General features: G+C 48.9%; 4 protein-coding genes across 6 annotated transcripts; 1 reads left to right on the top strand and 3 right to left on the bottom strand.

Moving 5' to 3' along the window:
* Nucleotides 1–5,261: 5,261 nt before the first annotated feature.
* Nucleotides 5,262–20,144, top strand: PAQR6 (progestin and adipoQ receptor family member 6). Of its 2 annotated transcripts, none has more exons than XM_032792151.2 (7): nt 5,262–7,250; nt 9,117–9,244; nt 11,352–11,557; nt 13,216–13,342; nt 16,767–16,863; nt 19,009–19,153; nt 19,859–20,144. In XM_032792151.2, the coding sequence occupies exons 1-7, from the start codon at nt 7,200–7,202 to the stop codon at nt 20,128–20,130; spliced, it is 1,026 nt and encodes a 341-aa protein (XP_032648042.2). In that variant the 5' UTR covers nt 5,262–7,199; the 3' UTR covers nt 20,131–20,144. The 2 variants fall into 2 exon arrangements, with proteins under 2 accessions (XP_032648042.2, XP_074926577.1); XM_075070476.1 differs by having other exon boundaries at nt 19,866–20,052.
* Nucleotides 20,145–27,742: 7,598 nt separating this feature from the next.
* Nucleotides 27,743–31,303, bottom strand: BGLAP (bone gamma-carboxyglutamate protein). Its single transcript, XM_032792145.2, has 4 exons — nt 30,458–31,303; nt 29,878–29,922; nt 29,338–29,404; nt 27,743–28,314 (listed from the first exon to the last, which is right to left on the bottom strand). Exons 1-4 carry the CDS (start codon nt 30,663–30,665, stop codon nt 28,185–28,187), a joined length of 450 nt encoding a protein of 149 aa, XP_032648036.1. The 5' UTR covers nt 30,666–31,303; the 3' UTR covers nt 27,743–28,184.
* Nucleotides 31,304–35,908: 4,605 nt separating this feature from the next.
* Nucleotides 35,909–41,373, bottom strand: PMF1 (polyamine modulated factor 1). The gene is made up of 5 exons (XM_032792144.2): nt 41,196–41,373; nt 39,644–39,749; nt 38,715–38,815; nt 37,753–37,948; nt 35,909–36,775 (listed from the first exon to the last, which is right to left on the bottom strand). Exons 1-5 carry the CDS (start codon nt 41,354–41,356, stop codon nt 36,722–36,724), a joined length of 618 nt encoding a protein of 205 aa, XP_032648035.1. The 5' UTR covers nt 41,357–41,373; the 3' UTR covers nt 35,909–36,721.
* Nucleotides 41,374–42,808: 1,435 nt separating this feature from the next.
* On the bottom strand, nt 42,809–65,245 carry SLC25A44 (solute carrier family 25 member 44). 2 transcript variants are annotated; one of them, XM_032792142.2, is made up of 6 exons: nt 65,159–65,245; nt 57,716–57,835; nt 54,811–55,438; nt 49,369–49,496; nt 47,420–47,617; nt 42,809–45,084 (listed from the first exon to the last, which is right to left on the bottom strand). In XM_032792142.2, the coding sequence occupies exons 3-5, from the start codon at nt 55,430–55,432 to the stop codon at nt 47,426–47,428; spliced, it is 942 nt and encodes a 313-aa protein (XP_032648033.1). In that variant the 5' UTR covers nt 55,433–55,438; nt 57,716–57,835; nt 65,159–65,245; the 3' UTR covers nt 42,809–45,084; nt 47,420–47,425. The 2 variants fall into 2 exon arrangements, with proteins under 2 accessions (XP_032648033.1, XP_032648034.1); XM_032792143.2 differs by lacking the exons at nt 42,809–45,084; nt 47,420–47,617 and having other exon boundaries at nt 49,378–49,491; nt 65,159–65,229.
* Between the last annotated feature and the right edge of the window lie 3,947 nt (nt 65,246–69,192).

The raw sequence follows: 69,192 nt of genomic DNA, 5'->3' as shown, positions 1-69,192 counted from the left end.
AGGTTTTCCAGACATTGGATCATTCTTGCAATTCTCTTCAGCATCCTGTACAGTTTCTCACACTATCTGCTTTCGAGTCCTGGGCACCTTCCAGCAAACACTAGTGCCATATTTTAAACCCAGACCATCCCTTTCTTTTGACAGCTCCTTGTCCAGAATGGTTTGCAACTAAACACAGGAGTGCAACTTTTCTTGTTCCCAGCTGTTCTTGTCTGGTTCCTGTACCGCCATTCTAATCCCCACGTTGACCACCAAAAGGGAACATAGGGTGCGTTATCCGTTATGGATCACACAGATCAATTAGTGGGGCATGAGAAATACGCCTAAATGCATTGGTGAATAGGGAGGAACTTACGTGCACGCTTAATGTTAAGCAAGTGCTTTGCTGAATCGGGGATTAGGGGGGGAAATTTTTCACAAGTGACAAGTGTCTTGTTTACAGCAGCGACTGTGGAGCCGAAAGACATATCTACATAGCAGGATAATGCACGGCAAGGCAGCAGGCGAATCTGTAACATGCCATCTTGCCACACAGTAACTTCCCATGCAGACTCTGCTGAAGTCCTAGAGTGCAGCTTAGCATGTTGCATTTCTCAAGCAAGCATATGCCACACTGCGCTCAGGGACATTCACAGTGCAGTAGCAGCGGCCGCACCAGCCGTTTCTGCATGGCAAGCTGGTGCACTCTAAATTCACGCCCTGGCTGGCCATGCAAAAACTCACGTCATAGAGAAGCCCTGGTTAGTCTAAGTGAAAGTCACTAATAATTGTCCTTTAGTTCTTTCTGTATTATTTCTTTGTCCTTGCTTGGGCATATGGCTCCCCCCAATTTGCAGCCACCTCTGAACTTGAATCTCTCTGCAGGTGAGTTTCTTCTAGCTAATGATGAAGGGTGTGATCTACAGCTGGGCCCTAACAGATCACTGCAGCATCCTCCCACTTAAACTCCACCTCTACCCTTCTTAAACTTGATCTCAGCCATGCCAGCGCGGTTTAATGGTGACCCAAGATATTTAGGCTCAAATATTTAGGCTTCCCCTGAAATCAGTGGAAGTTAGGATCCTAAATACGGTGAGGATCTGGGCCGTACTCCTGTCTGAAGCATTCGGGTAAGGTCTATTAATTGTATATTAACCCTTTATAAACATGGGGGGGGGGCGCGGGAGCCCAAGATAAGCATTGAGAGCATTATGATTAATGTCACAGCCCAGTTCGCAAAGCACTCCAGAAATCCTTTAGGGTAAGCATTATGGGATATCTGACCATGATGATGTCGCCAAAAGACACTCTGGATTCGGTGATGGTGAGAAACGGTTCCTCTTTCATGCGGCGAGGTTCTGAGCTGCACGTGCACAGCTGGGGGTGAGAGTCTTTACAATAATGCCCTGCGGGGTCCTGTCTGCTGGATGACAGGGAACCCAGAAATGGGGTATGGAATTGCCCCGGACAGACACTAGGGATTGGGAGTTTATACTGTGGAGGCTAACGCTCTTAGCTGGGAGAGGCCTCCCCAGAAGGGAGGGCACTTGATGGCTTTGCAGTCTCTGCGGTGGATGTTTTAAGACTAAAATGTAAAGGGCGGGGGGAATAATGGGAGATTTCCAGTACAAAAGCTCCTTTTTGTTGACTCCGTTGTCTCCTGATCCCAGCCTCTCGAAGAGGCCTTTTCTTCCCCCTCCACCGATAGGCTGGAGCTGTCATGGGAGGGAGCCCTTGGCTGCTTTCCATGTGCTCTGCTGAGGAATGTGGCTAAAAAAAGAGAGAAAACACACAACAGTGGAATAGTTTGAAGGGCCCCTTCCGATGCAGCAAGCGCTGAGCTCCAAGCAGATACCATGAAGCGGTAGCAACGGCTGGGGGATCTCCCTTCTACCATCGCTGGACCAGGTTTGGCATTTCTTCCGCTCTCTGGCTTTACCATTAGCTGTAGGGTGGTCACCAGCTGGCTGATGGTTTTATTTTTTTTTCCTTCCCCTTTCCGTGTTAATACATTGTGCAAAGGGAGCCACCCGCCTGCTTGGGGATTGTCTGTTGGAGGACAGGGAGGCAGGACTCCTGGTTTCTGCTTCTGATTTGCTGTCTCTCTTTCCCCCCTACCCCAAACACTGTGCCTCAATTTCCCCATCTGTGGAACGGGACCAGATCCTTGCTGGTGTAAACTGGCATAGTTAAATCGTAGTCAATCTGGCTACAGTACTTATCTGGCTCCAGTTACTTAGTAGCCGAGAGCCTCGCAGTCTTGAATCAATTATCCTCACAGCGCTCTTGAGCGGTAGGGCAGTGCTATGATCCCCCTTGTCCAGGCCAGCTGGACCTTTAAGGCTGGCTGGGCCCAGCCGGGCCATGAGCTAGCGGCTGTCCCTCAATCTCCAGAGTGACCCTAGCTGGATGTGAAGGAGACTTTAATTATAACGACTGACCCTACCTGTGTCTAGGGGAGGGGGGAGCGGAATCAGAGAGGGCTCCTTAAACAGAGCTGTGAACCGTGTCAAGGAGGGGGCCCAGGAAGCCAGCTGGACGCCTCTGGAGGGGCCCTGAAAGGAGCAGGGAGAGCCTAGAGGGAAGCTGCTGGTGTCCCTAGAAAGGGATCCCGTGGAGGGGAAACCTGCCTGGAGGTAGCAGCATAGGAGAAACGCCGCAAGCAGGTTCAAGAGTCGAGGACAGGAGCTGTTCATTCAGAGATCTACTTGCACTTTTTGTTACCCCAGAAGGGGATTGAACTTTTCAGTGAGCTGGCTGGAGGGCCAGACCCTGGGAGAGTCAGGACACGGTTGAGGCCAAGGAAGCAGTGACCAGGGGCACTAGAAGCAAAGTCCCCTGCACTGCTATGTCCAGGCACAAGGGGTGCCTGTGGCAAGGGTGTGATGCGGCGCAGCGACTAAGTGACTTGCCAAAGGTCACACAAGGAGTTGGTGGCGGAGCAGGAAGTTGAACCCAGGCATCCTCGGTCCCAGGCTAGCACCCCTATCCCTGGGCCTTTCTTTGCAGCACTCACGGGCCTCCACCTCAGCAGTGGGTCTGACCCAGGATGATTAATGACAGCTGCTGGGGCTTTAGGGGACTCTGAATCAGGACTCCCAGGTTCTCTTCCTAGCTCAGTCAGTGGCACGCGGTGTCCCCTCTCCGCACCTCCGTTTCCTCAGCTGTAAAATGGAGGCCCCACAGCTCCCCTCAGACCCGGGGAGGTTTTAGCGGTGTGATGGCTGCGAAGCGCTCGGCTGATAAAGCACCATCCTGGGTGAGCATGAGGCAGTCTTATTGCCTGATAGGGGTGAGACTTTATTCACTGATGATTGCAAAGTGCTTTGAATACGGAAAGTTGCTGAGTGCTTAGCAGCGTCTGGTGCAGAGAGGTTTCTTTATAAGGCTTCATTTCCCAACGCATTTTAAAATCAATCCTGTGGCTTCTTTCCTCCTAAATTGTCAGACAGGCAAGGCTGGGGTATGGGAGGTAAGTTAGGGTCTGCTGTCATGCAGATGCTGCGCTTCCATTTGGCCCTCTGCAATGGGGATTATGCCCCTCATTCAAGTGCTGATGGTAGGAAGGGTGGTCTTGGAGTGCAGCACTGGATTGGGGCTCAGAGTTTTACCCAGAAGGAGGACATGCCAGAGGCTCCATAAATCCGCTACGGACTTGACTATTGATACTGATTTTATACGGAAGGTGCCCAGAGGCTATGGCGATGGGCAGCAGTATAAGACCCTACGACACATAGATCAGAAATTTCTGTTCGATTCCTGGCTCCTCGTGTGATGTCAGGCAAGTCAGTTAGGCCCAGATCCTTGAAGGAATTCAGGTTTACCTATTAGGTTCTGGGCCTTAATCTTTCTCTTCCTCAGTTTCCCCATCTATAAAATGGGACCGATACTGCTTTTTGTGAGAATAAACTGATCAAGACGATGAGGAGCTCTGTTAGTTCCCTCAGCGGCAGGAGTCATAATTACCAATGTAGTCAGAGTATCACCCTTCTCACAAGCATCTTACTCCTCCGCATTGCAGGGTTTGTCTGATGCTTGCCAGAACTTGCCTTTCCGCCTACGAAATCTTCCAGCCAAGAACCCTGGAGCTGTTTTCAAACACTAGTGAATCACACCGCGCTGCCACCTGGGAGCTGGGGCTCGTTACCTGTTTAACAAAAGGGCGATCTAAGGGGAAGTCAGTTGAGTGGGAGCTCTCCTCACTCCCAGCCCCAGTGCTCTATCCACTGGGCTCCGCTGCTGTCTCTTTTGGGTTCTTCTCCGACCCTCATCACCACAGCATGTGTGTGTCACCATCATCAAAGGGTCTTTTCCCCCACAGCCCACCCCAGGTAGGGAAGGAGGTGAGCTAGGAGGCTGTTGTGAGTATGTGGAGTGGGAGGGACCCAGTCAAAGACAGAGAGGGAGCTGGATGGGCCCCCAGCCCAAAGGAATTGGATTCAAAGTTTCCTTTCACTTTTCTCCCTTCTGACCAGGCACCTGAGCAGGGCCAGTCTGACCCTAGGAAAGATGAGGTTTCTGAATGGATGTCTCTAAACTTGGAACGTGAAAACTCTACTTGGCTGGGATGCCTACAGGAAACTTGGCAATGGTTACGCCTTGGTGGGCTGATCACTTTCGCCTTGTACTCCGTCCAACTCCATCTGTTGTCGCTTTGTCTTTCTGACTTAGATCAGAAGGTGTTTGGGTCTTTTTTGGTCTGTGTGTGTACAGCCCCTAGCACCATGAGGTCCTGACTAGGGCTCTTAGGCGCTAGGTTGACAAAAATAGTAATCAAAGCAAATCTTCAAGATGTTAAATCTTTCAAATCTGGCTCCGCCCTCCCTCTCCTCCTCCCCTCAAATGGTCTGATGAGTCTCGGCTGGCTAATGCTGTTCAGAGTGACATACAGCAATGCCCAGGAGTGAACTCGATGGATGGGGAGAGGCTAGAGATGCAGCAGCAATAGATACAGGCTGATACACTCAGGGTCGGGGACAAGGAGATCTGCTTGTCATCTTGGACAAAGCATTGAATGCTGAGCAAACAGCAAGGGGCTGATCCAGAGTCAGATCTTTCTGAACCCAGCTGCAGTTGGTGGGTGTCTCAATTTGGAGCCCCAACTAACTTTCACCTTGGCTTCTGCTGCTCTCTCCTGACCCTTTGGGAGTCACGTGATGCAGATGGCTGGCATTCAATGGAAGCCTTGTGTGAAACTGACAAAAGAGGATTGATTTCTAGCAAAGGGGTGGGAGGGGAAGTTGATTTTTTTTTTTTTTTTTTTTTTTTTTTTCTGCTGTTCTTTCCAGAGGATAGGGCCGTGCTCCCCCTGGGGGAGTCGGGGGAACTCGAGCCGAACAAGGCAATGTTGATTTCTAACATCTGTCGATTTTTAGAGGCTCGTTGAGCTCCCTTTATTGTCACAGGTCTGGTGGACAGTGAAATCTGAGGCAAAACTATGCTAGGTCTTTCCAGAGGCCATTTGTGATCTGTGATGACCTGGAGCACCTAGCTGAGCTCAGGGCTCCATCATATCAGGTGCTGCACAGACAACACGGAGCGAGACAGTCCTTGCCCCAAAAGGTCTGCAGCCTAAACGGACCAGGCTGGCAAAAGACGGAATGATGATGATCCCCTCTGCGTGACGGGTTTCTTGTTTGGTACTTTGATTGTACAGCCTTTGAGGCAGGGGCTGGCTGTGTTCTGGGACTGGACAGCACCTATTCCTGGTCCATGAGTAGGGCTGCTAAGTGCTACTGCAATACCAATGAGAATCACCCCCGTTTTATGGAAAGGGATGAAGCACAGAGGGGCTAAGCCCCAGATGTTTTTTTTAAAGGTATTTGCGCATTGTTCTGCTCATGTTGCATGGCCTAACTGGGTGAGGCGCTGAAGTCTCATTGAAAGTGAATGGGACTTAGGAACTGAAGTTTCAGGTGCCTCATGCAGTTAGGCCTTGCAACATGAACAGAGCAATGCCTCAGTGACTTGTCCAAAGCTGTGCAGTGAGTCCACGAGAGCGCTGGGAATAGAGCCCCCGGAGCCTTGCTCCCAGTCTGCTGATCTATCCACTAGCAAATGCTGCTTCCCAGAGTCAATGAGCCCTGGCTCCCAGCCTTTTGCTCTAACCCTTGGACCACGTTGCCAAAACTCAGAGCAGGGGTTTTGGGTTCTAGTCTTAACCCCAGCTCCCTTCTTCGTTCAAACACCTGCCATCAACATGAGTAACTGGAGAAAAGGCGAAGAGATGCAGATGTTCCCTTCTAGTCCTGGTTCCTTTACCAGATGTTGCATGGTCCATCTAGCGCAGCGTTTCTCACAGGCGGCCACCAGCAGATTTTTTTGCAGCCACGACAGCCTCCAAAGCCTGGGCAGAGCTTGAGGTTGCCAGCAGGGATCGGTGTCCTGCACCATGCAGCCTCCTTGGGGGCTTTCGGCAGCATCTCTGGGGACACATGGGGCCTGTGTGTGTAGCACCGGAGGTGGCTTTTGTCAGTGGAGGCAGCTGTGGTATTTGGTCCCTTGGAAAGCTCCCCTGCTCCAACCCGGCCGGTGCACAGAAAGCCTGGGACGCAAGCTCCGGACCTGCCTTCCCTGGGTCGGGCTCTATCTGAAGGGATAGAGAGATGGGTTTGTCAGAGTGGCCACCAGCAAGAGTTGGTGGCCACACTCTGAGGCCACCAAAAATGTTGTGGTGAGAATCCCTGGAAGTGGCCAGGGCACTAAAAAGAGCTTAAAATCATGAAATGAGAGCACCATGGATGCTCAGAAACCAGCTGGCAAATGAAACAAACCCCGAATCTGTGATTTTTTTTTTTTCATTAAATCTCGCGATGTTGCTAAGCCAATCCAACACTGTGAAATCCAAGCAATCACAGCTTCCGGGCAGCTAGAATCTTTCCTGCTTGTGAGATCTTTCGGACTCTTCGAGGCAGGGGATGCTGCTGTTGCTGTGTGTGGAGAGCACCTGGGACATGCTGAGCCCTAGTCCACAATTCCAGATGCAAGCTGACTGTATATTCTCTCTGTGTTGCTGTGCAGGGATAATTATTTTGCTTTCTCTCCCCCTTTATTTGCAATGTCTTTCTAGGACACCAATGTTCAACCCTCTAACAAGGGGCTAGAGAAGAGCGAAGCCGCATAGGAGAGTTAGAGGCTCTGAGGGCTTCACTGCTGCTCTCCTGAAGGCCAAGCCACCTGCACCTTTAATATTTATTCCCCCCGCCCTCCTCTGACCTAAAATGCTGACGATAAAGTTGCCTCAGATATTCAGGGTTCACCAAGTACCTCGTGTGAGTATTGCCCCACTTCACCCCAATCACGTGGCTTGATCTGTGCAGTTCCAGTCTGTCTCTAAGCAGGAACTAGATTCAAACAGGCAAACTTCCACACAGAACGAGCCCCAGCTTTGTCTCCTTTGTTGACCAGGCAACCGCATTCCCCAGCCGGGAGCTCTCTACAGCACATGGGAGCCATCTAGTGGCTAAATAATATATTACAGTTGAACCCTATATTGCAACACTGAGCTTTGGGGGGCTCCGTGTAATTGGTGCATACAATATGGAGTGTACTGACGTATCAAGCAATCTGTTGACTTAGGAGTGGGGAGATCAAGTGAGTGGGGATGGGGTGCAGGGACCAGGGTTAGTTCTGGTTTTATTTAGCATCTTTGTAGGTGGTACAGGGAAGGCATGTTAAATGAAATTGACACGCTACCAAAGGGGGCCAAGTTGCAAATACTACGGAGGACATGCACGTGCCGTACTAAACGGATCAGCTATGGGAGCAGTAGACAAAACAAGATTCACCTCGAGAAAGTTGCAATTGATTTATCTAGGATGGAAAACAATTCAGCACCCACAGGGCCTTGTTTGCCTCTCCCCTGCCAGGGACCCCCATGAAGTTAGAGCAGGGGTATATGTGGAGTTATGCCACTGAAGTCAACACAGTCCTGTTGGGATAGATGTGGGAGAAGCAGGTGCACGAGGTCAGTGAAAGAGACAGACCTGGGAGGCAAACAGTGGCAAAGGCTTTAAAAAGCCTATGTTAACTTCCTGAGGCTTATATATATAAGGCTGTTCTGTGATGTGGTGGTACCAGCGACTGATTTATTATTCTCTTTGTACAGCTCCTAATGCCATGGGGGTCCTGGTTGATGCCTAGGGCTCTGGGGTGCTACCGTGATACAAATAATAAAATCTCTTTAAGGGAGGACAGTTGTTACCCCCCCCATCCCTATTCAGCAGGACCACTCCCACTTCTAATACACCTGCACACACACTTAGTAAATTACTGATTTGAACGGAGTGGCGTTTTGCTGTCTTTCTCCTATTAGTCTGCTAGTTTCGATTTTTGTGTCCTCCGTATTCAGGATCTTATCCCCAGTGGGCATAAGTCTGTCCAGATCCATTGGAGCCAATGGGGCCAGATCCCACGTAGCTGGCGTAAATGGATGCCGCTCCACTGGTGTCACTGGGCCAAATCTCCAGCTAGGGTCAGCGTAGACCCTGATTTACACCAGTCAAGGATCTGTCTCACTTGTCTTTGGGATGAGGTCAGCACTTCCCCAGCATAACATGCAGTGAGTGAAATGACTCTGAGTGGTGAGGACAGGCTGGGTGGGTGGCAGGTCAGGTCCCCTGCCCCTGGCTGAACTTTCTGAACAGTGAGCATAAATCAGGCTCTGTTCCCGGAATCCCAGCCGTGCCTCTCCCACTCGGCGGTGATTCCAGGACAGATTTTTGCATCAAGGATGGCCCTGCTTCTCTCCTTCAAAGGGATCTCCATGCAGCTCCCAGCACAGAAGCCCACGTGGAAAATCCCCCAATGAAAGAGAGGGACCCTGATTCTGCTCCTGGTCCAGAGACAAACTCCCGATGCTGTGCGGGGCAACGGATAGGACTCTGCGCTGGGGGGTGGGAGACCTGGGTTCTCTTCCCAGCTCTGCCACTGACCCACTGGGCGACCTTAGGCAAGTCACTGCTCCACTCTGTGTCTGTTTCCCCATCTGTACAATGGGCTGTTGATACTGACCTCCTGTGGAAAGCATTTGGAGATATTGTATAGGGATGTCCCAAAGTGGATTTCACTCACTAAGGGATGAAATAACGCCTCCTTGTGGTTCCCTCTGACCTGACGTGGCTTTTCTCCCCGGGCAGATCTTCTGGGAGGATGGCATCATATCTGGCTACCGCCATCCAAAGAGCTCTGCCTTGGACTGCATCCTGAGCTCCTTCCAAATGACCAACGAGACTGTCAATATCTGGACCCACTTCCTGCCTACCTGGTAAGTGACTGGTTGGGCTGCACCACATGAAGCGCAACTCCTTAGTCATGGGGCGATGCCCCTCCTGCCGGGGAGTGTGGCTTCCTGAGGGCACGGACTCATTCAGTGTGGGCGGGGGCTAGCTCAGTGGTTTGACCATTGGTTTGCTAAACCCAGGGTTGTGAGTTCATTTGTTGAGGGGGTCATTTAGGGATTCAGGGCAAAAAATCTGTCTGGAGATTGGTTCTGCTTTGAGCAGGAGGTTGGACTAGATACCTCCTGAGGTCCCTTCCAACCCTGATATTCTATGATTCTATGAATGGAGATACCTGTGAGAACTGGGGGGGATCTTTCAGCTAAACTCGTCTCTGTCAGAAAAAGCCGATGGGTCAAAACTCGTCATGGGGGAAAAGGGCGGTTTCAATGGAATGTTTTGTTTCAGCTCTTCAAAATGAAAAATTGGGGGTTTTCCGGATCAAAGTGACTCTTTGTTTAGATGTAAAGCCAACTACAATAAGAAAACCACCGCCCATCAAAATAACACACGTGAAAATCATCAAAATCATTGACCTGGACGAAACTTTTTTTACTTTTTGTCCCATTTCCGAATGGGAATTTCTTTGCTTTCTTGAACTTTCATGAGGGCAGAAAAACTGCTTTGCCACCCAGCTCTTCACTGCTACCTGCCCTTCGCTGCTGTGGCACGGGCCTTGGTGGATGGGTGCCAATCTACTGCCCAAACCTTGCGGATTATTACAGAGGAGAAAGGACTGAAAGGGTCCTCCTGGGTCAATAGAGTCCAGTCCAGGCTGTTGCAGGCAGCCCTCTCAGGTCATCCCCTTAAGAAACTGCTCAAGCTCCATCTTCAAACCAGTTTGTTTGTCCCAACTCTTCCTGTTGGGCTGACTGCTCTTTGCCCAATAGTCAATATGAAGAAACGACAGCTGGGTCCCCAAGCAGCTGTTAGTTCTTCAAGGAACCCATTCCAGCAAAGGAAGCAGGATGGTCTAGTGGCCAGATCGGGGGACTGGGAGTCATTAGTCTGGGGTTCCAGTCTTTGGCCTCTGAGGGTGAAAGAAACCCCCCTGGCTGGCCCGTGCCATCCGACTTGCGCTCCTCGGGCTTGGTCTACACCAGTGGTTCCCAAACTGGGGTTCGTGAGCCCTTGGGGGTTCGCAAAATGTATCGGGGTTCTCAGAAAAAAATTCTGTGAGGTCAGACAGAGCTGTCCCTAGGGTGACCAGACAGCAAGTGTGAAAAATTGGGATGGAGGTGAGGGGTAATAGGAGCCTATATAAGAAAAAAGACCCAAAAATCATGACTGTCCCTATAAAATTGGGACATCTGGTCACCCCAACCCCTGTGGGGGCCGGCAGTCCGAGCCCTGTGACCATGACTTCCTGGCAGAACAAGTTTAAACTTTGTTGTAGTCGTGTGTTGTTTGCCTGGACTGCTCAAGACCCAAATGCTTGTGGGAGAAACTCTTTATTTTGGGTTGGCTTCCTGCTGTTTCCTGTCTGGTTCTCCATGTTGAAACGTGCAGGAGGCTTAATCGAAGTGATATGAGCTGTTAAAGTTTGGGAACCAGGGGTCTACGCAGGGCTGTCTCATTGCATTGCTTGGGCTGGAGCCTGGGCTCTGGGATACCCCCACCCCACAGGGTCCTGGAGCCTGGCTTTCTGCCTGAGCCTGGAAGCGAGCATTGCAATCAAACAGTCCCACCCCGCAAGTCTCAGTCAGCTGGCACAGGCCAGCTGGGGTGTTTAGGTGCTGTGTACACATCCCTTGAAGGACCGGAGTCTAGTGAGTGGAGCAGGCGTCAGGACTCCTGGGTTCCATTCCCAGCTCTCCTAAGGAATGAGGACCTAGTGACTAGAATAGGGGGCCGGGAATCAGGGAATGGTCTCTAGAGCAGCGGGTATGGGGACCCAGGAATCCTGAGTTCTGTTTTCTTCATCTCTGCCTGTTTCACTATGTGGGAACTGAAATGACAATGCTGCAGAGCTTGATCTAGAAACGCCGGAGGTCTGGTTCCCGGTTCCTAAGCTCAGAGGATGTGGGAAGTTGGCCTGGGGTCGCTACCGTCCCTGTGATGCACCATTCCCATTTGTGCCCGTTGATCTCTCAGGTATTTCGTGTGGCGGTTCCTGGTGCTCTCCTCCTCCCTGGATTTTTGCAGAGATGCCTATAACTGGCCTTTCCTCGTCTACATGCTGCTGGTCTGCCTGTATCCCTTCACCTCCAGCTGTGCCCACACCTTCAGTACCATGTCCACCCACGCCCGCCACATCTGCTACTTCTTTGACTACGGAGCCCTCAGCCTCTACAGCCTGGGTAAGTCCAGAGCTGCCATGTGGCAAGCGGCCAGCAGCAGCGAGTTAAAGACGAGGCCAGAGGGTCTCTGCGCCTGTATCTAGGGAGGGGCTTGAGACACAGAATTCAGCTCTGGAATCCGGATGCCCTCACCAGTTGGATCCATGGTCCTGGGTTAGGTGCAGCTCTGTTAACAGCCCAGCCTTTGGGAGTGCGCTTCTCCTTCTGGGTCAGGCAGGCAGCTCCCCAGGCTACACCCTCGGCTGCTGTGAATCAGCCTTAGGGCAACCAGACAGCAAATGTGAAAAACTGTGACAGGGTGTGGGGTAATAGGAGCCTATATAAGGAAAAGACCCAAAATTGGGACTGTCCCTAGAAAATCGGGACATCTGTCACCCTAATCAGCACAGCCCCATTGACTTCAAATGACACCAATTTACACCCATGGAAGATCTGCCCCTGATCAGGAAATCTCACCACGGTGAGAAATACAGACTCTCTCCTCTCTTTGGTTGAGAGCTCTGAAATGCACGCCCAGCTGGCTCCCCTCTCAGGCCCCTTCACGCTCAAACACAACCCCCTGGGCTCTGGAATCTGCTCCCCCGGTTGATCGGCCAGAGCCAGTCTGACTTCTCAGTGTGGTACTGCCCTAAAGCCTCTTGAGCAACTGATTGATTTCAGTTTGGGGAGTGAATTCTCTCTGGACTAGGTTTTGCCAACAGCCTGAAGTCTAAAGCAGGGAAAATAACAGATTTTTTTCTAATTTTTTTTTTATTCACTGGCCATTCTGGAAGCAAAATTAAATTAAAAATGGAACTCCCCATGAATCAGAAAATCCAAAGCATTCCATTTTGGGTTGATGAATCATTTAATTCAATGGAGCATTTTGTTCTGTTTTTTGAGCATGCTTCTTAATGTTTTAAAGAAAACAACCACCTAAAAATGGAAGTAAAACTTTGAAATAAGCAAATTGAAATGTTTCATTTCAGAAAACGTTGAAATGGAACTTTTCATTATTTGTTGGCGTCTCGTTCCAACCGAAACAATGCGACAGGACGAGCATTTTTGGTGTCACTGAATCCACTTCTTGTTGTTGTTGCTGCCAAAAAAAAGATGTTTCAATTGAAAATCTCCACCCAGCTCTATTAAGCTTCCAAAGGTGGTTTCATAAAGTTTGCTGGTTTCCTTGCCGCTAAGCGACTAGCACAGGGGTGGCCAACCTGAGCCTGAGAAGAAGCCAGAATTTACCAATGTACATTGCCAAAGAGCCACAGTAATACGTCAGCAGCCCCCCATCAGCTACCCCCCAGACCAGTGCCTCCCACCCACCGGCACCCACACCGATCAGCACTTCCCAATCACCTGTTCGCGACGTGCAGGAGGCTGGGGAGAGGGAGGGGAAGGAGTGAGGGCACAGCAGGCTCAGGGGAGGGGATAGAGTAGGTGCAGCGTCTGGGGCAGAGCCAGGGGTTGAACAGTGAGCACCCCCTGACACGTTGGAAAGTTGGCGCCTGTAACTCCAGCCCTGGAGTCGGTGCCTATACAAGGAGCCATGTATGAACTTCCAAAGAGCCGCATATGACTCCGGAACCAAAAGTTGGCCACCCCTGGACTAGCAGAATTGTGAGCTGGAGTCTTTTATCAATGCCATCCCATAATGTAGTGTGTTTGTGTTATAGGCTGTGCTTTCACATATGGAGCCTATGCGATGCCAGACCGTTGGGTTAACAGCACTTTACACCATTACTTTGTGCCAATGGCTGCTTTTAACTCATTTATCTGCACCAGTCTGTCTTGTTACTCCCGGTATGTAAGGATCTATGCAGTACCAAGAACATATTATGCAAAATATCAGGGCGTTATCCATTTGTCTGCTCTGCAAAGCCTCCTTGCATCTGTTTCTTTATGCATAATACACTAACACCAGTCAGTCAGCAGATCTATCCTATTAGCTTGTGAGGCAAATTATTCCACACCTAACACCCATACAACCCTTGTTGATTTCAGCAGGGGCTGCACTGAGTGGGACTCGTGCATAATTTCACAAGTTGTTTTGAATGCAGTGCCGTGTTGACCTGTGGAACTCCGTGCCACAAGATGCCACTGAAGCCAAGAGAACAATCTATGGTTACATGACATAGGATAAAAACAATGGACATGGGGTTTCAATCTTTCAGGTCATAAGCCAACCTCTAGCTGACAAGGGTCTGGGAAACATCCTCTGTGATGGGCAGGTTAGTCCATAACTATTCTTGCACCTGTCTGAAATGTCTGGTTCTGTCCACTGACAGACAGGGTGGGCGAAGTAATATATTTGATTGGACCAACTTCTGTTGGTGAGAGAGACACTCTTTCAAGCTTGCGCACAGCTTTTTGTCAGGTCATCCACTCTGAGACTGGACGCTGGTTCTCCTGCCCTGGCTGCTTTCACTCGGGTTGCTTCAGGCAGAGGGTAAAATCCCAGCCTATTGTATCATCTGTTCTGTTGGAAGCAGGTGTCTTCATTTCAAACGCTGATCAAACAAATCCCTCTGTAGAGTCGTAACCATTCAGTCCTTAAAGGGAGCCAGTACCCAGGTAGCATGAGAATTGGCATCTAGTGGCGAGAGCAGCGGATAGGGTGTCTGACCTGGACTCCTGGGTTCTATTCCCTACTGAGCTACTGTCTCACTGCCGGACCTTGTGATCACCTCAGCCTCCCCCATCCCCCAGTCATGGGTCTATCCTCACTGCATGCTAAGCCTAGGCTCTGACTCAGGTTTGAGCCCTAGCCCCCTCTTCCATCCACACACACACATCAATCTGACTCAGCTCAGCAAGGACTCAGGTCCTCAGACTCTGCTCTGGGGGTGGATCAGAGAGAGTCCCACTGACTTGGGTCCAAACCTTGTCATTTTTGCAGTGTGGGTGCAGCTCAAACTGCAGACCCGAGTCAGAAGGTCAGCATAGTGCAGTGTGGACGCATTAGCACGGGTGCGAGACCTTGGTCCAGCAATTGTAAACCTGGGTTTCCACTGCAGTATGGACGCTCAGACATGGGCTTGGAAACAGTCTACGAAGCTGTCTCACCGATGTGGGTTCACAATGCAGTGTAGACATACCTTGGATGGGTAAATAATTCTACATACCCCAGAGGGCTGTGGTGAGAATTGAATGTCCAAGATTTTCAAAAAAGTGGCAACTGGTTTCAGAAACCCAAACAGGCTTCATTTGCAGAATCTCTGGGCAGTCTGAGCCCCAGCTGGCGTCCACGGGAGCTGTCTGAAAATACAGCCCCAGGGCATCTCGAGCCGGGCACCCAGACAGTGGCAACTTCTGAAATCGTTGCCAGATGGACGTGCAAAGCACATTGAGATCCACGGATAGAAAGCAGCAGGGAGAGGTGCCAAGTGTGCCACCTGCCAGGAACTAAACAGCTCAGAGGATGTGGAAATAAATACGTTTTGTTTACATTTCTGGGCCATGACAGTCTTCCAAGTAAAAACAATGCAACAAGCGGGTCAGTATCTCTCCTGCTTTATGCAGCGGGAGGGAAGTGTTGTTAATTACTTAGGGCTAAGACCTCCTGCTTTCCCAGGTTGCTCCCCCTTCCAGCTTTCTTCTTAATCTTCCCTTGTTGCTGGTCTGCTCTTGAAATTGACGAGAGCAGCCGCTGCTCCCTCCAGGTCATTGGGCCTCAGTCCCAAAGCTGGGAAATGAAGCGGTTTTTAATTTCAAGGGAAAGTTCTAGTCTGAAATGTGACTTTGTAGGAATGGTCCTGTGTAGAGCTGGGGGGTTCTTGCCTGTCAGTTACTCCAGATCAAATCTCTTTTTATTCTCTGGTGAAAACAAGGTTGTTCTGGCTGTTGCTTCTCCTTTTCAAACATTGTCATAAATAATAAAAATCTTTCAGGTCCATGTTGTGCCATCAGGAACCCATATGCAGTCCAACTGCCTTCCCTGAGTTTATACAGCTGATTGGAACTAGCAAGCAAATCTGCTGCTGCAGAAAGAGGAATAAAATCCAGCTGGCTCTGCAGTTAATGGTGCTGTGCAGGGCTATAAGAGGAGTTCTAGCAGCATAGGTTTCTTTTTGCCATTGAAGTCAGCAGAGACAATGCTGCCTCCCCACAGATCTGCTGAGAAAGGAGTTTTGACATTGCCATTCTATTTTAGAAAGTTACAATTTCTTTCCCTTTTTTTTTATGAGCATATTTTCCACCATAACTTGAAACAGAAATGACCAGGAATGGTGTCCAAGTGCTGTTATGCAAGAATGCAGCCGGACTCGGCAACAGTTGTGACTTATTGTCACCGCATTCTCGGTGCAGACTTAACTTGTAATCAAACTGCACACACTTCTGGGAGTGGGAGGGGGAGAGGAAATCAAGCATCATTCTGGATTTGGTTGGGATCATACTAACTACAGTGAATGGGATGCTGTCACGTTGTCCGCTGTATATCTCCAACCAAATTCCCTGGTTGCCTTCAAGTGCATGAGATCATCTTGAAAGGGAAATTGACTAGAAATAAAAATTCCCCTGGCTGGCTTGCACATGCATCTTGGTGTGAAATTCACTAGGAAGAAAAAACATTAAACTGACCAGTCTGTGCATTTTCCAAGCTGAGTGAATTGCAAACAGTAAATTAACATTTCAGTCTAACATGAATTTCATCCTGCTCTCTGCTCTTAATCACTCAGGCTTGGATTTTCAAAGGTGGCTCTAAGAAGTTAGATGCTCAATTGGAGGGAGTTTGGTGTCTGAGGCCAGTAGGGACCCTGATCAGAATAGCCATTCCAGAATAAACTATTAGGCAGTAGCTGTTCCAGGATAATCTGGTGTCCACATAGTAATATGGACTAAAAGACACTTTTGTTACAGAATAATTAGTGTGCTTCCAAAGCAGAGCAATTACTCCAGAATTAAATCACCTTTACACTGGAATCGAGTGCCCACACTGGAGCGGTTACAGAGTAGCTTATTCTGCAATTGTCAATGGCTATGTAGACAAGACTTTCGTCTCCTTTGAAAAATCAATCCCGGCTTCAGTGTGCGAAGGTTCATTTGTAGTAATTGACTTGTGGTGATTGCTATAATAATCCGAGCTAATAAACCAAGGCACTGGTAAAAGGGGGAAGATTTGGTTTGGTTTGAGCATCCATTCCAGAACTGAATTTAGTGAGGCTCATGGGCAGCCCTTAGTGACTGTGCGGCTCTTAATCCAGATCTCTCCCTGTGTGATTCCCAGTTTCCCGGAATTGGAGTGTCCCCGGCTGAGCAAGGTTTTACGGACAACGGCCTTTGTGTATCCCTTTGTCTATGACAATATCCCGCTGTTTTATAGGGTAAGTCCATTTCAGGAGCCATTTGGGGTGGGGCTCCCTTGCCTAGGCTCTGTAGGGAAATTTATGAAGATACAGCCCTTGATGCAAAGAACTTAATCCAGTACATTACTGTACACCAGTAGCTCCTAGAGACCTTAGCTAAGATTGGGTCCCATTGCAGTGGATGCTGCAAAGCCACTACCCCATAGAGCTGACACTCTAAATAGACAAAGGATGGAAGAAAGGAAGCATTTTTCTCCCCATTTTACAGATGGGCAAATTGAGGTACAGAGAGATTAAGGCCAATTTTTTTCCAAGAGGGACTAAATTTGCTTTGCTCTTTGGGGGCAAGGTGTCTTTTTATTCTGCATCCTAGTCCAGAACTGGGGCCTCTAGGCGCTACCCCCATAACTGTGACTTCTGGATGTGCAGCGTGAGACCCCTGGAAGAGTCTTGACTTCCTAAGAGTGGGGGCTCAGCACTGTTTGCAGATCAGTCCCTCTGAGGTGTCTTGAGTTGGCGGCAGGGGGGCAAATTGCAGATTGCTGTGGCAAATGTTGTCCCCCTCCCCACTAGGAGGCTGCGGGAGAGCCGGCGAGGCATGGGACTCAGGAGAGCGGTTGGAACCGAGCAGAAGGTGTTTCCAGGAAGACATTAGCGGTTGTTAAAAAGGAAGTGTCTCTTTAATGGCTCCTGCAGGGTTCTGGCCAGCGATGCAAACTATAAACAGCTTCCCTGGCTTGTTTTCCTCAGCAATACAGGATGTGACTCAAGCTCAGCGGGAAGGAACCAATCAGGCTTTTTATTTGCTCCCGGCGCTAGCAGGCAGTGGCTGTGTTGCAGAGGGTGTGGGCTGGGTGGGTGGAATACAACAGCAAGGGGAAGCGGCTCTTGGTGCTGTGGGATACAGGGGTGGGGAATTGAGGCCTTCCTGCTCCTGGATCTGCTGCCGTAATCCACACTTGGGTCTGATCTACGCCTAAAACGTAGGTCGACCTAGTTATGTCGCTCAGAGTCAGGAGGTGCAGAAAAATCACACACCCCCCAATTAAGCCTGGTGTAGCACTGCTAGGGTGCTGGAAGAATTCTGCCGTCGATAGCTCCTGCCGCTCAAGGGAGTGGATTTACTACAGTGAAGGGGGGAAAAACCCTTTTGTGGCTGTCGCGAATGTCTACACTATAGGGGCACAGCTGTAGCGCTTGTAGGGGAGATGGAGCTAATATGGGGCTCTATCCCTTCCGTGGGGCTGGACCACTGAGGTGATGGGCTGGCTACAGCACTGGCTAGCAGAGCTGGGTCTCCAAGCTCAGTTGGCAGAGGCTTGTGCTTTTCAATCCTTAGGTCCCAGGTTTGACTCTTGCTGCTGATCCTAGAACCGTAGGGTTAGAAGGGATCACAAGGGGGGATCTAGTCTAACCCCCCTGCTAAGATGCAGGATTTGTTGTGTCTGAATGTCTGATGACCCACCCCAGGGTGCTGCATTTCCCAGGTTGACCCACACTGGCATCTGGGGGGTTCGGGGGTCTGCCTGGGGCAATGCACTTGCCGGAATGGGACCTGAAGAGTTAGGCCCTGCTTTGGGAAAATGCTCAGTGCTGTAAGGTAGGCAGGGTGGTGATAGAGCCTTGAGATTTGCAGTCAGGATTGCTGGGTTCTAGTCCCAGCCCTGCTACTAAACCTGCTGGCTGATCATCCCCCTCTATGTGCCTCAGTTTCCCCTCCCTATCTCGATTAATTACACTACAGACTCTTTCTGTGGGTACGTACCGTGCCTGGCCCCGATCGCTGCTGGGGCCTCTAGGCAGTTCCAAGTTATTAATGATACAAAGGAAGGCGAACATTACTAATTCATCCTCACGGCTTCTCACTGAGGTGTTCCTGTCCTGCTTTGACAGAAGGGGAAACTGAGGTGGGGGAGGGAAGTGACTTGCTCAATGGCATCAGCAGGATAGCTGAGCATGGAACCCAGGAGTCCTGTCTCCTATAGGTCCGTGTTCTAACCACTAGATCACATGGCTAGAGCCAGGAAGAGAACCCAGGAGTCCTGACCACCAGTGTAACCACTAGAGCACACTCCCACAGCCAGGTTAGAGCTCCGGAGTCCTCACTTGTCTTCCCTACAACTACTTCTCCTCTCTCTCACCCCATCCCGGTATTCCCTGCAGCTTCTGTTCTGCGTCGGGGACGGCTGCACCTGGAATGATGCCACCGCGGGTTACTTCTACCACCTCTTCTTTGCACTGCTCACCGGCTTCCTCTTTGCCTCCCACCTGCCAGAGCGCCTGGCGCCTGGACGCTTTGACTATATTGGTAAGGGGGGGAACCCGGCTCCTGTACCCCAGCCCGCTCTGCAGGAGCCACGTCCGTGTGTCTCGACGCCCTGTCGCAAAGCCAGTCAACCAGAGCCAACAGGGCACGTCGCACTGTCATGGCTTCACCTCTCCTAGGGCCTCAGCCCCCCGCTCCTCCCATTCTGCCCCTGGTTGCTCGCTGGGGATTCCAGGAGGCCTGTGACCTGCCCCACATGGAGGGTGAGGTGCCTGACCATGCCTCACCCCCCAGCTACCCCAGTCGCCTGGACGCTGCAGACCCAGCCATGCTCGGGACCCCAGCACCGGACCCTCCTGCCCCAGTGTCTAGATCTGGAGTGACTCTGTCCACCAGCTTCCCCATCACTTATCTACCTATGGGGTGAATCCCTGGGAGTTGGGGTGTAGGGGCAGGCCAGGTGCAGGAAGACCCTTTAGAGCCTGGGGCCAGCTGCAAAAGCAGGGAGGGATGTTTTCTGGGCATCTCTCTCTTCCCATTTCCCCCCCTTTCCCGCCAAGGTCCAAGACCCCCACCAGCCCCTTTCTAACCTTTCACCCCCCACCATCAGCTCAGCCCCTTCCTGCATCCCCCCCCCACACCCACTTCCCACTAGGCAGGTCCCTTCCCCCACCCCACCTGCCCCTCCCTGCCCCAGTGAGTGTTACCCAGAGTGGTGATCTCTCCCTCACGCTTATCTCTTGGCAGGGCACAGCCACCAGCTGTTCCACATCTGTGCAGTGGTGGGCACACACTTCCAGCTGGAGGCTGTCCTGTCGGACGTGCGCTCACGGCAGGCCTGGCTGAGCACCCAGGCCCCGGCGCCCGCCTTCTCTGCCACCTTCGGCACCATCAGCCTGGCCCTGCTGGGGAACCTGCTCATCATCGGGGGTTTCACTGTGGCCCTGCTACGCTGGCCGGGTGGCTCCTCCATCCTGCAGAGCACTGTGCCCGAGGCGGGCCGCCCCAAGGAGCAGTGATGCCCACCCACCCCCAGAAACAGCAGGTGAGGGCGGCTTGGGGTCTGGGCTCAGAGAGGGCTGAAGGGAGACGGGACCCTAGAGTGTGTGTGTCTCAGTGCCTGGCGGGATCCACCTCTCATACCTCAGGACGGCTCCATGTGGGAAGGGCCGTCCCGTGCCTTTGTCACAAGGTTCCCAGACGAATGTTCACTGAAGTGGGGGTGCTCGAACCTCGGGCTGAGCCTCCAGCCCTAGATCCAACTCTCACCAATAGCCCATACTCCCCTAGAGCTGGGAGAAGAACCCCGGCGTCCTGACTCCTGATCCCCTGCTCTGACCTCCTGTGACTGCAGCTGTCCTCCCGTGAGGCCGCAGACGTGGGCTGCTAGTGTGTCACCAGTGATAGGAGGCCTCCTGAGATGCTTGTGGCTGTTTGGCTTTGGGAACTGGGCATGATCCAGGGTTTTCCCTTGTCCCTTTTTCCCCTGAGCCAAACCTCTGGGCTGATGCTGTCCCCTTCTAGCCCCTGGATGGCTTGAAATCCAAACTGGAATGGGGCAGCTTGACTACATTACTGGCCAGAGACAAGATGAGAGGCACATTGGCAGGACTCCTGGGTTCTATTCCTAACTCTGGGGAGTGCGATTTTTATGGCTAGAGCAAGGGGCTTAGGAGCCAGGACTCCTGGGTTCTATTGCCAGTTCTATAAGGGAGCCTGGTCCTAGTGGATAGAGCAAAGGACTGGCAGCCAGGACTTCTGGATCCCAACCCTTGCATTGACTCAGTGTGTGACCTTGGGACAAGTCACTCCCTGCTCTGTGCCTCAGTTTCCCGATCTGTAACCAGGCTAATACTGCTTGTCCGCCTTGCCCAAAGCCCTTGGAGATGCTCGAATGAGAGGCCAAGCAGGGCCCCACCTAGCCGGCTAGAAACCCCCATGCACAGGACCCTGATATTTGCATAAGCTCACACCAGTCGCTGGGGCGGGACAGGCACAGGTACAACCACAACGTGCAGATAATCATCATCTTTCCTGGGGCAACTGGGGATGTAAATTTGGTAGGTTGGCCTTCATCCTGGGCCTGTATTTTGGGCTCCCCTGAGTTTATCTAACTAGCTGCTGGCCTCTGTCACTAACCGCTCACCACCACCACCTCCCAGTAGCTCCGCCCACTAACCGCAGAGCCGCATCGGCTCTCTGCTGGCCCCGCCAGCCTGCTAATGTCTCACCTGCGCTGTCCTGCATCCGCAAGGGGAGGAGCTTGATGCCAATGTGCCAGGTGATGCCCTGGGGCACCAGCCACCAGAGCCACGCATGAGAGCCTCTGCAGCCTGAGCTAAACAGCCCAGCTCCTAGCGGGGGGCCGTATCTGTGGATCGGGCGTGGAGAGGCCCCCGTGGGCAAGGGGCTTGGTGGGTCTATGGACCGACGTGAATCCTGTCCTCCACTCGCATGTTCCTTTTTCACCAACTGATGTCAGGAGAAGCCTGGTGGGTGCCTCCCACCCTGGGTGCCCCAGGGCTCTTCTGCGCTGTCAGGGATGTGTCCCTGGGGGTGGGGTGGGGGGTTCATCACATGATGTAGTCTTGAACGAAAGATTCATCTTTAATTCCTGGAGAGTCCAGGGCAATCCTGGAGGGTTGACAGCCCTAGTCAGGAGGGGCTGACATGAAAACCAGGCTGGGGCAGGGGGAATGTGGCGAAGATTTCTCTTTTACAATAGGACTAGTTTTGGTGGGGGAGCAGGCTGGATTCAAATCTAGATCATGTTAAGCCTGGCTGAGAGAGTGTGTGTGTTTTGTGGTTTCCAGTGTATTTGTGTGTGTGTAGTTTACTGCATATTTTTGTGGGGTTGTGTGTGTGTGAGTGTGAGTTATGGTGTGTGTGTGGTTTACGGTGTATTTTTGTGGGGTGGTGTATTGTATGGGGGGTTACGGTATATTTGTGTTTGTGCACGTGGTTTTCGGTGTATTTTTTGTGTGTGTGGTTTACAGTGTATTTTTGTGGGGTGGTATGTGTGTGAGGGGTTACGGTGTATTTTTGTGTGTCTAGTTGTGTGGTTTATGGTATATTTTTGTGGGGTGCGCGTGTGTGTGTGTGGTTTATGGTGTATTTTGGTGGGGTGGGGTGTATGTGTGTGCACGCAGTTTATGGCGTATTTTTGTGTGTGTCTGGTTGTGTTGTTTATGGTATATTTTTGTGGGGGATGTGTGTGTGTGATTTATGGTGTATTTTTAAATTTCCTTCCAGCTCTGAGTATAAAATCTCTCTTTCAACTCCCGCTCAGTGACCCGTCCAAGGAGAAGTCCATTGTCCCCTCACAGGTGATGCTGGTAGAGGGTTTGCGCTGCGGCACGTTTCTCCTTTCCGCTCTCCTGTTGCATTGACTCTTCGCTGAGCTTTATGCCCTGGCCAAAATCTGCCTCCAGATCCCTCCTTGAGCGTGTCTACGTGGCAAGCTGGACCCTGTGATTGCGAAGCCCGGGTGGACAGAGATTAGCTGGAGCCGAGCTAGCGTGAGTCTGTCTACCCTGCACTGCAACTCACACCTCCGCCTGCAATGCCAACGTCCCCGCCTGGCCCTGGAGGGGCTAACAGCCCTCAGAATCCGGCCCCGGGGAAATCAGTGCACTGCCCAGCTGGAGATCACCACATGCCTAGGGCCCAGCAGCAGGGGAACTTGTTCCGGAGAGTCCTCAACCGCCATCAGTCCAGAGGGACGTAGCTGAGATGGGTTACGGTGTGTTTTTATAGGGCCTTCGCCACAAGGCCAAATCATCCGGAGAGGTAAAGGGGGGAGACGCTGAGGTTTTGAGTTGGTAAAAAGCGACTGACCCAGCCTGGGCTCGGGGTGACAGTTATTCCTGGGCTGTGCAGAGCTGAATCGGCCCTAGGCTGGCAGAAAGATGGCATAGCCAGGCCAGCGAGAGGAGTAGTTTGAAGTGGTTCCCAGTAGGTGCTGAGGAGGAGCTAGTCGAGGCAGCGAATGCAATAGCCAAACCTGAGGCCTGATTATTTTCCACACCTCTCCCGGCCCTAGTGTGAGACGCTCCCGGAGCAGAATGGTGGCTGTTTTTCACTAGTGCAAGAGATGGCAGGAGGAGGGGGAGGGGTGCAACGTAGAATCAGAGCTTAAGATACTTTAACACCCTTGCATGGTGCTTATGTCCTTCTGTTTGCAGGCGCTAATATCAAAGGCTAATTAAAAAGGTAGGTGAGAAGACCTCGTTATCCGAAAAAAACAAACCCCTGAGGGCTTGGCTTCTTTGGGGATTCTCCTGGACTCTGTTCCCCTCTTTGAGGAGGCACCTGTTGGTGTTCCTCACACCCCCGTTCTCTGCACTAGATTAGGGTCCTGTGCCGAAATCACTGGAGGTTCAGCTGCTCGAATAGGTCTGAATTTGATTCGTTGCCTCCCTCCATGCTGCCTCTAAAGAACCCAGCAACTGATCTTGGCTCTCCAGCGAGCGCGGTTGGGATCCTGGCCACCTGGGAAACCAGTGGCCAAACTCCCATTGACTTCAGCTGAGCCAGCGCTGCACAGATCATGCGTCAATCTCTCTGCTGTAGGAATCCTGCACTCTGGAATCAATGAGAGCTTTGCCTGTGCGGGATATGTGCGCACACACTGGCCTGTTTAGAAGGCCGACTAGCCTGAAACTCCCAGCGGCGGGGGCAGCGCCAGGCCCCTAGCAGGTCGGAGCAGGGTATTTGCTGATGGCAGCTATTAGACCTCATCTCTCTCTACCCACTGACCGACGGATCAATTTCCCAACAAACGAAAGCTGCTCCACGGGGCTGGCCAGGCTCCCCGCGGGCACTGGGTTCTTTGTGATCCAGGCTGCTCCCAGCTGCCGGGCCAGATCAGCCCAAGTGGCTTAGCCGTGACGCCCGGTCCAGAAGACGGATGCAGACAGCCTGGGTCTCAGCAGAGTGTCTGTACTGTCTTGTTCCTTCCCCTCCTTGGCTCGGCTGGTGGTTCCCTTTTTTCACACTAATAATTTTTGCGAGGCTCCCTTGCAGTTACTGACCCATGGCCACATCGTTCTCAGTAGATCAGACCTCAGACTAGTCTTGTAGCCCAGTCCTCGTACCTGTATCAGATTCGCCCCTCGGTGCATCTAGGCCTGTATTCTCCTGGGAGCGAGGGGTGATTGTCTGTTTCAATGACAGGCAGCATGTCGTCCCCCCACCCCTGCAATCCAGGCTATGTTTGGAGAAGCCTTGGCGCCTTCTGTCCTACATCGGCCTCCGTTTACCCAGAGGCTGGACTCAATCCTCAGCTGGTGTTAACTAGCATTGCTCCATTGACAGCAGTGGAGTTCTGCTGATGAACACCAGCTGAGAATGGGGCATAGGTTGTAGTTTGGCACCCCGGCATTTTCTACTGCGGTAACAATTCACCTTTGCCTCTTAAAGAACCCAGGTCCCCCTCTGGTTATCCTGTGTTCCTCAGGAGCACCTGGAATACAGGTAAATGTCTGCACAAAGCCAGTGTAGCCAGGGGTAGATTTACAGCATTAAAGATCTTGTGTGCTGCAAGGGGCTGCCTGCGATTCTGCTATGCTCCTGCTATTCACCCATGTGTAGACTGGCTCCCAAGACACGCACCTGCTTGTCAGATTAGCTTTTCCCCCCCTTCTTTCTCTGTAGCTAGAATCCTGCCAGCAGCAGCAACAGACACAACGATCTGTACAGTGAGCTCTGCTGCGCCTCAGTTATTTCTCACAGAGGAGGAGTCCTCGATTTAGCTGCCCTGCATGTTGGCGCCACAGCAGCCTTCATGGTGTAGAATCAGTCGGACCAGCTGGCTGTCCCCTCGCCTCCTGAATCCAGGGAAGTGGTTATCTGGGGGTTAGATCTGGAACACTGTGGGCGTGGGTTGGTCTGACTGTCCATCCGTCCGCCAGGACGTTGTCGTTCCAGCTCCAGGTGAGAATGAGATCTAGTGGTCAGAGCAGGAGATCCGAGGAGGGGTCAGGAGTCTCCTGTTCTAGTCCCTTGATGGTGCTGTTGCTGACTTGCTGTGGCACAAGACTGTATTGCTCTGTGCCTCTATAGAAGGAATGGCCCAAGCGCGGGGCCGTGCGTTGATATGTGAAGCTCATAGTCCCAGGTGTAGTTATGTCTCTGTGTAGAGGCCCCGATCCTGTGAATCTCTGAAGCCCCCCTAGCTAAGGATTATTCACCCTTCACCGGGATCGAGGCTGGAGGGAGGTTTTTCTGTGGAGTAGAACGAACGGCTCCTCTCTGAGATCGCTCTGTGCTTGACGGGATCTCGCCTGAGGTTCTGCTTTTAAACTCAAGACTGGAGAATCGCTTGGCCATGTGGCCGAGGAGATAAAGCTATGGATGGGGAATCAGGAGAGCTGGGCTCTTTATGTGGCTCAGCACGTGACCCAAGAGAAGGCAGTCCTTCTTGTGCCTCAGTTTCCCCACTGATAAAATGGGGATAATAGCTGTCAGCCTACTTTAGAAAGGGCTTTGAGACCCATGGATGGAAAGCCCTTTATAAGGGCGGGTATTAGACAACCCGGAGCTGTCGTCTTCTCCGTCTTCCTGCATTTTGTGGGGTTGAGTCTGTGTTTCCTAAAGCAACTTCTTTGCTATTTTCTAACGTGCTGAAAGTGAGAACTCATTCGATCCCAGTGCGTTCTGTATTTTTCTCCCTGTTTATTGTAGGTAGTGATGGTGGGGGTGTTAGTTCTGGCCTATTGCTTTGGGGAAGGAAGCCCCGAATCAAAACCCGTCTTTGGAAGGGAAAGATTTGAGCCAGTGTCTAGGAAATACCCACTCCCATTGACTTAACTTAGATTTATACGCCGTGTGCTTCCTGGGCATAGTGTATGCAACTAACCCTGAACGAAAGGCCTGGACCAGAGCACAGAAGCTGGCTGATGTGATCAGACCCAGATATGTAAATATCAGGACCAGCTTTGACAGTGACTGCTGGGTGTGGTGTCTGGGAATGGAGTGGTGTCCCTTTAAATCGATTGCAAGCCCTCTCACGGGCCTTCCTGGGACACTGGCTTGTTTCTTTGTTCTCTACATAAGGTTATGTTTAAACCCCTGGGGAACGCACCATCACTGTCTCTATGCAAACATGCCAGGCCTGCTGCTGCTGTTGGCTTCTGAATTAGAAGGCCCACACCCTATTTAAAGGCATCCAACCCAATACCTCTGTGCTGTGGGACAGTCTCCCGGGGAAATCGGGTGGGGAATGTGGCGTAGGGAGCTGCCCCCCTCAGTTCTAGGCCTGAAGGGATTGATCTGCAGTGTCTCCATTTCTATCTTTCAACGAGGTTTGAGTGGCACTTACGGGGCGATAAGGTTGCATGAATTTCCACCCCACTTGAGGGGACACGCTGGCTGTTGGAAGTTGGCTGCTGCCATCCTTTGTCAATTAGTGGGTTGAGAGCTGCTGCTGAGATGGATTATTAATATTCCCGCCATTGGGCAGGGAGCAAACCTGCCTGTCTCTGTGTCCGTCCGTCCAGGACAGCCCCTTGGATTGACTGTGCTGTGTCCACTCGGGGGGTTGCTTGGTTTTTAGTGGCCTGCGTGTGTGTGGCATAAACAGCTTTAAATCAAAACTGGAATAAACTCTGGAACAAAAACTGCTTCGTTCGTGGTGTCGTTTTCCCTCTCTGAGGGGTCAGTGCGCGTGAGAGGAGCCTGGCTGCTTGCCTCAAAGAGGAAGGGCCAGTCAATTCCTTCGACTACCACAAACCTTTGCTTTGAAGCTGTGCTTTCTGTTAACACTCCTTTCCCCAGCCAGCAGTGCCTTGAAAGCAGCGGTGACTTCTATTACATTCCTTTCATTCCTCTCACTTAAGCTCAAGAAGAGGGGACTGGAAGCTGGGCCTCCTGGGTTTGATTCCCGGCTCTGCCAGGGAGCGTGATTCTCTGATCGGAGCAGGAAGGGCTGGAAATCAGGACGCCCAAGTTCTGTGACCACCTCTGCTGCAGGTTGTTTTCTCAGGTTTTGAAAGCCTTGCCCTACTGGACTCTCTGGGGAAGCCAGGAGGTTGAATCCATCAGGGTCTAGGGTGACCAGATGTCCTGATTTTATAGGGACAGTCCCTATTTTTGGGTCTCTTTCTTACATGGGCTCCTATTACCCCCCACCCCCATCCCAATTTTTCACACTTGCTGTCTGGTCACCGTATCAAGAGCAGTGACGTACACTGAGCTCCACCCTCAGCAGCAGCTGGGGGGCTGGAACCTAGAACCCTGCAGGGAGCTGGGGTGGTGGTGAGCTAAACTCACCTCTGTGCCCAAACAAAGGAAGCAAAGGTGTGGGGGAGAGTAAGGAGCAGGAGGGGACATGAGCCAGCAACTCTGTGAAGTTGAGCTTCAGCTTCTTACCTATGGAATAGCCTGTTTTCCCATTAGCCCGGCTGCTCTAGCTGAGGTCTCTGAGCCCAGAGTCAGGTCCCCGGTTCTGCTTTGCAGATTGTACTTAGTTTCTAACAGGTTCAGGGCGAGGATGGTCTTTTTGTTGGGTGTTCAGCCAGGGTGCCGGGCACTACCACATATGTTCACAAGGCAAGCTAGCTAATCCCTTGGTATGAGTGCCTCGCTCAAACAGTTTCAGCACTGTGACATAGAGCAGTATTATGGTCTTTTTAAAGATGGGGAAACTGAGGCACAAAGGGGTTGCACAGAGCTGGCAATTGAACGCCGGGCTCCCAAGTCCCACCATAGCACCCCAATCCGCTGGCCCATCCCTCTTGTCTTCGTTCAGCCCAATAACTCAGACAGCAGCGCTGTTCCTCAAGTTTATTTTCTCAGACATCATTAAAGAAACATTCCATAGCATAAAAACAGCGCTATGCACCTGGCCTGTAAAGGAAACAGCCAGTATGGCGTTATAGATACAAGCGCAAGTGCTCTGGGCTCAGTACAAGGAGCAGGGCTGGCCTGGTAGCTTAGGGAACATAAAGCTTGTACGTTTAACACACAGTTACAAACATCAGCCTGGGACAGAAGATCTCTCTGCTCCCTGCTGTGGTCTTTCTCTCTCCCCGGCGCTGTGATTGACTCGGGTGGATCTCTGGGCCAGGAAGCTCTAGACGGGCCCATAGTATCGTCTGTAAGCCTCCTGGAAGCCAATGTGATCAGCCAACTCGTCGCAGTCGGGGTTGAGCTCGCAGATCTCACGCTTGCCCTCCAGAGGGTCGTGGATGAGATCATAGAAGCTGCGTGTGAATAAGGTGGGTTAATGATTGATAGAAAGTTCTCCAAGGGCTTTACGGGGCTGATGTATAATCAGCCAACATGCAAGGATCAGTGCACCTGTCTTGGGACTGGACCCACCTCTGGGGTGGAATGTGGCCGCTTTTAATCCTGGGCGCCGTTCCTGGGGGCTGTTAAACAGCTGCCGTGTTCCACCCCAAACAGCCCTTGGGAATGGTGCACAGGATTGAGTTCTCTGGGGCTGACATGCAGCCACCTCTAGGGTGACAGCAGCAGCAACGCTAGGCCACACTTTAGGGCAGAGAGTGAGGAATTCACGGATCCAGTTCTAATGAAGACGACTTTGAAGCAGAGCGATGCCTGGGCGTTACCAGGATGTGAGCAGGGCTCCTGGGCCCTGCCAGAAAAACAGCCTGGAATTTTTTATGTCCAAAAAGCAGGCAGGGTCGCAGTCTGGTTTATTGTATTAACTATACCACAGGAGCCTGTAGTGGAAATAGCTCCGTGCCCTAGAGTGCTGGGCGTGCTGCTGTCGCCTCCAGAGGGGCTTTGGCTGATAACAGACAAGCCCCAGGTACAGGAAGGCTTGCCCAGTGGTTAGCGCACTAGCCTGGACCTTAAGGGAGAGGGGTTCCGTTCTCTGCTTTGCTACAGCCTCCCTGTGTGACCATTGGCAAGTCACTTAGGCCCAGCTCCTGAGTAGGGAATGAGATGCCTTGAGCCCTTTGAGGCTTGGGATGGATCCAGGGGTGTTGGGAGTCTCACAGGCCACCCCTCCCAGCTAGCCCCCCAGATTAGAGCAAAGTATTTCAGCCGTAGGGGCCGACAGCGAGAACAGGAGGGTCCGGGTGCACCAGGGAGGATGAATCAGTGAAGGACTGTAGGGTTCCTATGGTAACAGGGGCCTGGTGAGAACTTCAGCTGGGCTGAGCCTGTCAACACCCCCCCACCCCACTGCTGCCTTTGCAAGGGGACCCCAGCGCCAGCAGCAGGCTGGGGGTTGAGCACACGCCCGTGGGCCTCACCTGCTGTAGACGTAGTTCCGCTTGTTTCTCCTCACCACCTCGGCGCTGTCCTGTTTGGAGACGAACGCTGCAAGGGTGGAAAGTAAAGGAGGCGTGAGGAGAATTGCTCCGGAAGGCCCAGCATTGCGGTAACGGGACTGCCCCGTAGCTGCCCTGCACGGCTTAGGCGGAGATCCCGGCCACAGAGCAGCTGCGGCTCTGTAGAACAGGACAAATCCTCCACCCTGGTTGTCCTAGGGCCAGAATTAGCACCCAGGAGTCCTGCGGCCCTTGCCTGGACCCCGCTCCCCACCCTGAGCTGGGAAAGGAACCCAGGAGTCCTGAGTCCCTGTCCCCTCTGCTCTAGCCCCTGGACCCCGCCCTTCCACAAACTGAGTTGGGAAGAGAACCCAGGAGTCCTGACTCCCAGTCCCCCGCTCTACACCCATGTTCATACTGCCTAGAGCAGGGCTCTTGCATTTAGCCAGGGGCCAAGGCGTCCGTGAAGGCTCCCTGAACAGCAGGCAGCAAAGCTGGCTCACACGCAGGGCTGGGCCTCACCTTCAGAGCTGGGTGAGTCGTTAGCGCTGTTGGAATGATCCGAGCCTGCAAGGCACCAAGAGAGATGGGGTCAGAAATCATACACTCCCTTCCCCAGTGAGCTGCCCGTCTCCTGCCAGGGTTGTGCAGAGCTGGCCGGATAGCGCGGGATGGTAAAGGTGACAGAGCTCAGTGGGGAGGAAATGCCAAACAGCTGCTGGGTTTGGAGCGGGCCTCTTGCTAGTGACTCCCATGCATGACACTTTGCGAATCTATTGCTCCTGGAAGCAAAGCTCGCCAAGTCCCTGATTGACATAAATTCCCCCCAGCCAGCTAGAGCAGCCTAGTCATTCCCCTGGCACAAATAGGGAAACTGCGGCAGAGGGCAGCACAGTGATTTGCTCCGTCGTTACACAGCGAATGAGATGCCAGCATGCCCCCAGCCCCAATCTCCTATGTGTGCTCCTGTACCAGGGAATGGGAGGGTTGAGATTTTAAGCAGCTCCACTAACATCAGTCACAGGGAGAATCAGCAGCGTAGCAGCCTGCTGGTAGAAAATACCCAGTTAATGCATCTAGCAGCCCCCTGTCCCCATCTTACCTCCACGGCACAGGCACAGGGTTACCAGTGCCAGCAAAGTCACCAGGGTGAGGGTCTTCATGGTGGCAGCCGGTTTCTCTGGTTGCTCTTGTCTAGCTCTTGTAGGATGCTCTGCTGATGCCTGTTGTAGCCCGTGGCTCACAGGCCACCATTTATACCCTGCTGCTAACCCTGGTCTGTCTGGGTAAAGGGCCACATCCCCGCTCATCCCGCCCCTCCAGCTTCGACCACAGGCGGGGAGGGGCCTGGCCCTGCTGCCAGATCTATTTGGAGCCCATCCGTCTGAGCGCGAGGCTGCCAAACCCAGATGGCAATTGTGGTTTCAGGCACCCCTGGGGTGGAAAACAACCCTGCGTTCTCAGGGCCAACGGGGCCCGTGTGGGCTGCAGGGGAAGAACCGGGGAGGGGCTCAGGAGCATTGTCAAATGCAGAGACAGGCTGGAGCCGTGATGCTCGGCACTAGCTCCCAACCTTCCTAAAGTGCAAGGGTATTTGGAGGTAGGGGGACATTAGGATCCTGTCATAACGATAGGTTTCAGAGTAGCAGCCATGTTAGTCTGTATCTGCAAAAAGAACAGGAGTACTTGTGGCATCTTAGAGACTAACAAATTTATTTCAGCATGAGCGTTTGTGAGCTACAACTCACTTCTTCGGATGCACAGAATGGAACACGCAGACAAATCTCCTCTCATTTGTACATACAGAGGACATGAAAAGGTGGAAGTATGCTTACCAACTGGAAGAGTCTAATCAATTGAGATGAGGTATCATCAGCAGGAGAAAAAAAAAAAAACTTTTGAAGTGATCATTAAGCTGACCCATAGACGGTGTGAGGAGAACTTAACATAGGGAAATAGATTCAATTAGTGTAATGACCCAGCCATTCCCAGTCTCTGTTTAAGCCTGAGTATTATCTAATTTGCGTATTAATTCGAGTTTAGCAGTCTCTCTTGTGGAGTCTGCTTTTGAAGTTTATTCTGTTGCAATAAATTCCCTCCAAGCATTACTGAGTTACCGTTATGATGACTGGTGTGGAGTGTGAAGGTGCCATTTACGCCATTGCATTCACTTCTGATGACTCGCCAGCGAGACGTGGGACCAGAGCGAGCCCAGCTGCTTGCTCTTTGTGAGCCCTCCACTCACTGGCACCCATGACTTAAAGCAGGCCGAGGGTGGTCGAAACAGCATGCTGGGGGAACTTGTTCAGCTCCAATGAGCTGGGAGGAGGAAAGGTGGTTTGGTGGCCACCTCCCCCCCCCCCCGCCCCCCGCCCCACACTGCTCACTGCAGATGAAGCGTGAGACCTGCGTCTTCTATTAACATCTACTTAATGCTGAGGTCCAACCAACGGCTCGGTGAAAAGCGCTCTTTGTATAGAGTCCACGGCTTGCACTTCTTTTTTGCTGCTCACTGAGCACCCAGACAGCTGGCTGCGCAGAGGCCTAGCAGCCAGGAAACCCAAGAACGGGCACAGATTATTGGGAGCAAATAACTTTCCCCTCACTCAGGCTCTTCATCCAGGGGACTAAGCGCAGCCCACGCAGATATAACAAAGCTAATGCAGTGTTGCCAATTGCTGAGATTTTTTTTTTGTATCACCAAGCTCACGATATTTGGTGTTGTCTTAAAGGGCCAGCGCTTGGTGTCACCTAGTTATGTGCCAAGCACAGCCTGCCTTTTTTTAACCATACAAGCAGTTTCTCACCTTTATGGTGTTGGAGAAAAGCTTGGAACTGAGATACTAACGCTTGCTATGACCATGACTGCTGCCTTCAAAAAGTTGAAAACAAAAAAAACCTCAAGTAGGTTAGTTTTTAAGCCAGTCGCAGGATTTTTGTCTGTGTGAGAGAGAGAAAATATTGGGCTGTGATGCCAGTGAGCTGGGGTCTGGCTTGTTCAGGTGACCGTGGCCATAGCATGGTCCCCTGCCTCAGTTTCCCCACCTGTATGCTGCCTCTGCCTCGCTCACTGCTCTGGAAGCAGGGCCTGGCTCAATGGGGAGCTGGATGCGAGTCGCAGCATTTTCTCTAAATAGCCTGGTTTGTCAACCGCTTGTATGGCTGGAGAGGGCCTGAATCCAGGCACACACGTAGCCCCGGCTTAGCAGCTCCATTTCGGTACAGCACAGGGGTTGAGCGCTGACCTTAGGCAAACGCACCTGCGTCCCCTCTCCCTCGGTCACAGGTGAGACTCGGGAGCTTCCCCACTGACCACAAGGCAGCGCTGACCTGGAGCTCTTAGGGGCAGGCTCAGCAGCAGGGGCCCCTGCTAGGTGACGCGCTTGCGGCCTGTAATTGCTGCCACGCTGCGGATGTTGTCTGCCACGGCCCATCGGGGGTTTCCTCTTCGTGCGTGTCCAGGCCTCTTAAGATGTAATTTTTTTGCCTTGCAATTTGGTGCCCGTTCCTTCCCTGGTGCATCCTGTCATTTAAGCTCATTTCCTGAGCTCCAGCCCCGGGATGGCCTCCAAACCCTGGAGAGGAAACACGGCGCAGTGCCGCTCACCCCAGTCTCTGGTTGAACCCTTTCAAGGAAGCGATGCAAAAGCGGGCAAGCGGCTCTATGCCACATTCACCATGCAGGGGCCATGGTGCCCCTAGCAGCAAGGCTGAGGAGCAGCTGCAGGGATCAAAGTGGCCCTCTGCACAAGAGTTGCAATTGGCACAGACTGGCCTCGGTGGCCAGGCCCAGGACTGGAGGACCCAGGGAGACCGGCTTAGCCCGGGTAGGCAGGGTTGGAGCACACAGGTCTGGGGAGAGCTTGCACTTCTGCAGATGGAGCATGCTGGTTCTCACAGCCGCCAACCCAACACCTTTTGCTCCAGTGCCCACTGCAGGTCACTGGCCAGCAAGGCCTGTTCTAGACCCCGCAGAAGGCAAGCAAGAGGCGCATTGTGGCCATGGGCCTGTGTGCCTCACTCACTCATGACGCACCAGGCAGAGGCCCAGGGTGCCAGCACCCACCAGCTCCCTGAACATTGTCTCAAAATGTGTGGGGGGTGGGGAGCATCCGGTCAGTGTCCACTTCTGTCTCACTCTCCTTGTAGTTTTGCCCTCCCCCTTTTCTGTCCCCTTTTAATTCACCCCCCCCCATTGCATTTAGCTGATCGCTTCTCACTCGGGGGGGGCGGGGAGGGAGGGGCTGTTATGGTTTGAGCAGAGGGCGGGTTTCACCGCCTTCAGAGGGGCACCAGATCAGGAGACCTAGCTTCTAGCTGCAGCTCTGCCACTGGCCTACTGGGTGACCTTGGGCAACTCACAGCCCCACCTCTCTGTGCCTCACTCTTCCCATTTGTAAAATGGGACTCTCGACCTGCCTTGGCAAAGTGCTTGGAGCCCTACTGCTAAATTGGTATTGTGGCCCAAGGGCATTGCTTAGCCCTACTGAGTTCACTGGTGGATTAACTGCACAGCTTCAGGCAATTCTCAGCTCAGCATAGACAGAAGGGCTGAACATGAAGCATTAAGGCTGCCTTTCAATGGGAAATGCGGATATGTTCTTCCAGCAACCTAGCCATGTCTACATTCAGGGTCAGGCTGACGTAAACACGTCATGTAAGGGTGTGAAGTTTTTCACAGCCCTGCATGCGTAGCTCAGTCAATCTAGTTTTTCCGTACAGACCAGGCCTAAGTCACATAAGCGCTTTTGGAAAATCCCACCTTAAATGAACAGTTACTGACTCATTTCTAGTGAGCAGCACGGGAGATGCGTGAAATGTGCTTGGGACATGTGGACAAGGAAGGTAACAGCGTGGACTGGAAAAATTCCTGCAGATAACGGCAGGCTGGGGTGGTGTTCTCAGGGCCATGTTAGGACATGGGGCTTAGCTGACGTGTTTAGTTTTAAGCTCTTTGTTGATGGGCCTGGCATGGAGTGAGATGGCTTGGGTATGTTTTAGACCTTAATCAGGGTGATGTTCTGCAGTAAGGAGGAACTCTTTGCTCATCAACCTCCTTACTTATGCCCCCTGGAGCTAACGTGCAGGGGTGTTTAAACCCAACTACCCACCCCCTCAGCCTGTGCACAGTTGCAATGAGAGGGCTTTGAGTTCATGGCTGGCTTGGAATAGAAAGCAGTTTGTTTTGAATCGCCAGCACCCCTCAGGCCCATGTTCCACTTCCAGATCCTAACCACTTCCAACCCTCACTTTGTCTGGAGGAGGACCCTAGACTTTGAGGTGGGAGAAAGATGCTGTGGGTAGCTTAAGGCGGCCAGAGGCTGTCAAACAAAGCCATAAACCACAGATCACTTGGGCCAAGTGCACAAAGTCCAAGCCAAGAACAAGGGGTTTGCAGGCCCAGTTTGTTTAGATTATAATGCAGCAAGGCAAGCTCTGTTTACAGGAGAAGAAAAATATACCTCATTTGGTCAGCCTCCAAGGCTGTGACTCACCTCTCAAGGAACTGACATTTGGGTACAGTAAATCCATTGCCTCCATTTTCAGCATTCAGAGTTGGGTGCTGCACAGGGATCAGCTGCCCTTTTTGCATAACACTTCAATAGTGGCTTTTAGTTAGAAGTGTCAGTTCTTAAGTCCCCAGAAACATCAGGCAGGAAAAGGCTTTGCTAGGTTGGGGCATAACCCAAGATACTAGCAAGCCTGACGTCTGCCAGAACTTGCCTAGGAAATCATTCACGAACTTAATCTGAACATCATTTATCTGATCGCAACCTGTAGGGGTCCCAACCAGCATCTCTCTCTCCCTGTACAGTAATGCAGGGAGATAAGCCCCGCCCTGAAGAGCTCCCAGTCTAAAGAGAGAAGACAGATCATTCTCCCCATTTTATGGATGGAGAATGATGGCAGACGAGTCCAGATCCTGAAAGGTATTTAGGCTCCTAACTCCCACAGAAACAAATGGGAGTTAGGATCTGGGCCAGAGAGACAGAGTAACATTTAAAAAAGCATCTTAGTGACTTGCCCCCGGTTACACAGGAGCTATGTAGCAGAGCCCGACCTGAGTTCAGATCTCCTGAATCCCAGTCCTGTGTTTTAAACCTCACTGTTAGCTTGAACACCGTGGTTCAAGCAGGCACTGGGCACCAGCACAGCTGGATTTTACTCACACTCTACCAACCCTGTGCAATCTGGGGCAAGTCCCTTTTTACTGATGTGCTGCTGTGTCCCTAGCTAATGGGGGGCAAAAAGAACGAGGAGGCACCTTGTGGCACCTCAGAGACTAACATTTATTTGGGCATTAGCTTTCGTGGGCTAAAACCCACTTCATTAGATCCATGTTCATAAGGCTTCATGCCCACTCTGCACTAAGTCAGAATGGTGCATTTCACACCCAACTGCAACTGCACAGGTCTAAATGACAACAGCGCAACAGAGAATCTAGGCTCTTGGAAGACAAAACTCCCAGAATACCTTGTGTGTTTGTTTTGGCAAAACGTTCCTGATAAATTTCTGCAAAGAAGACAACAGATGGAAATTAATCACATAATAATGGGTTAGAGCAGATACTACTAAGTACAGGTTTATTTTTCTTGCTCGAAGGCACTTAAAAAAAAAAAAAGTAGTAGGAGTTAAGATTATTAAACCAAGTTTTATTATGTCAAAACACCATTCTAAGTAACTATGTACAAGTTATTCATAGACTATGGGGGGTAACATCTCTCTCACTGCTTTAGATGGTCACTTGCCTTGACAGCTACAGACTGTTCCAGTGACAGAAACACCATGAGCTGAAGTTTTGGTATTTGTTTTTTTCCTTCAAATGTAGCTGTGTGTTACTTGCTGCATAAGGTAGCTATGATTGGCTCTATTATACTCCTGACATCCCATGAGTGGTTATAAGAGTGATCAGTATAAAAACTCTACATTCATTTAAATTCGGAAAAAGAGAGAGTCCTCTGTTTGGTAAAGCTTTTAAAAGAACGCAGTGTGAATGCACTGATCTGCTACAGCTTTCAAAACCTGTGTGAGATCTTCCTTCCTGCTGAGCTTAGTTGGGAATCGGGGGTTACTGGTGATTCTCCTAAAACCCTGGTGCAGTCACTCATTTCAATGCATTTTGATCAATTATGTCTCATGACTGTTTCAGAACGCCCAATTTTCCACAAGGTGGTGTAAACAGTTCCCTCCTTTTTGTCTGACAAATGAACACAAAAGCTCTTGACAAGTCAAGTTTTCAGCACAATTTGAGTGGATATTGAGTGGTAAATGAACAGAGAATCCCACTTCCGAAAAGATCTGCAGGGCTTCACCAATGAACAGAAACCCCATACATGAAACTCCTGCAAAATCTTCCCCTGCCTCCTCATTCAGGCTCCTGGAACATCATGATTAGTTCTCTCTGTTCTTTACTAACTGCCTGGATAAAAGGAAAAAAAAAAATGGTAAAGACTTTCTCCACCACAGATCCCACTGTTCAGGAAACAAATGCAGCACCGACGCAAAAAGGAGCATTGTTTCCACACGTGGAGACAGGACAGTGCAACAGTGCTGACAGCATGGGCAGAATACAGCTCATGCATTGTTCAGATGCATTGGTCTAGGAACAAGGCCACATACAGGAAGGAACTGCACATGTACAAACACTGTCCTAGGCAAAACACTCTGCTTCTGAGCACAGATGCAGGACTAACTCCCACCCCATCGCAAATGCACATGAGTGAAGTTATACATTTAGGGCCGACGTTTCCAGAGAGTTCATCATCCACTTAGGTATCTAGATAAGGGCCAAATTTGTTTTAAATGCTCAGCATCCAGCTGCTTCCACTAAGACACCAAGGGCCAGATTTCCAAAGAGCTCAACATCCATTGGGGCAGCTCTTTGAAAAATGTGGTTCTAAGAGCACGTGAAAAAGCAGCCCTGGTGAAAAGTTTGGCCGTAGGGGTCTGAACAGCTGTATATGACACTAGATGACGTTTTCCACGTTCTTCTTGCCATTACAGGGACAGACTCATCTATCCCCTCTTTCTGCATGTCCTAACAGCTGTTAAAAAAGTTACATGAATAAGCAAAATCTGATGGGTTTCCTAACTCTCCACGGAAGAGGCATGATTATACATTGGGACTTCACTGTGGGATGTAGGCAATTAACAGCATTATGCAATTAGCTGATAAGCAATTAATCAGAGCAGCAACAGATGCAACACAATGAAGCTAGATTGGAGCCTTGGGATTTGTGCACATAAGCAAATTCTGCAGTTGAGGGCAGCTTGGTTGCAGCTAGCATTCTTGGAACTTTCCATCCCAGCACAGCCATTGTCTATTCTAACTGGGGAGACTGGGACACTCTCGCTCAGTTTCCTTGATTTGGGGGCTGGCTGGAATGGAGATTTTACCTGCCATGCTTGCTTGCGATTTTCTATCTGCTGCTGCATCTCTGAGATTCTCTCCCGTCCAGCCAAGACTGACTCTGCCAGTTTCCTGTTCTCCTCTTCCTTTTCTTTCAGGGCTCTACGCAGGTACGTCTGGTGCTTCAGGAGGTATGGCACCATGGCGCTATGAATATCTTCTTCTGGGATCCCACTGGGACGCCTGGAAGTGACAGGGATGGTGTTGTGAGGACTAGGATGCGCCGCCTTTGCATGGTGCTAGACTTAAGTGCTTTAATTGGAACGTGTAATATTTAGAGCAAGGCGAACCCACCCCACAATGAACCGGTCTCACTGTGCCATGATGTTGGGGGGAGGGGGAGAAATCCTTCCTAACACTCATGCAATCAGATGATGCCCTGAAGCAGGAGATTTGATTAACACACATACCCACCCTCCAACACAAAAAGCTACATATATTATTGGCAAAAACACTATCCAGCCTGCCTTTGAAAGACAACACAATGCGACTCCCAGCATTACCAGTGCCCAAGGTGCCCCAAGGGCTATGCATCAATCAGGACACCCCAAGCAGCCATGGTTCAGAGTAACATTCAGCACAAGACTTTACTTCCCCTCCAACTCTATGGACATGGCCCAGAACATGTGATTCTAGCACAGACAGAAGTCCAACTAGATGACTGAGTCAGAGATTCAAATAGACACAATTAAGTGGAAGGTGCACTTTGGAAATCAATTTCCTGTCCAGATACCATAGTAGGATTTAAAAAAATCCCCTCTGCCATTCACCTTTGGGTGAAAGTCACTCCATCCAGAGAGCCATCCCAAGATCTATGCCCCACTTCACTTCCCATGGGGCTTAAAGTGCTGCTCAAGGGTCAATTTGATCTCTTTAAGACTCAAAGGAACAGGTCTGCAATAAAGCAGCACAACCATACTTCCAACATGCCAAGCAGAGCACTGCCTACCACGCGGGCTCCTCCCGATTCTTTGCTTCCTCCATAATTCTATCCATCGAGGCAAAGAGTTCCTCAAGATTCCCTTCCTTCTTTATCTCATGAATCTCCTCCTGCAGAGGAAAACCACCAGGGATTCAAGAACGATAAAAAATGGAAGTACAATGCATGGACCTCTCTGCTTGGCCCTTCCCACTATGGGTGCAAGGACCTTCTCCTCTAGATGTCCTTCGGAACAGGAAACTGTACTTCCTCAGTTTGTAGTCAGCTCCAGTGCATTTGCTGCTGCTCATAGCTTTCCCAAACAACAGAAGAATGAAAATTGTCCCAGTCTTGTCAGTTTTCAGGGAAGCTATTTAGAACTCTGCAGGCAGTCATGAAACAGACAGGGATCAGGACAATTTCCCCCACCAGTACAGATAGGCACTGGGGAAAGACCATCAAAAGGGGGGGACAGGGAAGGGGTATATTAGTTGAAAACTCGCTTAGGATCTGAGGGAACAAATGATCATAGCACACTAAATTGAAGCACACAGCTTTGCAGTTTCAGGAGCACCACCTAGTGATTAGAAGTTAGATCTGAAGCAAGTTAGCTGTTCTGTGCCTTGTCTATAAAAATTTACCCATCTGTAAAATGAGTAAGACATCTGTCTCACAGGGTTGACATGAGCTTGATTCAATAATATTTGTAAAATTTTCCAAGACCTTTAGATGAAAAATGCTGCAACATCCAAAGTATTACATTTCCCCATAGACCTTTTGGGATGTTACAAAAAAGTCTTTAATTCTCAGCTAAACATCTGCAGTTCGACTTTAAATATAAACAAGCTTGTTTTAATTTCTGAACCTGTTGGGTACAAATGTATTTTTTGTTTAAATCATCAAAAAAGGGGAAAGAAGATATAGATATAAAAGCAAAGATCTGCTCTGATTGTTCTTACCTGAATGGAAGTTTGCAGTTGGGATATAAACTGATCATAAATACTTCTGGTCATTTCAGGCTGGAGTTTATAGAAGCGATGGTAGCAGTTTGCAAACCTCTGGTAACTGTGCAAAAGAAGGAGGAAAAAAATGCAAACCAGACAAGTGGTTCAAAATACCATACACTGGAAATTACAGAGTTACAAGACTGTAAAAGCCTGATTGAAGACTCATGTTTATGTCAGAAGACAACAAAATGGAAATAAAAAATATTCTGTAAAATTGTCCATAGTTAACAAACCATATGCACAACTGATCCTTACACATCTGTATACTGATTGGTTTAACAAAAGAACACCAATTGACAAAGGTTTTGTTGTGTTCAAAAGAACAGAACAAAATCTCTATTCACAGTCACCTGTAAAGGGCCAAATTCTGCACTCAGTGACTTCTACACACCCCCTCTGAAATCAGCAGGATTGCAGTGGTATAACTAAAGGCAGAATTTGGTTAAATCAGACAGGTTTTCCTTCATTTTCCTTTGTCAAGCTGCGCTGATGGTGCATGGCAATTGCAATCAGGAAAGCACTCTGGAATCCTTTGGTGTATAAGGAGATACAGTAAAACTAGTTCTTACTACAATAAGCCACAGACAGGACAGAATGGGTGATTCCGTGAATGGCTAAGTAGGCAGAAAGGGAGGCTGGGGCCTTCTCTGTCATCTGCACTTGTCGCTGAATTTGCAACCAGGAACAGTGTTGGAGAGATATAGACTAGAAGTCGGTTTAATCTTCTCCCCAGGTGGAACTGCTGTGTGAGCAGCTGAATCCATGGCAGGATCTTGTGGGAGATGAGGGAAACAGGATGAAGCGACAGATGTTGGTCTGCACTTACCACCAAACGTGTTTGGGAGGGGTGGATCTAGACAAATGGTGACTTTTTCCCCCACAACAGGGCATCTGGTCCATGAGTTATTAATGAGGTGGCAGGAACAGAGTGGGGCAGGTACTTGCTTTGCTAGGTCTTAAAACCTAGGGTGGCCCCCACACTTCAAGGAAATACAAGACAGCTGTATGAAAGTTATCAGATGCTGCTTGTGTAAGGCACTGCCTCCCCCCCAGAATTATATTCATGGCATCAGTTTACCCACAGTTTCACAATACCTGGGCCCTTTGCACAATTAGTGCTTGAAATTAGAATTTTTAAAAAAATCTGATCCGATGTTCTTTACTGGATGTGGGGGGCAAGTCACTAGGTACTAGATAAGGGGCTGGGCAGGTGTATTGACATTACTGCTCAGATGGAGATCGGGAGCTAGACTGGAGGCAACATTCCCTTCTCCCAAAAGGCTTTACAGCTAGCTGTACACGTACCCATCACTCGGGTGTCCAGAGCTCTGCCACTGGGCTCCAACAGCACATGGAGAGAGAAACAAGAATCTGGCCAACTATAGAGACCAATCCACAAGTCTCGCGTGATTTCCTCCCAAATCTCGCGAGACTCTCCCCGCCCCTTTCTCACCTCTCACGAGACTTCCCGCTCCACCGTTCTCGCGAGATGCTGTCCCCTCACCTGCCAGCGGCCACTAGTTTCTCCAGGAAAGCGTCCACTACGGTGTTGAAGAGCTGCCCGCGGCCCGGCTCTTCCTCCTGGGCTGGCAGGGAAGAGAAGCCACCAGTGGCCCCCTCGCCCTCCGCCCGCGCCGGGCCCTCGCCGCCCGCTGCCGCCGCCATCTTGAACCGCCAAGAAATCTTCAAGCGCTCGGGCAGTCCCGCCCCCGCTTTTCCGATTGGCTGAGGCGGCAGCGCTGTTCCTATTGGTGAAATCGTGTGTCAATCGGGAGAGAAGGCCACGCCCCGTAATGGACAGCACAACATGGGCTGGTTCGGTTCCTTTGTACTCTCCCCTCAGCTGCCTCCTCCCCTAACAGATGCTCAGCCAGCCACTGCCCTTCTCCACGCACAATGCCCCCTTCCATGGGAACAGGTGTTAGGAGTCCCACAATCCTAGCTCTGCTAGAGGCATTGATGCCAACTCTTGCAGTTTTATTTTTTAGCCCCAGGCTCCTGCTATTAAGTTGTTTTTCTTCGAGCACAGTGATCAAAACTGCCTTGAGATCATCATGGAAAGTTTCTACCCTTATGAGGGTGGGGGAAAGCTGCAAAGGGGACCCCTATGCACTGTGCAGCCATAGAAAACAAAGAACGAACAACTTGGAAGCTCCTTGCGGCAGGAATCATCTTTGTGTTCTGCCTCTGTACAGCCCTTACCCTCATGAGGTTCCACTCCATGACATGGGTTATAACTATCTACTACACTAATAGCTTCCTTTTTTTTTTTTTAAAAGGCCCATGTGTTTAAAAGTAATCTCAGTGTGTAGGGGCCTGACTCAAGAGCTTCAGTAATACTAGGAAAGTCAGGTCAGTGCTGTGCGCCACTTTCACTTCTCTGCAGTACAAGGATAATCCACATCTCAAGGGCACATAGGGTGATTTGCTTCACCTTTGTAAAGCACTGCAATAAGTTACTCCTTTTCTGCACTCCCCTAGGAGAGAAACACATGGCTGGATAGCAGGTGTAAGGGACATACTATTACAAATCCCTTTACATGAAAGTATGACTGGAAGTGGGCCTAGCACTGACTTCACAAGAGCTCACTTTGAGGAGTACAAGAGCCTTCTCCTTTGCATTTCCCATCATCAAGAGCAGCCTTCCTGTATTATTAGTATGCTGCCACCATTTAGGAGGTCCCCACATCCATTGGGAGCTCTTTGGGACAGGAATCTGTCATTTATAATATGGTTTGTGAAGGCCCTAGCACAATGGGGTTCTATCTGGTTGAGGGCTTTAGGTGCTACTGAAATAAGTGTTTAACAGACACCCTAAGCCTGCACCCACTTACATGGTCATAAGTTAAGCATAACTCTTGAAGTAAATGGAATTAACAGTTTCACACTGGTATAAATTAAGGAGAATCAGGCTGCATCTCATAAGTTTCGCTTTGACTTATCCCACCTTAGATGTTATAGGTAGAAATGTAACGGTAAAAGATTGGGGCTGCAGTTAATAAGCTGTTACACAAAACAGACTACTTTTGCAGAGAGTAGGAAAAAAATCAAGTTACCTTGCAAACACTGCAAAATGTAAATTACCCAACCGTGATAGATGATAATAAGATGATCAAATAAATAATAAAAACTTTAATTACACAAAGACATATTACAGTGCAACAGTGAAACCTGTTAAACATAAACAATACATTCACCCAGCATCATATTTTAGAGCAGGCACCGAGTCGTATCATTCTGTACTCCCACTGCGACAGACGTAGGCAGTCAGATTCCAACATCATGGCTTTCAAACTTCCCAAACTCATTCAAAGATTGTATTGTGTTGGGACCCCCTTTATTCCAGCACATCAGTTCCTCTAATACAATGGAAGCCCTACAATGTTCCATTCCTAGATTTCTTCTTGCAGACTGGCATGTAGGTATGGGAAAGTTCAGATCACACCACTATATATAATAAAAATTAAGATTGGGCCTGAGAGAGTGGCAAAACTTCAAAATACTCAGTTATCTAGAGGGGTTTGCACTTGGGATAAACACATGCATGGATGTCATCAGGAAACAATTATACCCACTCATCAGTTTACTGATGAGATGATCATCTACTGTACATAAAAACCAGCAGCATATCAGAAAGGCTGGGGGTGGGGACATCAACAATAAATGACAATATGGTAACAGATGAGCAAAATTCAATGGAAATACTGTACTACCACAAGGTGTCACAGCAGAGATTAACATAGTCACTCCACAGCTGATAAATGCCCTTGAGCAGAAAAACCAGGCCAAATGAATATACCCACAAAGGGTTTGAAATGCTTTATCTGCCAGAAAAGATACACATTTTAGCCACTATAAGCTGATTAGTACAATGTACTATCATTTTGTTGTGACATCCCCTCCAGTGGAAACCTCCCCCTGATTCAGATCTTAAGGACTGATTGGCTATACTGAGGCTTGATGGTTTAATGAAAGTGATCAATTACATCTGAACTACGTGGAGAAGAGGAATAATCCAAACTAGGCACAAAACAGATGGCTGGAGATGCCAGGTTCGTGCAGAAAAACAGAAGGAAAACAGATTCCTGCAGAAAAAATGTAGGCACAAAGCTGCACCACTTGTAAAAGTTAAATCCAGACTAGCTGAACTGCACATCTGTCTGAAGGGACACTTAACTTGCTATCTAGCCAGTTTCAGAAGAGACTGCGGTTTCAAGTACCACATGCCTCAGGCTATGTTTTTCCAGAATGTTTAACCTTGCACAATATATTTAAATTTGACACTTTGCACATAATCATTTTCATTGTTCAACTACCATCACTTTCTTCATTTGTGATAATCTCTCCTGTTGCACTGTGAAAGCAATGTTTTTAAAAAATAGGAAAGTGTTGTGAAAGCACAAAAATTGTCAGGGGGACCCCACAGGCAAATGCAGAACCCAAGGGTTTGTCTACACTGGCACGTCATCAGCAAAACTTTTGTTGTTCGTGGTGTTAAAAAAAAAAACAACACCCTGCCGAATGACAAAAGTTTTACCAATGAAAAGTGCCGGTACGAACAGCACTCTCTCAGCAGTAGAGCTCCCCCCTGCTGACAAACAGCAGCTACACTACGTGCCTTTTAGCGGCATGGCTCTTGGACAGCCATGTCACTAAAAGCCTTGTAGGGTAGCCATAGCTACAGCCTACTTTCAGTTCTTTTTCAATTGACTAGGTTTATTTGACAGTGTTCCTTAGATACATAAACTCATTAAGATCGTGCCCCACCCCCAAAAACCCTACCCTCTCACTTGTTAGAAATTGTCAGATACTTTGATGTTTTTTTAAAAAAAAAAAAGGATCCTCGTACAACCCATGTCCCATTTCCTTCTACAGATCAAGACATGGATACTATGCAAGTGAACATTCCAGTCTCGAAAGACAGGATTATAACCTTCACTGTAGAAGCCACTATTATGGAATGAGCAGATTTCAAACACAAATATCTTTCAACAAGAACAAAAAAAAATCAAAAAAATCAGAGCGCTGTTTGTTGAATATGCTGCTTTGAGTTGGTTTGTCATACTGGCTCAAGTGTGAAATGGGTCATTTGACGAATCCAGCTCTTTTCAATTGCGGAAGCATGTAGTGGCATTACCAGCCTCTGTGTGCTGTTTGAAGCCTCTGCTGTTTTATTTTTAAAAAATTGTATTGTGCTACATTTAATCATTTATGGCCAGATTCTGCCCCCAAATCCACAGACTTCAGTGACAGCCACCTGTATGGACTTCAGAGAGGAGATTCTGGCCATTTGGTCAGTGCTTTTCCACTCGTTCAGGATCAGTGTCTGGCAGCTATAGCATGGTGTCTGCTCTGCATGAGGGGATGTATTCCAGGTCACTCAATTCAGTTATCTATCAAAGATAGTTAAAAACAGTAACATGACTCCAGAGTATCTGATATCGTTTCCCACTAGAAATCATAAGTTACCTGTCTGAGTTAAGAAAACTTTCTGTTTTCAAATGAAAGACGATTTAATTTTTCATGGGATACAATTTCAGTTTAGTTACAGTCTTAGAGTCCACAGTAGGACTATAATCTTTTGCTATATTTGACACCTCACTTGCATATCATTTATGATTTTCATATGTACGTTATATATAACACACACAAAGCAGGGTGTCCTCCTGCAGCATGCCCGGGAACAGAACTCACGATCCCAGGTAATTTGAACAAAACTTTCTCTACATTTACTGGTTTAGGACCCACATTTTTTTTCCTGCAAGTTCATGTGATTCGATTCTTAATGTTGATATTCTCCTCTTGCCCCATCTTTCTGAGGGACCAGGCTTTTGTATCATATTACGGACTATAGTGTATTGAAGAAGGGAGTTCTATACACCGTGCATTCAGAGGAGAGCAGAGTCAGGATAAGATGTTGGAGGTACCAGCTGGCCTTCTTGCCTCAGTCTAGTTCCTATATGGTAGCCATCACCATGGTGTGTTAGCACCTCATGCATGTCATGGTTACCCTCATAACACGCCATGTGAAGAGTACTATTTTCTCCATGTTATAGAAGGGGAACTGGAGCACAGTGCCCAGTGTCACGCAGGGAGTCTGTACTTTGAGCCTCTATTCTGTGCCCCAGGGCTGGCTGGGCTCACTCTATCCGCAGAGTAAACCAGGAGCACATGTGGGGCTCAGGGGAAACCCATGCTCTACTGAGAGCTAGAAGACAGGTGGATAGCTGCAGTACAACAGGGTCGGCACCAAGAACTCCTCATGAAGGTAGTCAGATGGATGAAAACAGGCAGCCAAGTATCAATCTGTGATATACAAATCAGTATTTGGAAGTAGTCGGTTATCTACTCGATCTCACTGAGCCACCACCACCTCTATAACTAGCTAGGAAAAGCAAGACCTGGAAGCTAGATTCTGCTCTCGATCACAGGATGAACGCACGTCTGGGGTAACGTGACTAAGAACAGAATCTAACTCACTGAGTACAGGCTCGTGCTGCACAACTTGATTAGGAGCCTTAGTTTGGTAAGAGACAAACCATAGTTTGGAATATGCTTTTCTCTACAGCAAAAATGGATTTAAACCCCCTTCTTCTCCCCAGACACAGGATTTTGATCTATTTTGTAGTAAAGAACCGTTACTCAGTCGTTGATACATGCACAACTATCAGGTGTCGATGGAAAGGCAGAAGCAATTTTCTATCTTGCATTCTCTGTTAATTAAAGCAAGTTCAGCTCCTACTCCTTAGTCACATCCAGTTTAATTTGCTCCTAAAGACAGAGAAGTTGAGCATTTCCATCACTCTCTGGATTTGTTTGTGCCTAAAGAAATTAAGGGTGGGGAGCAGCAGACATTTCCACTGGATGTAGAACGTTTACACTCTCATTTGCCAAGGGCACGAAGTTAACCAGTCAGTCCCTCAATAAATGTCCTCCCCTCCCTGCCCCACCCTGAAATAAAAAAAAAAAAAAAAATGATTAAAACCAGGATTAGGAGCCATAATTTCCATTAGCCTAAGAAACAAAAGCTCAAATGTTACTCAACTCTCTGGTGAGCATCAGAACACCAGCTCTGACACTGGAAGTTGTGTGAGGAAGTGAAATAGTTTCCAAGAATATACAAAAATTATGTACACATCTATTTAGAAAGTGGGTAAGCAAGAGTCTTAAAAACTATCCACGGTATTTGTTTACTCTCTTCCTCATTTTTTAAAATAAAAAAGGATGTTTGAGAAAGTTTTACTATGTACATATAATTATTATATTTTTCCTTTTTACAGTACCTTCATGTAATTAGAGACTTTCCACAGGAGGCCCTGCCAGAGTTTGTACATCTTCCCCCATATGGAATTTGCAAAATGAAAAGATTAAATTCATTTCAGATAAACTTTTTTTTTTTTTTTTTTTTTTTTTTTGCTTAAACCGATAGGATTTAATTTAAGAGAGATCAGGAAATTGTTAGGTTTCACTCACAGACCTGGTCGTCTTTGAATGAATTTTTAGTCAAAAACTTTGCCATACTTTTTTTTCCCCCCAAACAGCAGCAGAATGTTGTGTTGCAACAGATCTGAGGAGGTGACTGCAGCTGCTCTTGATTCTGTCCTTTGCTGTGAAACCACAGAATCCTGTAATTGAGGGAGACCAAGGAGAACCCCAGCTGTCTCTCTTTCACTGAGCTTTTAACCAAGGTCTGAATTCACAGGGTTTATAAGATGCGCTCTCACTCACTGTTTGCTACCAGTGTCTAGAGTCCACAAGCTCTGGGCGGAGGCTCAGCTTCTTCAGCGTTTCATACCCCACCACTATGACGATAGTGGAAGGAGTGGCCGATATGATACGGGCGGAGAGGCCTTTAGTGAGGCCCCATGGGCCTTCCTCTGCCATTAGTTGCTTGAAAGTAAGAATGATGGAGCTCTTGCCTTCCACCTGCAAACCCAAAAGTGAAACAGTTAAGAGAGGCAATTGCTCAGAGAGGCAACGGCAGATAAAACAACTGCATCTGTGGTTGCATAAGGGGTTGTTCTGCAATAAGATGGGAAGATATTGCACTCTGTCAAGCTCCTTCAAGAGGTATACCATTAAATTGCCTTCTGGTTTTAATTTGAGGGGGAACCATAGAAACTTGAGCACCAGATCAGACTCAAAGTCCTTCTAATCCAGTGTCCTTGCTTGGACAGCGGCCAGAACCAGCTACTCCAGAGAAAGATGCAAGAAACCCCAAAGACGACTGTAATTGGGACTCCGCAAACCTGCGGTCAGACCCTGCCTCAGTTTCCCCACTCCCGTGTAAGCTAGAAGCCAGCTCCTTGGCCAGCGTGTCAGTGAAGATCCCAGCAGTGTCAATATTTTGTTCCCTTTTCCACATAATCCATTTATTCAAACACAAACACAGTTCATCGCCGCACAGGTAACTCAGGTATTGCCACATGAACCCTCCTAAGACCTACGCCTCAGAGGGCTTCTGCTGCTGCTGCTGCCTATCCAGTGGGATCCTGAGTCATGTCTTGCAGCTAGCTAGTGCGGCAAGCCGCCTTCCAGGTCCTTTCCCTAGCCCAGGGTTTCCTGTAGGAGCCTCTGCAGCACTCCCAACTAACTGAGCTGCTGGGATTTTCATCTCACCACCTGCGAGACAGTTGATTAGTCACATGTGCAGCTAAACCCAACTCCCTTAAAGGACCAGCCCACCCTGTGACAAGGCAATTATGCAACAACCTGACCACAGAGGAATTTAAGCACTTGCATTATTTGATGTTTGCTGCATCCCCCTATGCGTTTACATTAGAGACCCCACAAGCCTGGAGTTTGTCGTGGGGCAGAATTTCACTTCCTCCTGGGTGCTGCCCACATCCCCAGAGGTGGCTGCCTTTCAGCAGTGCTACATGGATATCATTTGGGGATGAAAGTGTGCAATGCAGGTGTAAGTTATAGGTTATTCTGGCTGGCTCCTTCTGCTCACTGCCTCACAGCAGCTCTTTACGTACCGATGCTGTTACAGTCTGGAGAGCGGAGATGGGAGATCAGAAGTGTAGAGGAAAAACGAAATATGAGCTTTGACCAACAAGAACAGCTTTTCATAGCGGCAGCAAGGGACTGAAATCAGGTGGGTATTTTTGTGCTCATCAGGTCAGGAAATAAACCAAATAAAATACATTGGAGAAGCAGGCTGGTATCATTAAATTTAAATTCTGCCAGGGTACTAGTATGGATTCCATGACCATTGTGGATAGAGATCTTTCCCCTGAGAACAATGCTATAGATTCCCCTAGAAGTTAGTCTGTAGCAAGGTTACATGAAATTTACACAGTATCATTTCTCTGTTCATACCAGTCCAGGAACCCTGTGACCAACAACAGTCTCACAACGTGGCTGTAGCTTGCAAAGTTCTGACTCCACTCTGGACAAGCCTTTAATGACATTAGAACAGGAGAAAAAGCCAAGGGGTATTCTCCCCATTTTACAGACAGGGAATGTGTGGCACAGGAGTTTTTAAGACCCAATATGCAACAATCCATCGAAACACCTAGAAATAAATGCTAGAAGCCATTGAGAAAAGAGACAAAGTGACTTGCTCACAGCTGCACAGATCAGTGGCAGAGCTGGGACAGAACTTATGCTTTGTGACTTCCAGTCCTGTCCTCTAGCCTCTAGACCAAATTACCTTTAGGCCAAGCTCTTACCTGCACGCGAGCCCTGATGACGTCCATGGGGTTGGTCAGAGTGGAAGCCGTTGCAGCTGCTAGTGGCCCAGATACAGCTTGGAGGAGGAGGTGTGGACAGTCTTTAGGTGTCAGGCGAGAAAGCTGTTCTGGGAACAGGAGGGAGAGTAAAGTTACAGACATGTATCTATATGTATATACTCAGCTGTGCCACACCTCCTTCCAGTCAGAACTCCCAGCATTCACCCATACCAACTTCACGGGGTAGGAGCCGTGTTTTGCGGATGGGAAAATTTGTTACATACATATACACTGCTCATGTGCCTTATAATGTTTCTGGGACTAGCTTGTTTGCTGTAATATAAAGACACTGCACACTATCTGCAAAGATTCATATTAAACTGACTGCTCCGTAGGCTATTTAAGTCTCCAGAAGCGTAGTACCTAGTGAATTGTAACACTGTTTCTTGCAACATCCCTCCAAGCAGAAAATGACGCGTTCTCTAAAGAGCTTACCACACTGTGGGGGACATAGCTTTCTTCATTCTGGTTTTACATTTTGGTATATTAAATAACATCATGTGTAGTTTTTAAACACCCCCTCCCCCAATTTAATGGCCATTTCTTCAGGAAAGAGGTTGTTTATCATAGGATCATAGCAATGCAGGGCTGGAAGAGCCCTTAAGAGGTCATCAAGTCCAGTCCTCTGCTCTGAGACAGGCACACGTAAACCTAGCCCATCCCTGACAGGTATTTATCCAACCTCTTCTGAAAAACCTGTAATGATGGAGATTCCACAACTTCCCTTGGAAGTCTATTCCAGAGCTTAACTGCACTTACAGTTAGAAAGTTTTTCCTAATAGCTAACCTAAATCTCCCTTGCTGCAGATTTAGCCCATTACTTCTTGTCCTGCCGTCAGCAGACATGGACACCAATTGATCACTATCCTCTTTATAACAGCCTCTAACATTTTTGAAGACTGAACAGGTCCCCCCATCCAGTTTTCTTTTCTCAAGACTAAAAATACCCAGATTTTAACCTTTCCTTGTAAGTCAGGTTTTCTAAATCTTTTTATCATTTTTGTTGCTCTCCTTTGGATGCTCTCCAATTCGTCCAAATGTTTCCTAAAGCGTGGTGCCCAGAACTGGACACAGGACTCCAGCTGAGGCCTCAACAGTGCTGAGTAGAATGGGACAATTACCTCCCGTCTCTGACATATGACACACTTGCTAATATACTCCAGAAAAGTATTAGCCTTTTATGCAACTGCATCACCCTGTTGACTCATATTCAGTTTGTGATCCACTCTAACTCCGAGATCCTTTTCAGCAGTACTGCTATCTAGTCAGTTATTCCCCATCCCCCATTTGCTGTACAGGTTAGGGTGACCAGATATCCCTATTTTATAAGGATAGTCCTGATATTTGGGACTTTTTCTTCTATAGGCACCTATTACCCCCCACTCCTGTCCCAATTTTTCACACTTGCTATCTGGTCACCCTAGTACAGGTTCATATTTTAAGATGTGCTTGTGTCTGCTTAGAAAACAAGGAGAGAGCTCTAGAGACTAAATTGGCTGCAAACCCAAAACCATGGATCATTTCTACTGGTGTACTTTGTGCCTCAGGGGCAGGTCGCATGACTGTATTGACAGAACAAGACCAGTGTGCTGTGCAAAGATATAAACTAGAAGCATCCAGAGCATCCGGAGCTGGAGGAAAGGCATTTTGAGCCTATGTCCTGGAGGTCTCACCACCTTTCTGGGAAAGCTGACCCAATAACAGAAGTTAAGATGATTTTTTAAAAATAAATATTCAATTACAAATGATCAGGTTTTGGAGGGAATGGAGCTTATCTGACCTGTGGAGCTTATGCCCCCACCCTTTAAAAAAAAATAAATCAAAACACTATTTCAGCACCTATACACCATGGAGATTTTACAGCCCAACACTGCAGTTTGTGTTGAAGTAGCAGCTGGATGAAACAGGGCAGAGCAGGTTTCAAAAGCAAGGATAGCAGCTACTGGGAAGCTCAAACCAGAACAGCATCCTGAGAGCTGGAGAAATAAAAACTGTGGCATTAAAAGCAACGGTGCCGACTGTAACCAGCAAGTGGTCCAAGACCCGCATACCAAGGCAATTCTCTGCATCGCTAATAGGATCTGCCAACTCTGAGGAGTGAGCTGGACACCTGGGATGCCTGTATTTTTAATGGTGGCAAACCCTGAGAATCAGTGAACTGCATTGTTCTGGAATCTGTTGCAGCCAGTTACAGTCAACTTAATTCAATCATCACTGCCACACACACACACACACACACTGCCACACACACACACACCAAATAGCTAGTGGGAGACACAGATATCAGCTGGGCTGGCAACTTTACCGTTTGCTAACAGCCCGAGTGTCACCTGTATTGTACAAATTAGCTGAGTTCGGAGGCATTCTGCACAGGAACTATGATCTCCTGAAAGGTACAGCTTTGTTATGTAACACAGTGGTTCTCAGCCAGGGGTACGCATACCCTTGAGGGTGCAGAGGTCTTCCAGGGGTACATCAACTCATCTAGATATTTGCCTTGTTTTACAACAGGCTACAGAAAAAGCTCTAGCAAAGTCAGTACAAACTAAAATTTCATACGACTTTATACTGCTCTATATACTACACACTGAAATGTAAGTACAATATTTATATTCCAATTGATTTATTTTATAAGAATATGGTAAAAAGGAGAAAGTCAGCAATTTGTCAGTAATAGTGAGCTGTGACACTTCTGTGTTTTTAAGTCTGATTTTGTAAGCTCGTAGTTTTTCAGTGCGGTGAAACTTGGGGGTGCGCAAGACAAATCAGACTCCTGAAAGGGTACAGTAATGCGGATAGGTTGAGAGCCACTGGTGTAGCACTGGGTTTAAAACCTATTGAACACAAGCACATCTTGTTTAGATGCCCAACCGCACCTGAACTTGCTTGTAACTCTATTTCCTGGCTCTGCTAAGGGATTTCATACCCTAGAAGTCTTTTTGAAGCCTGAAGGGACCCAGATTCCACACCTGAGAAAGCACAAGTCACACGTATGCAGCAGTTTTAATTTTCAAAACATTACGTGAACATCAGCTCTTCCACACTCCTGTGTGAGAGGCAAGTCTGATCCACATGTAACTGATGGGGAAGTCCAGGCAGATGTGCCAAGTGTCTTGCCCAAGGCCATACACAGCATAGAAGAGCTGGGATTAATGCTTACTTTCCTGGCTCCCAGTCCTGTGTTTAGACCAGTGGTTCTCAACCTTTTTCTTTCTGAGGCCCCCCCAACGTGCTATACAAACTCCACAGCCCACTTGTGACACAACAACTGTTTTTCTGCATATCCAGTATATTAAAAGCCAGGGTCAGTATTACGGGGTAGCAAGCAGGGCAACTGCCTGGGGCCCCACACCACAGGGGGCCTCGTGAAGGTAAGTTGCTCAGGCTTTGGCTTCATCCCCAGGCAGCAGGGCTCAGGCTTCAGCTTTCTTCCCTGGGCCCCAGCAACTCTAACATAGGGCCTGTTCTCTGATTTATTTTGGGGGACCCCCTGAAACCTGCTCACAGCCCCCCCGGGGGTCCTGATCCCTGGTTGAGAACCACTGGCTTAGACCGTGCCACTCCCTTGCCAGAGTGGAGGTCTATCAATGCTTCACTCTCCACTGATTAAAGAATGTGATCAAATGGGATACAAGCCACCTGATCCTGCCCAATGCTTCAGGGAACAGTCATGCCTCACCGACCTGCTCTCTGCCCATGTGCCTTGTAGGGAAAAACGCCTTTCCAGTCCCACGTCAGTTCACGTGCATGCGTGTGAATCACTATGGCTCGGACTCTGATCTCATTTACAGAAATAACAGCCCTGCTCTGAGACCTTTGGGAATATTTATGTAAAAACAATTCCCAAACAAGGAGAAGAGGTGGACTGACCCTAGGAAAGCTGCCCTCCTATGCTGCCTAGGGTCCTTAATTACCTTGGTCAGTCCTGGCCTGGACATCTTTCCCAGGATGATCCTTCTCTTCTCCCTTCTCTGTTGCATGCCCCTCTGACTTCTCCTCCCCAGCAGGCTGTGTAGGGAGGATCTGACAGGATGCAAGCTGCAGCAATTGTCATTGTGAGACTTGGGGTGTTGGATTCCCCGCCCAAGCCACAGGCTGCATGTTGTGTTCTAACTGCCCCATGGCGCGCACTAGATAACTAGACCGTATTCATATAGTCCAGCAGGGTCCATTCTGGGCAGTTAGACTGCAACACATCCTGTGGGTTAGGGGGTGAATCCATCACCCCAAACCCCAGACAACTGCTGCAGCTTGCCTCCTAACAGAGTAGCACTGTGCAGTGCACACATGCCATAGGGTGGTGGAGAATAACGCCAGCGGCCGTGAGACTATTTCCTGTGCTCGTCGGACCTCAATAGCAGTGAATGAGATACACTTTTTTATTGTATGCATGCTTACAAAATTAGCTTGCAAAATTAGTAGACTAAATTCTGAATTTCATAATTACATGCAATACTCCTGGGGGCATTCGGCGCCACTGCGCAATGCAGAATTTTGCAGCACTTAAGATTGTGCGTGCAGAATTTCCTTTCCCCCACAGAAATGGGCTGTAGTACTGCTAGCTGCCACTGGGTCCGGCAGACCCCAGCTCACACACAGAAGACACTGCTGGGGGGAGGGAGAGAGAGCTAGAGGGGTCCTGGCAGCTGCAGTTCCCAGCATGCTCTGAGGGTAGTAGAGAGCAGCATGCAGGAAACTCCATGCAAGCCTGGGACCAAGCATCAGGCTTTCCCTCTGGGTCCCTGGGGTCTGCGGGGGAGAGAGGAGCAGGTGTCTGGGCTTAGGGGGCCATGGCTGAACTTGGGGGGGGTGGGGGGGAAAGCGGGTATCTGGGCAAGAGGGAACCCCGTGGCTGGGCTGTGGGAGGGAGGGAGTATAGGTATCTGGGCTAGGGGGACCCTGTGGTTGGGTTCTTGGGGGAGGGGAGGGCGTTCAGGTGTATTGGCTGGGGGGGCCCACAGCTGGGGAGAGGTTGTCTGGCCCCCTGGCTAGGCTTGTGGGGGTGAAGGAGACAGAGAAACAGGAACTGGGTCATCATAGGGGTTTCTTTAACTCTATTCCTGGGAAAATTTGTGTGTCTGCATTGTTATAGACATATTTGCAGACCAGTATTTTGAAATAAATTACCAAAATAATTGAAACTGGTGTGATTATGAAGTGTTATTTTGACAAATAAAATTTGCAGAATTTTGCTGAATTTAAAATATTGTGTGCAGAATTTTTAATGTTTTGGCGCAAAACGCCGCCAGGAGTACTGTTAAAAAGAATAATAATTTTGGATTACTGAAAATCAGGGAGTGTTGACATCTCAGCACTCAGACCCCAAAGTGCCAAGTAGGTGCCCAAGCCAAGTCATGGCGGAAGCCTCCATGTTTCACCTACCTGCATAGAAGTGGTAGAAAGGCCACCATACCGCACTGTTGGGAATATAGGTGAGCAGAGAGGCCACGTAGCCCCTGTAGAAGCCTCTCAGTCCGTCGGCGTTGAAGATCTGTACAAGGATGTCCTTGGTCTGGCCGAAGACCACGTTACGTTTGCAGTTTTGGTACCGCACTTTGAACCTGCCCATGCTTTCACCCTTGCGCTGCATCATGAGGTGCTGGGAAACGACATCTATGGGCACCGTGATGCTCTGCGCCACCAGGGAGGCTGAGCCGCCGGCCACCAGCGACTTGACGACATTGCTGTTGTTGTACTTGGAGACGTACTTGCGGGTGAGCTCATAGGTGGTCACGTAGCACTGGCCTGAAATCAGGGTGAAGGTGTTGACCAAGAAGCCTCGGTACAGCCCAGCTGCCCCTTCCGCCCGTAATATCTTCACAAAGGCATCGAAGGTCCCATTGTAGAGGCTCTTGCCCTTCTGGACCTGCAGCCGCGTTCGGATGAGCGTGAAGGGGTAAACGCTCACCCGGATCATCATGGTCATGCAGATACCGAACACATAGAACTTCTTCTTGTCCAGATGCTCCCACTCGATGATCGGGATGTTGCGTTTGTCCTCCATAATTCCCTGGAATGCAGGGGAAGAAAAGTTAGTGACCATCAGATACTTCCCTCTACCTTCCAAAGGAGGAGAATAAGGGACTTTTTGGATTAAGCCTCCTTTCTCCATTGGGCCCTGCAGTAACCTTCCTGTTAGCCAAGGGCTGGACTAAGCCTGCTTAAGAAACAGTCGTTATTATAAACAATGATGATGGTGGGGCCTGAGTGAAACAAGTGTCCTAGCCTCTTGGGCACCCAGCACCCAAGCTCTGATTACCTGGGGGCAGTGATGGGTAAATCTGAGGATCCCAGAGTCTGCTAGCAGTCAATGAGAAGGCAAGATGTTGCCATTAACAGATGAACACAAATAACCAGAAGGTGGCTATAGGAACTCTGTACATGAGGACCCACCTGTCTTATTCAAGCCTCTTGAGCATAGACGTGTCTATGTGGTCACTCAACAGGATTTGCCATGAGGCCCCATAGGGGTGTTGCTGAGTCTACCAGCAGTTATCCCTTGACCCAATTAAGAGGTACACAATTGATTTTCCGTAGCTGCCATTTTCTGAGATTAACCACTCTAACATACTACCAGCAGAAAGTGGATCAGCTGCCCAGATAATGCTAGTCTCCAGTGGGATGGATAAAAATGTATTTAAATTTTTTTTTTCATTTAAATTAAATACAGGTTTATTTTTTAAAAATAAATTTGAAATAATGACAATCTACGGTAAGACCTAAATTCATTGTAACCTATTAAAAGAACACTTTAAATACAAAAATATTAAGTAGTACAAATTTGCTGACAAGTTCTAAGGCAAATCAAACCACTGAACTGGTGTAAGTCACTGGCTAAGCACCTGGAACCAGAGTAGGACATGCCAAACCAGTTTTAGACATATTCAGAAGATGCAGAGAAAATATTTTCTTCACTTCAGTTTGTTCAACTAGTTCAGTTCAATGACTAGTTCAAAGTTAAGAAAGCAATTGGGAGTCTCCTCTTCCAATCTATGAATAAAAGGTAGGTGTGAGAGGACAAACTCTACTAGTTCTTGAAGGACAGTGACCAGAAATGATCAGTTCAATTCATTAACTACAGATAATACTTCCTTTGTTTAATAAATCAGGGCAAGTCTACAATACAAAATTAAATTGACCCAAGTTAGGTTGGTGTACAGTCACCGCAGAAATTACTGCAGTTTTTCATGTCCACACTACACCCACTCCGTTGGTGGTGCGCATCCTCAACAGGGGTGCGTCTACTGATTTAACTGACAGCATAGGGCAATGTGGGGCACTGATAGCCTGGAGACCCACCACTGTGCCTGTCAGCCCCACACAGGGCAGAGGGGCTCTGGCATGTCAGCCCTGCACTTACAACCCTTGTTGCTGCCTTTGACAGACTGAGCTGCATCGGACACTGCATCAACCTAACTACCTCGACCTAAGCATTATGCCTCTCATGGAGGTGGAGTTATAAAGTTGGTGTAGCGGGCTACTTACAACAGCAGGACCAACGTTGTGGCATCATTGACGCTTACAGAGTTAGATCAACATAAGGTGCCCTATGTTGACCTAACTCTGTAGTGCAGACCAGGCCTCAGTTAATTTCAAAGGCAATACATGTTTTGATAAACTTTTCTTCCTTATGTATCCAGTGCATTTAGGGTAGTTTGATTTAATAAAAAAAGTTTAAATGCTTTTTTTGTGCATTTTTAATTCAATATGAATTTCCAAAAAGAGCTTGACTCTCATCATAAATAAAAAAAACTAATCTAGCAAGAAATGCATCAGTCACCATTTTCTAACATAATAAAAATGTAAAAATTAAGAATCTCAACAAGGGTACTATAGAACTGCTTAAATAATTGTGCATAGATATGGTGTATCCTTCTGATTAGCAAAAAGAAGCACCACATACAGTGCAAAGGTCATGTTTAACTGCAAATCAATATGTTTTAATGATTACCAACCAATGAAAATCAATCTTTATTTAAGAAAATACAAATGGAAAACGTGACTTAAATCAAGGTTTCCTAGTTGATTTAAATTATGATTAAAATCCACCCTGCTCTCTAGAACAAGGGAGAACCTACTCCGAGGGAGAACCCCTCCCTTCATCTATCTTGACTTTTCCTTTGGAGTGGCATGGGTCTGAGCCAACTATTCCAGCTCTGCTATGATATACTGAAATCTTAGGTATGTGACCACACCCCTCTGTGCCTCAGTTTCCCCCTCTGTAAAATAATGCTTACTGACCTTTGTGAGATGCTTTGCGATCTATGGATGAGGAATTAAATATTACCTCTTATTGAACATGCAGAGCAGGAAAATTGTTTGGCAACCAGGGCAACTTCTCCCCTGTCATTCTGAGTTCACTGGTGCAGCTGGCCTTCAGGATCCTACCCTTCAGGTTCTAGGCTGCCTACAAAAGTAAACGGTGATATGTTCTGAAATCTCTGAACAAGATATTAGCTTCATTGCATGAATCACAGCTGTTTTTTAACACGCTTCTCTAATTTTTCCCTCCTGCTCACTGATTGGAAATGCAAGTCAGGGGGTAAAGTTATGAATAAGAATTAAAGGGAGGAGGACGTGAGACCACAGATTTAAACAAGCACAGAATTATGCAGCACCGCTAAGGTGAAAGCAAAGAGCCTGAAAAGAAAATTAGCAAAGATCCCAGTTGAAGGAGCCCCCAGCCAAGGAGTTGCAGGTTGTACTTTGATGAACTTTGCTCATTTTAGCCACTATCACTTTCGTTACTAGATAATCTTCTCTGGTGCAATAACCCTGAAACACCCGTTATGCCTCCAGCTATGGCTGCACTCGCAGGGTCAGGGATCAGAATGGAGTTTCAGTACAACACAATGGGGCCATATGGACATTCATGCCACAGAGCACCATGATCTCCAGCAGCAGCACACAGTAAGAGGCTACTCACAATTCAGTTTCCACCTTCAATCCAGTTGACCCTATTGAACCCAGGTCTCCCTTCTCACCTAACCACCCACCATCTGATCTCCGCTGAATTGCCCACCATGCCATAAGCCAGTGAGTGCCAACCTTTGTGGAGATGTTTCTCTCTGGGATAAGATTCCGAGCTGTTCGTCCCACCTCCCATTGAACTGTTGTTTTCTCACCTGCTGCAAAGTTTGAGCTGATGGTTTGGAGCAGACCTAGCTCCTTGGAGAGTTCGAGCACGGATGAAGGAACAGGAGAAAGGCAGCAGGGGCACCCCAGGACAACGCCCAGAGGCACTTTGCTGAGCTAAGATGGGAATGCTAGAGCCCAAGTCTTGGTGGTTGGGATCCATTCTGCTGTTAGGAGCCTCCCCAGATGATAAACTCTTTGCCCTCCCATACCTGATGCAGTACTGGATGTGAGGGCAAGGGGGGAATTTATTACAGGAAAGGATTTTAGCCTTTATGCACTTGAGATCATTCAAAAACACTTGCTGTAGAGATGCTAAGAACAGGGATGGTACAGCACCCACCCCTCCACACCAATCACCTGAACTGATCTCTGGTTTCATAAACCAAAAGGAAAGCTCACAATCTGTATAAGGGAGAAGAAAAGCAGAAAATAGGTCCCCCAGATTTCTCACTAGAAAGTCTGTTTACTATCTCAAGTAAAGCCATGGAAGGCAGCAAGTGGAGCTACCCACTGGTTCCCTTTGTCAGTTTCTGACTATCAGCAGAAACAGACGGTATTTGATTTTCATGCAATTCCTGTAAACTGAAAACAACCCCCTTAAAATCAGTGCTGAATAGGTGGAAAGGTACAATGCACAGGCAGCAGCCCTCAGTGACAAGCGCTCCCGAAATGCATATAAATGAGAAATTTGACAGAGAGCCACGGCAGTTCACGGGCTTCTGTGATTACCCTCCTCTCAGGTGCCACTACCTCTGTCCCATGCCCTTGTATCTACAGGCTCTAAAGCATCATACTAAGGTCAGCCACATAGCAGTGGCTTGCAAGAGAGCTCTCCAAAGTTGAGGATGCTCCTCTTTCACTCTGAAGAGGTGGCTGGCAGTAGGCCTGACCCATGAAAAGTGTGTTTAGATACATTATAAACTCTTTCGGGAAAAAGCCATGAGCGTAATAGCTTGGATTTCTATAGCATCTGACCTATAACCTCAGGATCTCAGACAGGATTCGTCACATATCCAGGTACAGACCAGTATTGTTAGCTCCATTTTACAGACATGGAATGAAAAGTACATAGGTGAGGGGATTTGCTCCAAGGTCCCATACTTAATTAGCGGCAGAGGAAGGAACAGAACGCCTGCTTTGTGAACAACTCCGCTCTTCTGCCTCTAATGCCTGTGCTCTAACCACTCAGGCTGGGCCAATGGAAGGCCAATTTTGCCAGTAAAGCTTTCTAGTATTGATCAAGCATATTGCTTCCCTCCTTTGGCAAAGTATGCCCCAAGCCACCACAGACTTCGCAGATCTCAATCTGGGAACCCCCACCAGACAGTGTGTGTCACTAAACATTAAAAAAAAAAAAGTTATACTATCCAGCTGGAGCTAGATTATTGTTAGACTGAACATTTCCCATTCCAGTTCAAAGACTCCTCCCTGGGTTCAGGGTAGAAAAGTTATACCTGTCAGAGAACATCCTGATTATGTAATACAAAGGCCAGAGCCATTCAGCTTTAGACACAATTTGCTTCAAAGGGTTTGTCTATACTTTAAATTCTACCTTCATCTGAAATAACTTTCAAGAGCAACAGCTCCCTGTGTGGACACACTTACAGAAGTGTGCCTTTTCACAGTTTTGTTTAATCCTCTTTGAAAGCAATAGCTATTCTGGTCAATTTCCCTGTGTAGACAAGACAACCCCTAATCACACAGCTCAAGACAGAAGTGATAATGCCAGTGACTGCAGGCACCCTACCAGGAAACCCAAAGACAGTCGGATGGAATATTGGAGTAATCGACAGTGTTAAGCTATTATGAAGGGCTTGATTCCCAGGCATGCTAAGACCTCTTTACACAGCCCTGCCAGTGAAAGGAAGCTGTAAGGTGTAACTGTAATTCATGCCTATTTTAAAGCCATTTTACACTGTCATAGTGATCAAGAGAGGCCTTAGTGTAAATAAGAATAAGGCCCCAAATTTCAGGCTCCATCAATAAAGGTCAAGTAACCAAGATATGAGAGAAATGTACTTGATGAAAATTTACATATTTGCTTATTCTCTTGGAAGGAAAGTCCTTTTAAATTTTTTTAAAAAAAGGTTTGCTTATTATCAGCCAACAAAATGTTTACATAACATCAGCAAACATTGTTACAGGTTTATCACAACTTCTACTGATGCTCAGACCAGAGAGTGAGGTTGAAAATACCACATGGTACTTGCAAAACAACAATCTGAATGAAAATAAAAGGTATCCCATTTTACCAGGTATAAAAATAAAACCATGACTCACTGCTACCACCAACTGAAAGAGACAAATGGAATTTAAGAAAGCTAAGGGCTTGTCTATACAGAAAAGTTGTACAACTTTAACTATACCAGTATACTAAAGCAGTATAACCCTCTGTAGGGTGGGGATATATATTATATATATAAATAAAGTGATTAAACTGGTATAGCTATACCCATACAAGAAGGGGAATAAGCTAAATCATTATACGGCACCTGTGCCCACACAGAATACTGTGCCCACACTAGGGCTTATGTCAGTATAACTTTTTCAACATAAAAACCACACCCCCTAACCTACACAGTTACACCGGTGGAACTTTCAAGTGTAGTCCACGCCTTCAGCCCAGTCTGCTCCACTGCTCAAGGACAGAGGTTTAGAAGAAACACGGTGAGGTGAAAAATCACATTGATTTCACCGGTTATTAGTATCACCACTGATTATTAAATCAATGGAACTAGGTGAGGTCTAGTTTACTTCTCAGAGTATGTTCATGGTGGACAATGACACACTGCTTGCTTTCACTTTCGGATATAGTTAGTTTCATTTGTTTGGTTCTCAAGCTGCTGCAGGAGCTGCAATGTTTGGCTTGTAACGCCTTCCCTCCACCTACAGGAGTTTTAAAAGTTCAAGGAAATGTTTGCATTGGTTTTAGGTTCTATACACTGTGTTGATTTTATTACTGAGGTCATCAGCTCCTTGGGGGAAGAGACTGAACTTTCCTCTATGTCTTGTTAATAACCACCTTCATTTGGAATCTGAATCTAACAGACAATGTTGCTTTAATTCCATCATTTGCAAGTGATGGAAGCAGGGCTATGGCAGTTGATTAATCTCTAAAGGAGGTGAGAGCGGAAGAGGAGTGCCTGGCATCACTGGGAATGCTTTGATTAAATATACTGGGCAAATTCCTTGCACCACTGAAATCAATGAGAGTTTTGCCTTTGACTTCAGTGGGGCCACAATTTCACTTACGATTCCAGAATTTAAACCTAAGGCCTTGGTCAAAGCAATGATCTCATTAGAAGACTTACTTCCACCCTCAGGCATTCCCTTCCCACCTTTTAAACACCAGCTTCCCCACACAAAACAAAGATAAAAAATAACTGCCAAATTTCAAATTTGCCAATCTCTGTCTAAGACCCACACAATAAAAAACCCAACAATTCAATCATCACTCCCCCCCAAATAGCATGCAGACAATATGAAATTTCCAAACCACACTCTTCATTCTGCTTGTATCTTTTATGCCTTTCTTCTGCCTGTTGTTTTGACTATTTAGATTGTAAGCTCTTCGGGGCAGGGGCTGTCTACCACACATATTTTACAAAGCCTAGCACAAGAGGGCCCCATTCTCCGGTGGGCCCCAGCCACTACCATAATGAATGACTCCCCCACTTTGGGGGTAAGGACATGGAGACCATTTGTTAACATGCTCTCATCTATCCCAAAAGTCCATGGAACCTGGGCAGCCAGAAGTCTAAAACTACCCATAAATAAGAATTATATTTATACAGAGAGCTGCGTGACTCCTCGTTGAGAACAGAAGGAAACTATTTTCTTGAAGTTGTACCTGGTGGTTAAGGCAAATGATTAAGAAGGAGGACTCTTAGATTCTGGTTTCTGACTCTGCCAGTGCCTGGGTGTGTGATCTTGGGCAAGTTATTTCCCCCTTTCTGTGCCGCAGTTTCCCCAGCTCTAAAATGGGGGCACTACCTACCAACAGGTGTGTGGAGAGTTAAAGTGATATGAAAACCTCAGCTGAAAAATGAAGAAGCACAGAATATTACTTTGCGGGAAATCTAAATCAAGTCCATATAATTTTCTAAGAGGTTTGACGGATGTCTTCTGATAATTCCAGTCCTTCAGAAAATTCACTTTGCCCAGTAGGCTCATGTGCAGTTGCAGCAAAATTTGTGCATAACAAGGCTTTGGTAGCCTGTGTCAAAGGAGGCCAAGCAATGACTGGAAGTAGAGCCCAACTTAGTCTCTAACACAGCTGATCAACACAATTTGTACCCCTTTAACACAAGCTAGCCAATCTGTGTTATAAATGTTTTGCTGCAACTGTGTTTAAATGTGATTCTTTGGCCAATGAAGACAGGGCCTTTGTTTGCTCCAAACTAGGAGAGAGCTCCCAGTTAGCATACTAATGCCTTAACTTGGAGTCCTGGGAGTCATCCAGAAGTGGGGTGAGAAACCGCCTCCCCAAGCTCTATGTTGCCTCTGGACTCTCTCTAAATATAGGAGGTCAAACATTCCCAAAAGCAAGGCCACTGAGAATCTCCTAATTTCAATTCTTATCTCTGTACTAAACCAGAGGGAACCTGGGCTGGTTAGGTGGCTTGGCATCACTAATTTTTAATGAATACTTCACACTTTTATACCATTTTTATCCAAGGATTAAAAAAGTAAATACATCTTTTACAAACATAAGGCCTCACAGTGCCTCTAAGCATCATCCTCATTTTACACAGAGTGAAGATGAGTCATGGAGAGATTAAGACCAATATTTTCAAACACATCCACTGATTTCAGTTGCTTCAATTTTTGGGCACCCAAATTTGGATGTTCCATGGCTGGTTTTCAGAAGAGGCAAGCACCCACAACTCAAGTTAAGAGCAGACAGGGGTGACCTGCTGGCTGTCCGGAAAGAGCCAAAGCTACTCTTAGAATCATAGATTATTAGGGTTAGAAGGGACCTGAGGAGGTCACCTAGTCCAACCTGTTGCTCAAAGGACCAATCCCCAACTAAATCCCCAAACGGTCCCCTAAAGGACTGAACTCACAACCCTGGGTTTAGCAGGCCAATGCTCAAACCACTGAGCTATCCCTCCCCCCTTCTGATCAACTGTACAGATCATGAACTTTCCTGTGTTCTATGCAATGTGCATATCAGTTCAGGGCACTGGTAAGGGCTACTCTTTGGAGTGGAGGGGCAGGTGCTGCACAGTTCTTATTCCCAGCACCTTTGAAAACAAGGCTATAGGGTATGTAATTTGGGGCACCCAAAAATGGACACATGCAGAAGTCAGTGGACATTTGAAAGTTTTGGCAGAAGTGACTTGAGTAGAGGACCGGGCTCTTATATTCCCAGCTTCTCAAACAGCACCCCTTTTTGACTCCACCATTGTTTCACATTACTGCCTAACCTGCAGGCTTATCCCCAGCACCCCAAGCTGAGCGCTACACTTCACCCCACCCCCAGGCCTTGCCACCCCAACTGCCCCTCTCCCTATGACCTCCCTCAAGATATGTCCTGCCTCATCCTCCCAAACTGTCCCAGGCCTGTCCCTCTGCAGTGTTCTCCCTGTTTGCCCTCCCACAAAGCCCCCCTCCCTTCAAAATGCTCTCCCCCTATATCGTCCCCAGATGCATCTCCTCAAATGCCATTCTTCCTGGACCATCCCCCAGCTCAACATCCCCCAACTGCCCCTCCTCAGCCTCTGTCTCACCTTGTTCCCACCCCATCCCAGAGCCTCCCACTGTCCCCCAGCTCCTCAACTGCCTCCCTGGCCCCTCAAGTATCCCAGCCTGCCCCCCAACTGCCCTCTTCCCACCCTGCCCCAACTGGCCCCTCAATTTCTCTCCAGCCCCTCAAATTATCCCGCTGTCCCACATGCCCTCAAGTATTCGCCAGCTGCCCCCAACTGGCTTCTCCAGTCCCCTCACTTATTCCCACCCTGCCCCCAAACTGCCCCAACTACCACCCAGCCCCTCAAGTATCCCAGCCTGTTACCCCCAATGCTTCTCCAGTCCCCAATTATCCCAGCCTGCCCCCCAACTGCCGACCTCAAGCTAATCACCAGTCTGTCCCCCCAACTGCTTCTCCAGTCCCTCCAATATCCCACTGCGCCCACAAACTGCCCATCCCACCTGCCCAGCTACCTTCCCCAGCCCCCCAAGTATCCAGCCTGCCCCAATGTCTTCCTCCAGTCCCCCATTATCCCAGCTCGCCCCAATGCTTCTCCTCATCCCCCAAGTCATCCGCCTGCCACATGCTGCTCCATGCTCCCCCCTTACTCAGCCGCCCCATGCTTCTCCAGTCCCCCCAATTATCCCAGCCTGCCCCCAACTGCCCCCAAGTATCCCAAGCCTGCCCCCCAACTGCTTCTCCAGTCCCCGCATTATTCCCAGCCTGCCCCCCAACTGCCCCAAGTATCCCAGCCTCCCCCAAGGTGGGCCCTGTCCCAAAGCCCGCACTGCCCCTACCTGGCCCCCCATACGCCGCACCCTGGCTCCTCAGCTGTCCCCTCGGGCCCCCCCCGAGCCCCATCACTAAGCCCCGCCCCCCGCGCGGCCGCCTCTCACTCACCTCAGGCGGGCGCCCCTAGGCCCCTGCTCCGCCCCCATAGCGCCCCCGAGACCGCGCCAGCAGCAGCCACGCCCCGGACGGAAGTCAGCGGAGGGAGGGGCGGCTCGCGCGCACGTCCTCTCGGCCAATGCCCTGCTCTTTCCCCGCTCCCCTCAGCGCCATCTTAGGTGAGGGCAGAAGTCTCGCCCGGCCCGTTCCCCTCGCGTGATTCTTGGCCTTAACAAAGATGGCGTCCGCCCTCCCCTGCCCCAGTCAAGCATGGCCGCCCGCAAGGCTTAGTCGTGCATTGAGCATGCGCGCTCACCGTTTCCCCCTGCCTCCCTCTGAAGCAGGCATCTTGCAACATCCATGGGTGCTACGCACGTGGGCTGCAGGGGGTGGTCCCCCCTTTGAGTTGGGAGGAGGGGAGGGGATGGTACCCCGTTGAGTTGGTGGGTCCTGATCTGGGGGCTTGGCCAGGTTGGTGGGGGGGGCTGTTTGAAGGCTAGAAAAGGAGGTTCAGAAAGGAATTTTGCAGGGGGTGGCTCCCCATGGAGTATGTAATTGATGTTTGCAGCCTGGGGTGGAAGGTGATATTTTTTTCCTCTATTGAAACAGGGTCTCTCGAGGTGTTTGGGGGTAGGGGGGCTACCCACACATTGCCGGGTGTTCTGGAAATGGCGTGGGTCTGCTCCTGCTGGCGTGACCTGCAAGGTCATGCTGACAAGGGATGCCTTTTTTAAGAGCATGCTGTGGGGGAAAGAGGGCATTTTTAAGAGCTCACTGCCCTGCCCCCACCGGTGCAACCTGGGATGCATGGTGCCTGCAATATCACGCCGCATGGGGGGGGTGTGCGCACCATGCCATTTTTCACCTCCATCAGTGTTGCTTTGCATGCAAGGTCATGCTGGCAGGGGCAGAGCCGTGGACTCTTAAAAATGTCATCTCCCACCCACTACCAGACAAAACCATTGTACCGGACGGGGAACAAACCCTTGAAAACCAGGACGGTGCGGTTTAATACCAGTCCACTCCGTGATGTGCTCTGCTTCTCTGGATGAGTGTCCTTGTTTGGTGAAGGTGGTGTTAAGTGTGTTGAGGTGCGTATCCTGGACTTTCTCCTTGGAACCTATTATGTGGTAGCTGAGGGCTTGGCAGTAGATAACAGATTTTTTGGTGTGTTTGGGGGGTCACTGGCATAGGTGGTGGAGCAACCAGGGAAAAAAATAGTGCCTGCTCAGCAGTGACCTGCCAATCAGCTGTGCAGCAGCGGGCAGGAGGCGCTGGGAGGAGGGGATGGAGCGGGGGCAGGAAGAGGTGGAGTGAGGGCAGGGTGTGCTCGGGGTGGGGGTAGGAAGAGGCAGAACAAGGTGGGGCCTTGGGGAAAGGAGTGGAGTGGGGTCGGGGCCTCAGGGCAGAGTGGGGGATGGAGCATCCACCTAGAAAAATAAAAGTTGGCGCCTGTGGTCACTGGATATCTATCTCCTGGGGGGAATTCTGCACCACAGCGCAATGCAGAATTTTGCAGAAATTAACACTGCACGCGCAGAATTTCCTTCCCCCACAGAAATGGGCAGCAGTACTGCTAGCCACCACTGGACTCGCAGAGCCCAGCTTGCACACAGAAGACACTGCTGGGGGATGGAGCTAATGGTTCCTGGCAGCATGCTCTGAGGGAAGGAGAGGGCAGCTCGCAGGAAACTCCGTGCAAGCCTGGGACCAAGCATCAGGCTGTTTCTCCTTCCGGATCCCTGAGCTCTGGAGGGGTGCCAGGTATTTTGGCGGGGGGGCTGTGGTTGGGCTCTGGCCCCCCAGCTGGGCTCTAGGGAGGCGAGGGGGCAGAGAAACAGGAACTGGGTTATCATGGGGGTTTCTTTAACTCTCTACTCCTGGGGGAATTTTTAGGTGTGTCTGTATTAGAATCATAGAATGTCAGGGTTGGATGGGACCTTAGGAGGTCATCTAATCCAACCCCCTGCTGAAAGCAGGACCAATCCCTAGACAGATTTTTGCCCTAGACCCCAAAATGGCCCCCTCAAGGATTGAATTTACAGCCCAGGCTAATGCTCAAAGCACTGAGCTATTGTTACAGACATACTTGCCGACAGGTATTTTGAAATAAATTACCAAAATAATTGAAATTGGCGTGATTATGTAGTGCTATTTTGACAAATAACATTTGCAGAATTTTAAACTATTGTGTGCAGATTTTTTTTCTTTTTTTGGCACAGAATGCCCCCAGGAGTACTCTGTGTAGCTGGAACGCTTTGTCTGTTTCAGCAAGAGAAGTTCGTCCAATAAAAACTTATTACCTCTCCCACCCTGTCTCTCTAATATCCTGGGACCAACATGGCTACAACAACACTGCAAACAAAGAGACAATTAATGACTCTTAATGAACTAGCCCAAATAATGACGCTTTCAAGGGATAGAGGCAGGTAACAATCCTTAAAAGACCAGATGCTTCTTTATAGGAAAGAAGCACTTACAGGGACAGAAAATTTGTGTAATTTAAAGAAAGGGCCAGAAGCTTTTAATCCCTCCTGAATCCATCTGAAGAAGTGTTTTTTTACCCACGAAAGCTTATGCCCAAATAAATCTGTCAGTCTTTAAAGTGCCACCAGACTCCTTATTGTTTTAATCCCTCCTAGAGGATCACAGGAAAACTGTAATTACAGTGTAAGGAGTGCGCGTCTTTCAGACCTATGAACGTGCTGTCTCTTCCGAGATCACGGTTTCAGATCACTCCTTTCATTGATCCCTGGCAGCACATTCTTGTCTTCTCACATTGTCCAAGGGAAAGTTGCCATTATGTCCATCTGGTTCGTGACTCATTTCTTGCCTTTCTTTTTCATTGCAGTGAGATGGGCGTTCAGGCAGGGCAGATGAGTTTGGCTGATAGAGCCCTGCTTTGCATGAGTGCTGAGCAAACAGCTGCACTTGAAGTCAGCAGGAGCCACACGCCTTTGAAGATCTATCCATAACAGCCAGGTTTGGTTTTGCTTTTCCCAAAGAAAGGATGACCTAGTGGTTAGGGCACTAGTCTGGGATTTAGGAAACCACGCTTCAATTCCCTGCTCTGCTGCGCACTTGCTGTGTGACCTTGGGCAAATTGCTTAGGCCCAGATGCTTCAAAAGTATTTTGGGGCCTAAATACCTTTGAGGATCTGGGCCTTAGTTTGTCTGTGCCTCGGTTTCCCATCTGTCAAAGGAGGATAATAGCATTGCCCTGACTCACAGGGTGTGCGTGAGGATAAACACATTAGAAATTGTGAAATGCTGAGATGCTACAGGGATGGAGGCCATAGATTGATTTGCAGCGGTAACACTATGATCTTGTCTTGTCTACCAAACTGAGCAGGGTTGGGGGTGTAGATGTAACTGGTGTGCTGGTGACTCAGTAAGGGAGTGCTCGGACCTCGGAGCAGATGCTGAATGAAGGCTCCAGTAAGGAGTTATGAGTAGCTTTGTGTGCAAAATTGTGGCTCTTTGGAATCTTCTGGCTCCTCAGAGGAATTTAGGAGCCTATCTCCCACTGGGGAAAAGTTAACTGTTATGAGTAGGCAGCTGGTAATGACGACTCCTGGCTCCCAGCTCTGCTGATGGCCTTGGGAAAGTCACTCTTCCCACTCTGTGCCTCATTTTCCCTGTGTCAAATGGAGCCAATGATGCCCATTTTATCACAGAGCTATGCAAGCCGCTAGACATGAGTGTTAATATATTAACCCTTCTGAGTAAACAAACAGCTTCTCCACTGCTTCCCATCCTGTAGTGTTGCTGAGAGCTGTTAAAAGGCATTCACCCCAGAGCCAGCCGCCTTTCAATGGTGTTTAAGGTAATCCCTATGGTATTAAACGTCAAGTACATAAATAGCTCCTTTAAGACCAACAATTGAAGTAAATGGAATCCAGTCCTTGGTTATTAAATAGACATTTTTATACCAGTGCAAAGGGCTATCAATTCAGAAGGGTAGTGTCAGGGCCACCCAGAGGATTCAGGGGGCCTTGGGTCTTTGGCGGCAGGGGGCCCCTGCTTCGGAAATAATTCGGTGGCGG

This window comes from Chelonoidis abingdonii, chromosome 11, assembly GCF_003597395.2.
Source record: "Chelonoidis abingdonii isolate Lonesome George chromosome 11, CheloAbing_2.0, whole genome shotgun sequence".
Classification (NCBI taxonomy): domain Eukaryota; kingdom Metazoa; phylum Chordata; order Testudines; family Testudinidae; genus Chelonoidis; species Chelonoidis abingdonii.
Note: the sequence above shows the minus strand (reverse complement) of the source record. Positions and strands in the feature narration are given on the sequence as shown.

Excerpts from the sequence above, each read along its gene's own strand:
- PAQR6 (XM_032792151.2), top strand. The coding sequence starts at position 7,200 with ATGCTGACGATAAAGTTGCCTCAGATATTCAGGGTTCACCAAGTACCT. Across the intron at positions 11,558-13,215 it reads CCTCAGCCTCTACAGCCTGG|GCTGTGCTTTCACATATGGA; the intron begins GTAAGTCCAGAG and ends TTTGTGTTATAG. Across the intron at positions 13,343-16,766 it reads AGTCTGTCTTGTTACTCCCG|TTTCCCGGAATTGGAGTGTC; the intron begins GTATGTAAGGAT and ends TGTGATTCCCAG.
- BGLAP (XM_032792145.2), bottom strand. The coding sequence starts at position 30,665 with ATGAGCGGGGATGTGGCCCTTTACCCAGACAGACCAGGGTTAGCAGCA. Across the intron at positions 29,923-30,457 it reads CCTGTGCCTGTGCCGTGGAG|GCTCGGATCATTCCAACAGC; the intron begins GTAAGATGGGGA and ends GGTGCCTTGCAG. Across the intron at positions 29,405-29,877 it reads CGACTCACCCAGCTCTGAAG|CGTTCGTCTCCAAACAGGAC; the intron begins GTGAGGCCCAGC and ends CCACCCTTGCAG.
- PMF1 (XM_032792144.2), bottom strand. The coding sequence starts at position 41,356 with ATGGCGGCGGCAGCGGGCGGCGAGGGCCCGGCGCGGGCGGAGGGCGAG. Across the intron at positions 38,816-39,643 it reads AACTGCAAACTTCCATTCAG|GAGGAGATTCATGAGATAAA; the intron begins GTAAGAACAATC and ends TTTCCTCTGCAG. Across the intron at positions 36,776-37,752 it reads ATCGCAAGCAAGCATGGCAG|GCAGTTAGTAAAGAACAGAG; the intron begins GTAAAATCTCCA and ends CCTTTTATCCAG.
- SLC25A44 (XM_032792142.2), bottom strand. The coding sequence starts at position 55,432 with ATGGAGGACAAACGCAACATCCCGATCATCGAGTGGGAGCATCTGGAC. Across the intron at positions 49,497-54,810 it reads TTTCTACCACTTCTATGCAG|AACAGCTTTCTCGCCTGACA; the intron begins GTAGGTGAAACA and ends TCCTGTTCCCAG. Across the intron at positions 47,618-49,368 it reads TCATCAGGGCTCGCGTGCAG|GTGGAAGGCAAGAGCTCCAT; the intron begins GTAAGAGCTTGG and ends TTGGGTTTGCAG.